Raw genomic sequence first — 72,089 nt, 5'->3', positions numbered from 1 at the left:
CTGCTGTCTAGAATCCAACTGATGATCTAAAAATAAAAAAAGAAACTATTTATACTTGGCCGAATTTTCTAGACAAAAATACCCCTGCGGGGCTAGTGCGGACCGCACAAAATCAAGTGCGGCCGCACTAAGGCTCTTGGATTGAAACTTCAGTTCTCTGAACTTGACCACCGCGGGCCGCACAAAATGCACCGAGACTGCAGTGGCTTCTATTACAGTCCACACAAAAAGGACAGCGGACCGCATTGAAAATATTCCCAAAATCAGCAACTCTCTGAACTCCAGCTTTGCGGACCGTACAAAATCGAGTGCGGCCGCAATGAAGCCAATGCGGTCTGCATGAAATGCTTTGCGGCCACATTGCTTGAATGTCTGAATTGATCACTCTTTGAACCTCCTCGTTGCGGACCGCACATAATGGAGTGTGGCCGCATTGGTCCTGTTACACTGTGCTTGGACTTGTTCTTGGTACTTGTGCATGTTTCACTCCTTTTTGAGCTGGTTTTGACGAATTGTCATCTTGTTGACCAAACCCTGCAATCAAGTACAACATGTAAGCCTTTGGGACTATTTTGTACACATTTCTAATCAAAACTCAAGTAAGAAGGAGTATAAAATGCATCATAATCCCTAGTTATCAACTCCCCCAAACTTAAGCTTTTGCTTGTCCTCAAGCAAATAAATAAGACCCACCCCTTAAGAGTAAATCCAAGAAAATTCAGTTGACCTAAAGTGACCTCATCTAGCATCAGTTGGGACTAACAATTGCCCTCAATTCAAATGATTCATTAACAACCTTCACTCTTTTATACACCATGGATTTAGTGCGACACAAGAGCATCAAGAGTTGACTCAACACATCAAAGAAATTTTTCTATTACTTTGATCATTGTGGAACCCAAACTCACACATCCTCAACTCTTCCTAAGCAAACCTCACCTTTAGGATTGTAGCACTCAGAACAAGGTTAATGGAAATACACTCATATCTCTCAATGAAAATTCGCAAGTCCGACTCTAAGTACCATATGCTTGACCCTTATATGAGTCACCACTAATGTAAGCCTCATTCAACTCAAGATCATATAGGACTTTTGTGGAGACATAGTGAAGGTTGTTGGTTCAGGGTAGGAAATGTTTGGTCTAAGTAGGTTCCATCTTTCTTTTAGCACTTCTTTTGTTTCATTTTGGCTCACATTCACTTGACTTTTTAAGTCATATCACTTCTTTCTAAGGGGTTAGAGAGACACGCTGTCACTCTGTATTGTTCATTTCAGTTCTTTTTTTTTCTCGTTTCTCAACTTTCCACACCTTTCATTCTTTACTTTTATTGAATCCCTTCATTCTTTTTGTCTTTTTGATTTTCTTCCTTTTTTCATTGCCTTTCCTTTTCTTCATTTGTACCTTTTACCACTTTGTTGCAATCCTCGTCTCTCCCCCCCAAACTTATGCTTTTGCCATGTGCTAAGGAAAGATCTGGTACCAAGAGAGGGTATTTTTAGAACGGTAAAGGCTTGTGTTGTGGTTCTTGAAAGAAAAAGGTCTATGGCTCAAAAGGGTTGACTAGGGATTTTATCATTGGTAGGCTATGGAAATGTACTAGGGATTTTATCATTGGTAGGCTATGGAAGTGTTCAAGATATTATTTGGATCAAGGAGAGCCTATAATCACTTCTCAAGTCAAATTACACTTAGTATTTTTCCTAGACAAACATTCAAGGCAAGTTCTAGACCAATGGCTTGGGACTTGGACTTGCAATTCAAATTCTCACCACACAAGCTATAGGATTGCTAAAGACACAGAGTCGGGGGTCCATTAGATAAGATTTGAGCAACACAATGGTCCCGAAAAACCACTTGATGATTATCGGCCAACACAAAAGTCTCAAGATCACAACTATAACCATCCAATACACAACGATTTGTTTTTGACCATAGGATCAAAGGCAAATGCGTTAGGCCCAAGTGAAGCTTTGCTTGAGGCACCCTTACCAACTAACTATTAAAATGCAAAAAGAAAAATAGACTCAAGCCCTTAAGAAGGTTGTCACACCATCCATCATCGAGAAGAGCCACCCGGTTCACACAAATTCCACCTTTGGAAAGAATCGTGGCATTAAGAAAACCAAAGGCTTATTGCAAAAACTCAAAACAAGAAGCTACGAACACAAAATAAGAAGCTAAGAAAGGAACAACGCGGAAAGTAAGATTAATATGTACAAGAGGGGATTTATATACTATAGGCAGAATGAATATATACATAAGAACGTAACTTTATATACAGACCCAAAGTAAAAAGTACGAAAAGTGCAATGAAATGATAAAATTATATATATACCAAAGATAAAAAAAAGCATAAAATATTATCATATATACAGTCATCCAAATATCCAAATAGGGCTACCCCCTCAAATAAAATCTGGCATTGTCCTCAAAGCCAACTAACCAAAATAAGCAAAAAAATAGAGAAGAGAGGAAAAAGAAACTCCTTATGGGCCCTCCGTCTGCATAGGATCCTGAGTTTGGGTCCCTGGGTCCTATGTCTGCTCGGGAACCTATGACGGGCTCCCTGTGATCTATGGCTCTGCTAGGACCTGGGCCTGGACTAAGTCCTGGATCTGGGTGGAGGAACCGCCCTACGGGTCCGCCAACTCTATAACTGCATCATCAGAATAGGGGATCACCATCTTCCTCTTGGGTGGCCTCTCGGACTCCTGCTCTAGCTGGGGATGGGATGTTGGCGCCGGGTCATGCAATAACAAATCTAAAGGCAGGTGCTCCGCCTTCAATTTCTCTACCTCGACCCTTAGCTCTTTTACCAACTCTTTCGAGGCCCGAGTCTTCCTCATTTTATTCGCCTCCCTAGCAAGATCCTTTGATGCCTTTCCATGAGAGTCAATGGCATCTATGAGGTTTTTTTGGTTGTCCAGAATTTCCTTTAGAGTGTCCTCAACGAACTGTGGGACCTGTGGTGGAGGGGGTGATGACTGGGTTGCCACCGTGGTAGATAGTACAGACAGCTTAGAAGTAGCTGTCTGCATCCAATTATTGGTGCTGGTGAGGGTCTAGCTCAGGTGGTGGGCAGTCAAGGGGTATGCAGTGGAGGAGGGGATCTCTGGAGCTGTAGAAGTGGATGGTCCTGGGACCATGTCTGCTGAGGTGGAAGGAGGCTGAGTAGGATCCACTACCACTACTGGCTCTTCAGGCTGGCCAGTTGAAGTAGTGGTTTTGCCCTTATAGTGCTTGCCTTTAGGGTTATTATCACCCTGTAGGCTGTACCATGAGAACGGTGCCTTCACCTTCACTTTCATATCAAATTTACGCTTCTCCACATCTAAGTCCTCCAGGTACATGGTCAAGATTTTGGGGAAGGGATAAGATCTGTCACCTTCGTTCACCACACGTGTCATAACCCGGGACATCACATTCTCGATGTTAATCGGGTACCCCGTCATGATCGATGCTACCAATATATCCCAGTGAATAGGGAATTAGTTGTCATGGGTGGTGGGGTCTAGTCTGCTATACACAAATGTTTCCCACCCTTTAGCTTCAAAGTTTAAAGTTCTCCTCAAGATCTTCACTCCCGCAGTCAACCACTTTGAGGTGGTACCTGGGATTGCCAAGTACTCTGCCAGCTAAGGACGAGCAGCCTCACCCAATGCCATCTTCTCCAAATACAATGCCTCATCCTCCTTTGGGAAGCCCAAGTAATTATTTATGGTCTTACCATCAAATTTCACCTTCAAGTTCCGCACTTTGGTCACTGTAGTGCCTTTTTTGATGTGGGCAACATTTGTGTAGAACTCTTTTACCAAGTGCTTATTAGCATCCTCCACATGGCCTATGAAGTAGTCTCATCCAGCTCTCTCTCTGAACTGCCTCAACACATTGGGGGTGTGAGGCAAAAGGTCTCGGGTGATAAATATATGCTCATGTATCAATTTTCTCTCGGGCCACCACTCTTTAAACTTGTGATAGGCAACCTCACTCACAAACCGGTCCCGCCATGCCTCCTAATTTCAGGTCCTTTCTACCCTATCCACTTGGGGATCACCCCCTTCTACTTCTTCCCATTCTTCTTCTACGAGCCCCTCCGCGGATAGTGAAGCTATAGGAAAGGTGGAATATTGATTGCCACTTCCTACAGCTGAGCCCTCAGATGACTCAGAAGATACGCGCACTGATGTTTGGGCAGTGGGAGAGGCTAGAGGTGTATCCATCAACCTATTTCTCTCCGGCCAGTCAGGAACATACTTTGGCACGGAGTCTGACGATACCTCCCGGGAAGGCTCATATTCACTCCCCGATTGGTCAATGGCTTTGTCAGTAGCCTTTATGAACTTTCTAGTGTTTTTTGATGTTTTTTCAGACTTGCGGGATCAATTTGATCATACCTTTTCCTCTACCCTGGGAGGTTCACCTTTGCCCTGTTGTTTTCTACCACCGCCTCGTGATTGAACCATTGTCTGCAAGCAACATTCAATTGTGCCTTGTTAGTATCAGTAAAAACAATTGAATTCAGAATTGTAGGAAAATTGTTACAGACAATCAAAAGTTGCAGAATGCGGACTGCACAAAATGATGTGCGGCCGCAAAGAGGCTACCGCGGACCGCACAAAATCCATTGCGGTCCGCACAGAGGTGGGGTTCAGACACTCTCTGAATCTATGCACCGCGGACTGCACAAAATCCATTGCGGCCGCGGTCCTCAAGTGTCAGCTTTTAGAACCTAACCCATCGCGGTCCGCACAAAATAGTATTGCGAACCGCATAGAAGCACCACGGACCGCACAAAATCCATTGTGGTCCGCATTGAGTGCCTAGCAGCAACACCAACCTAGGGTTCAAGTTTTGTCCATTTTAGTCCAAATTTTAACCTATTGATGATTCCCTAGGTGTTGCCTCAGTTTTGTAACTAACTATTCCTAATTAAAACAGGATTAACTAACCTATGCTACTAAATTAAAAGAAAAAAACGGGAAGAAAAAAAAAAGAAAAACTAAGAGAAAAATGAAAGTCAAAAGCAAATAGCAAAATTAAACAACTAAAAAGAAATTAAAATTACCATAAATGAGATGCACTGAAGATTAATCGAGACTAAGCAGTTGAATGCATGCAATTTAGAGAGTGAACAGTAATATTTAGGCTTCTGAGAGTAAAAAGATCGAAAAGTTCAAATGGAGGGCCTCAGGTCCTATTTATAGAAAAAGGTCCTGGGCCCCAGTTCACCTACCCACCGCAGACCGCACAAAATGGCACGCGGTCCACGGTGCTCAAAAACATGAAGCACTTGGAGATTGGTCACTGCGGACCGCAAGAAATCCAGTGCGACCGTAGTGGTCCACCGCGGACCGCACAAAATGCAATGCAGCCGCGGTGGAGAACTTCGGAGACTATCTACTTTTGACAAATCACTCTACGGTCCGCATTGATTTCTTGCCCCCGCACAAAGGGCACAAAATAAAGTGCGGTCCGCATTGCAAGCTTCAGAGAGTGATCATTTTTCAACTTGTTCTTGCACTGCATTAACACAATCCTACAGCATCTCACGACCAGTCAGTCCAAAAATAAATCCTACACTACAAAGAAAATCAAAGAAAAATAAAAAGAAATACACATGGGTTGCCTCCCAAGAAGCGTCTGATTTAATATCGCGGCACAACGCAGGTTACCATTAAATCACTTTAAATGAAGAATTGCCACCACGTGGCTGTCATCAATCTTTCCCAGGTAGTGCTTGACCTTGTGCCCATTCACTCTGAAAACCTCCCCATTTTTGTTCTTCAAGTCTAGTGCACCAAACGAAGTCACAAACATCACTTCATAAGGTCCACTCCATTTCGACTTAAGCTTTCCCAGAAACAGACGTAACCGAGAATTGAACAAGAGAACCAAATCACCCACTTTGAAATCCTTTCCACGAGCATATTTCTCATGAAGGTACTTCATCTTGTCCTTGTACAAGGACGAACTGGAGTAGGCATGGAATTGGAATTCATCAAGTTCATTAAGTTTTCCACATGAAGATTTGATGCCACATCCCATTCAAGATTCAGCTTCCTCAAAGCCCACATGGCCTTGTGCTCTAACTCAACCGGTAGATGGCAAGCTTTCCCAAATACCAACCGATACAGAGACATGCTAATCGAAGTCTTGTAAGCAGTTCTGTAAGCCCATAGAGCATCATCCAACTTCTTTGACCAATCGATCATATTTGCATTAACCGTCTTTGACAATATACTCTTGATTTCCCTATTTGAGACTTCAACTTGACCACTCGCTTGAGGATGATAAGGAGTAGAAACTTTGTGGTTGACACCATACTTTGCAAGCAAAGTGTTAAAAGCTCTATTACAAAAATGAGACCCCTCATCACTTATGATTGCATGAGGAGTGCCAAACCTTGTAAAAATGCTCTTCTTGAGAAACACAACAACAATCTGGGCCTCATTGTTGGGTAAAGCCACGGCTTTAACCCACTTTGAAACATAGTCAACCGCCACAAGAATGTATGTGTTCCCACACGAGCTAACAAATGGGCCCATAAAATCAATGCCCCATACATCAAAAATATCAACTTCAAGAATGGTATATTGAGAGTCATCACATCTTTCTTCGAAATTCCACCCGCTCTTTGGCATTCGTCATACCTCTTCACAAGTTCACTTGCATCTTTGTACAGAGTTGGCCAATAAAACAAACAACTAAGAACTTTGGAAGACGTCCTCGCCCGCCATGATAGCCACCATAAGGAGAGGGATCACAAGCCTCTAAGATACTCAGTTGCTCCTCCTCCGGGACACCTTCGGATCACACCATCCGTGAAAATCTTGAACAAGTACGGCTCATTCCAATAGAAATCCAAACTATCCCATTTGAGCTTCTTCCTTTGGTTAGAAGAGAGCTCACACGGGATTATACCAGTCACAAGGATATTAGAAATGTCCGCAAACCATGGCATACCATTCACCGACACCGAAAGGAGTTGTTCATTGGGAAATGAATCATTGATCTCTAGGCCATCACGAGGCCTCCCCTCCTCCTCCAAGCGTGACAAGTAGTCCGCCACTTGGTTTTCACTACCCTTCCGGTCCACAATCTCCAAATCAAACTCTTGAAATATCAAGACCCATCGCATCAGTCTAGCTTTGGAATCCTTCTTCATCATCAAGTACCGGAATGCGGCATGATCGGTATGGATTATGACCTTGGCACCCATAAGATACGACCGAAATTTTTTCATTGCGAACACAATAGCCAAAAGTTCTTTCTCGGTCACCATGTAGTTCACTTGAGCATCATTCATTGTCTTACTCGCATAGTACACCGGATGAAACATTTTGTTCATTCTTTGACCCAAAACTGCCCCAACCGCAACATCGCTCGCATCACACATGCTCTCAAAAGGCAAGGTCCAATTAGGTGCGGTAATGATAGGAGTGTTGGTCAACTTGTGCTTGAGAAGTTCAAAGGTTTGCATACATCTCTCATCGTACACAAACTTGGCATCTTTTTCCAATAACTTGCATAAGGGATTCACTACCTTCGAAAAGTCTTTGATAAATCTTCGGTAGAACCCAGCATGCCCAAAAAAACTTCTAACTCCCTTGACAGAGGTAGGGGAAGGAGCCTTGAAATCACATCAATTTTTGCTTTGTCCACCTTGATACCATGCTTTGAAATTTTATGCCCAAGAACTATGCCCTCTTCCACCATGAAGTGGCATTTCTCTGAATTAAAACAAGATTGGTTACTTCACAACGAGCCAACATTCTATCAAGATTTTTCAAACATTTATCAAACGAATCACCCACAACACTAAAGTCGTCCATGAACACCTCCAAAATATCTTCCACCACTATTGGTGAAAATGGCCATCATACACCGCTGGAATGTAGCTGGTGCATTACACAACCCAAAAGGCATCCTAGAAAAGGCAAAGGTGCCATATGGACAAGTGAATGTGGTCTTCTCCTGATCTTCCGGAGCAATCAAGATTTGGTTGTATCCAGAATACACATCCAAGAAACAGTAAAAGGCACGCCCAGCAAGTCGGTCTAACATCTGATCAAGAAAAGGCAATGGAAAGTGATCCTTGCGGATCACTTTATTCAACTTGCGGTAGTCCATGCATACTCTCCAACCGGTGACTGTTCTAGTAGGAATCAACTCATTTTGTGAATTTGCAACCACGGTCATGCCACCTTTCTTCGGTACACATTGCACCGGCGAAGTCCAAGAGCTATCAGAGATGGGGTACACAACCCTGGCATCCAACCACTTGATCACCTTCTTTTTCACAACTTCTTACATTGCTTCATGCAACCTCCTTTGATGTTCCAAGGAGGGCTTTGCATCATCTTCCAGAATAATCTTGTTCATACAGAATGCGGGGCTTATCCCCCGAATATCAGCTAAAGTCCATCCAATTGTCTTCTTCCTCTTTTGAAGCACCGCCAATGTGGCATCAACCTACATGTTAGTGAGACAAGAGGAAAGAATAACTGGCAAAGTAGACCTAGGGCCTAAGAACTCATACTTGAGGTGTGAAGGCAGCGACTTCAATTCTAACACCGGAGGTTCTCAATTGAAGGTTTTGTTGGTGGAGTCTTCCTATTCTCAAAGTCCAAAGATAGTTTCCTAGGCTCATAAGAGTAAGAGCACATCCCATGTAAAGCATTCACACATTCCACTCGGCCTTCATCATCATTGACATCAAGATTCAACAATACGGCCTCTAGAGGGTCCTCCACATTGATCATTGCACTTGTATCATCAACTATCACTGCCATAACAAGGTCCACAAAAGACACACCTCAGAACTGCTGGGCTGTTTCATTGACTTGCACACATGCAAGACCACTTTCTCATCACCCATACGGAAGGTGAGTTTCCCTGCTTCCACATCAACTAAGGCCTTCCCCGTAGCAAGGAAAGGTCTTCCCAATATGATTGGAACTTCATTATCTACCTCACAATCCAAGATCACAAAATCAGCTAGCAAGATAAATTTGTCCACCCGGACAAGGACATCATCAATAATACCCAATGGTCTCTTTATAGTTCTATCCGCCATTTGCAATCTCATGAAAGTCGGCCTCGGTTGCCCAATACCCAAAGTCTTGAAAACTGAGTAGGGCATCAAGTTGATACTTTCCCCCAAATCACATAGAGCCTTGGCAAAGTCCGCACTCCCAATGATGCAAGGAATGGTGAAAGCATCGGGATCTTCAAGCTTTGGTGCCATTGAATGCACTATTGCAGTAACTTGGTGAGTCATCTTTATAGTTTCACAATCCATGGATCTTTTCTTTGTCACCAAGTCCTTCATGAATTTAGCATAGCCCGGCATTTGTTCTAAAGCCTCTACCAAAGGTACATTAAAGGATAAGCTCTTCATCATGTCAATAAACTTTTAAAACTGATTCTCATTTTTCTGCTTTGCGAGCCTTTGAGGATAAGGTGGAGGTGGCCTTGGCAAAAGAGCCTTGGCTTTAGGCACAAACAGCTCTGGCATGTCTATTACGTGTTCCCTAGACGGGTTCACGTCATTCTGAGTTTCCACCTCGGCATCTTGAATATCAATCCTCACTTCTTCACCCACATTCTCATCAATCACATTTTCAACCACCAAAGGTATTTCATCTTCTTGCAACTCAACTTTATCGCTCAAAACTGCATTTTGCTTGGAGGCATTCACATCACCGCCTCTTCCACTTCTCGTAGTCACCGCCATCACATGATTGTTCCCACCCTTTGGGTTAACTGCCGTATCACTTGGTAGTGCCCCCTTAGGGCGAGTATTCAAGGATTGTGAAATTTGGCCTAATTGAACCTCCAAGTTTCTGATTGAAGTATTGTGGGAAGACAACTGAGCATCAGAGTCCGCATTCTTTTTCATCATTTGTTCAAATATCATTTCAATTCTCCCCAATTCGTTGTTAGAGGAACTAGGACCTTGGGATGGAAATGAGGGTGGATTGTTCAGTTGTTGGTACTGTAAGCACGTGATTTTTGCTTCACGAGCAATCACTCCAAAAGGAAAACAAAAAATAGTGATAAATGGGCTCACTGTACAATTTGTCGTTTTTCCGTGACATGTGTTATTAGTCATGTGTGGGTCTGCCCATTTTGCATTTAATCTTACCAATCAAAATACAAAAACATGTCTGTCAGGGTAGTCAAAATCGTAATTCGGTCGTTAAAAAAGAACGAAAATTCAAAATATATAGGCGTCATTCGTCCTAGGTTGCAATTTAACTTGCTTAAATATTTTAATTTGGTGTGATAATTGTGTTGAAGCGTCACATGGTTTTTTGTTTTCTTTTCATTTTTTGTTTCATTATTTATTTTTGTTATTTTCATTTTTTTTTTAAAAAAAATAAGAAAAAACAAAGAAAGGGTTGATTTGGGCCAAAAATGAATTAAAATCAGGCCCAAAACCAGGACACAGGTCCAGTCCAAACAAGCTGCCCGGGTACGTCCCAAAACGACGCCGTATCAGCGTCCCTGTGCTGAGCCGTTGATCTGACTCAAACAAACGGTCCTGATCAGGCCACTCATTTAACCCCAAACGACGTCGTCTTAGGCAATTGATCTGAGCCGTCCAACCCCTTGATCCAACGGACCCAGGTTTTCCCCTTAAACCCGTCCAATTTTTGACCCGATCCAGCCTTACCCGGTCTTACCCACTACCAAAACCCAAACGGCACCGTTTCCCCTAAGTGAATGGATCCTGACCGTTGAGATCATCTGATCCAACGGCTCAGATCTAAACCCCTAGACCATATATAAGCCTTCCCTTACACCCCACGCCCCCTATACGAACACCCCATCCCGTCGTCCCCAAAGCTCAAACCCAGACCTCCCATTAGAAACCCTAGCCGCCCCATCTCCCTCGCCCTAATTAAAGTTTGTTTGGCCTCAAATGGTCAAAGCTAAGTCGGACTTGGGTCGTTTCGGTTTAAACTTCCCCAGTAAGTGTCCTCTTTTCCTTTTAGTTTTGATTGAGTTGTCAGCATGATTTGTTGTTTGTTATTATCTGTTATTTTTCCTGATTTCTTCCATCTCTAGCAAAAACCTTTTATTTGGTCGGTTGATTTTCTATGTGTGTTTTGAATGTATTCTGTGATATACATGTTCGATTAGATTAGTCGTCAAACGAGTTAATTCATATAGGTTCCCAGTGATTGAACAAAGTTGTCTGAAGTCATTCGGGACTCAGTACGTGTTGTTTATATGAACGTTTGATTGTTATGTGTTACGATTAATATAGTCGAGTCGATATATGTCGTCAATTAGTTTCATTCATTAATGGTAACAACTTGATTCATGTTGTTTATTTCTGCTGTGATCGTATTTGAATCCCATTAGGAACTGAATTGTATTGCCTATTGATTTTGTTCAAATTGAATTAAAGAACATCTAGGGGAAGGTTATAATGGCAGTTCAAACTTTGATTTTAAATATGATGCCATGTTTATTTGGTTTAGACCGTGGGCAGCCTGTGTATGGTTAGCTTTAAGGAATTAAAATAATGGGATAGCATGTGCTGTCAGATTATATTCCTGCTGCCCATATTTTGGTTAAATAAACAAGAGATTAAGACACTTTAACAACAAAAAGAGAGAGGGGATGTCAGGGATTTCATGGGAGTTTTGTTATTTAAAATAAGTGAGTGGAAAAACAACAGGGAGGGGGAATTTTGAGTTGTCAAACAGATTGTATAGTGTTAAGGTTAGGCTATAAAAGAGGCAGACCTTCCATTAGAAAGGGAGTTCATTTTTTTGGAGTCTTGAGAGATTCTGTGAGTAAGAAAACTGAAAAAGGAAAAACAGAAATAAATTTCAGAACACTGTGAATGAGTATTGTCTAAAAGAAACTGTGTAAAAGTCCAGTTTGATCAGGTTGTCTTTGTGGTTTTGCTTTTCTGTCGTTTGCCAAGCTTTCTTGTGGTCATTGGATTTCTGTTGCTGTTACATTCAACATTCTGGGTTGTTGTTTCCTACTCTGTTTTTCTGGGATTGTTTATTTGTTGCTCGACTCCTTGCTGAGCTTCATCATTGTTGGTTGGTTGTTGTTGTTGTGTTGTTGCTTTGAATCTGATGTTGTTGTTGTTTGCTGTGTATTACTCAGCTGATCCTTTTCCTTCTTCTTTTGTTCCTCTATACCAGGTACACAACTAATATTGTCCATGTAATTTGAAAGTCGAGCATGAATACAAAAGGGAAGATTTGAAGACATCTATGTCCACATGTAGTTGCTATATAGATGATCATGTAGTGTGTAATGGTTTACAATCTTGTTTGGGTATTGGAGTTGGTCCTTTCATATAGTGAATACAAAAAATGTAGTATGGTTTAATATCATATGTTGGTTAGGTTGACAGACAAAAGGATTGGCAGTATACTAGGCTATGTCTTGGAAATTAGTTGTGTTTTGTAATTAGCATTCTCTTTTAATGCATGTCAATGAATAAAACTATCCGCCTCAGTTAGTTTTCATTCCCTTTTGATAAACTGCCTCGTTATAATTATCAAGCCACACCCTTATGACAATTAGCACAAGTCCGCGCCCCTCAACCTTATGAAGGTCGAGCCCAGGTCAAAACAGACCAAACAGACCCACCTCGGATAAACAGTGGCCCAGGTCTGGCCCATTCCGCATGAGCTGGATTTGGGCCCATAATGTTCGATCAGTTGTCCGTATGCATGGTCACGTTTCCTTATTCTGTAAAAGCATTTCGGATCCTGCTATAAATAATCTGCAAGCATGTAAATAATTAAGAGATTTTCTTTTATTTTAGAGACGAACTTAATAGGAAATATAGTCATTATAGGTTTATACTTTAAAATAAAAATGAGACGAGCCTCGACAAACAAAAATGTAGAAGCTGCGGGGCCCTCTAAATGTATATATTAAATACTTAGATTCCGGGATGGGCAGTTTAGCAAATTTCACGGCCCTTCCCAAAATAATAACACGATAGTCTCTTTAGGTGCGCGTTTAATAATCTACTTTCTTAAAACTTGGGGTGTGCATTTCATGCGACCCAGATCCAAATCCCAAAACATCAAATAAAATATGTTCCAGATTGTGGGTGCATTTCATGTGACGCAGTCCAAAGACATGTTTTAAGCGATGTTCACATCCTTTTGAAATAATAACAATAAAGCGGTAAAAAGTTAAAATTGGCACATTGGTTCATAATGGTATTTAAAATCAGATAAATAAGCTGAATATGACAGTTGAGCGACCGTGCTAGAACCACGGAACTCGGGAGTGCCTAACACCTTCTCCCGGGTTAACAGAATTTCTTATCCGGATTTCTGGTGCGCAGACTGTAATATGGAGTCATTCTTTTCCTCGATTCGGGATTAAAATTGGTGACTTGGGACACCCTAAATCTCCCAAGTGGCGACTCTGAAATTAATAAACCAATCCCGTTTCGATTGTCCTTTAATTGGAAAAACTCCCTCGTACCCTCTCGGGTATGTAAAAAGGAGGTGTGACAGCTCTGGCGACTCTGCTAGGGATCTATTTACTTACCAGAACCACTGGTTCAGGGTTAAGAATACGAGCTTAGAGTAATTGTTATTATTTGGCTTTATTTATTATCTGATTTTTACATGATGTATGCCTAATGTGCTAAATGATGCTTTTTCCGCTTTAATATTATTTGAATTGTGAATATATACAACTGTTACGAAACCCCCTTTTTTCTGAGTCTTCTGAATTTATGGTGTACACGTGCGCGTGACCCACCTTTCTGTTAAAGTCATACCAAATAAGACAGAGTTGGGACAAGTAACTAGGCCTGGCAGACTTTCGTGCTCCCGGTACGTTGCCCCCGCTTCGGCTCAAACTGTCTGTTTGGGTAAGCCAGGTTTAGAACAATCAACCTCAGGTTTTACACTTAGAATAACTCAGCCATGTACCGGATCCCTAGTAGGAACGTTTATTTGCATCACGTGCATTTGACTTAGGGGACTCAACACAGGGGTTGGGTCTGTCTAAGACAGGTGAACCCGAAATAAAAAGACCATCCTGATGCATCCTACTTGCTATATGTGCATTCATTTGCCTCGAACATGCTTGCTGACCGGCTTAAATGAAATCATGGTAAGAGCTGAGGAATAAAATGGGTTTTTTTTTTAAAAGTAAAATATAGTTTTCAAATCTTGAAATAAAGGTATTTAATAAAAATAAAATATAGTTTTCAAATCTTGAAATAAAGGTATTTAATCTTGAAAATAGTTTGAAAAATTCCCAAAAATAGTTTTAAATCTTGAAAATAGTTTTGACTGAAAATGATTAGAGTATGTTTTCAAAATGAGTCTTGACTTTATTAAATTAAATTTCAGATACAAAATGAGCACCACACAAAACCCCTCCTCCGCAAATACAGAAGAGTTTCTATTCCAGCTTCAAATGTGGTGGTGTGAATTAGGCGAAGATGGTCAAAAGTGGGTCATCAAGCATTTGGGAAATCTCCCGGACATTATGAAAGTTAAACCCCGTGATGATCTGATTGCGGCATTAGTAACTTTTTGGGACCCTGTTCACAATGTCTTTCGTTTCTCTGACTTCGAGCTCACTCCTACATTAGAGGAGGTAGCTGGATATGTTGGTTTTGACGGAAGTTTAAGGAATCAAAGCTTGATATTCACGAAGGCTCCCTCGGTACATCGATTCTTCGGTCTTCTGAACATCAGCAGTCAAATCAGGAAAAGCAATGTCGTTAACGGATGTTGTTCTTTCAACTTTTTGTATTCAAGGTTCGGAAAGTCAGATGGGTTCGAAATTCATGAGAAAGGCCTTACTAACAAACAAGACAAAGACACATGGCAGGTTCACCGTCGCTTCGCCTTCATGGTGGCTTTTCTAGGAATCATGGTCTTCCCGAACAAAGAGCGAACAATCGATATTCGCACCACAAAAGTTGTGCAAATCCTCACCACCAAGGAAAACCACACCCTTGTCCCCATCATTCTCTCAGACATTTATCGGGCTTTGACTTTATGTAAAGAAGGAGCGAAAGTCTTCGAAGGATGCAAAATTTTGTTGCAAATGTGGCTGATTGAACATCTCCAACAACAGCCCAAGATCATACAGTATGGGCCAAGCAACGATAATTACATCGAGGGTTATGAGGAAAGAGTGAAAAGTTATCAGGTTCCAGAAGGGATAGAAGCATGGGTATCTCGGCTAAGGGCTCTAACGGCAAATCAAATTGAATGGACTCTGGGATGGCTCCCGATGAGGGAAGTGATACATATGTCAAACTCAAAAAGTTATCTGCTACTATTGGGATTGAGAAGCATCCAGCCGTATGCGCCATTGAGAGTCCTAAGACAACTAGGAAGATATCAAGTAGTTCCTGATGATGAAGATTTGAGTACGCAAGAAATCGAATTACACCCAGAGGCCACTATTCCTGAGGCGTTACTTCAGCAGATGTGGAATGGATGTCGATACTTGAAAAGCGATACTCAAGTCCCAGACACTACAAAGGGTGAGATAAATCCTGGATATGCAAGGTGGTTCGAGAAACGGTCTCGCGTGGATGATGTACCAGAACCTGAGCTAAGAAGGCCAACTAAAAGACCCCATATTCAAAACTTTAATGATAAAATCCAAGAGCGGTTGATCTGGGGAGAAAAAGAGAAGGGGTACAAAGCAACTATCCATGCCCTAAAGGAAAATCTAAGGAACCTCAGTCTGGAGAAGGATTTGCAAGCACAAGAAGCTGAAGGCGAGAAGAAGAGTCTAGCCTGCGAGAATGAAAGTCTTCATGCTCGATTTCTGAGAATGAAAAAGGCTTCTGAAACGCCAATGAGGAATTGGAAGGATCAAAAAACCATCGCCAATCTTTTTGAAAGAATGCAAGATTATGATTCCGTTCTTGCTGCAAAAGAAAGGGCGTTGAGCAAAGCGAAAGAAAGGATCCAACAGTTAAACGAAGAAGCCAGATCTGATAAGGAACGCCAGGATAGGCAATCCGAGAAAGACAGGGCACAATTCAAGAAGGAAAAAGACCATTGGATACGATCAGAAGACCAACTTCGTGCACAACTAGAAGAGGCAAGAAGGTACAGAGAGCATCAACAAGCGGACACTGATAGAGAAAGAGCGCAGATGAGATTAGAGCAGGCCAGACTCCGAGCTCTATTAGAGTCAGCCCTAGATCGTGAAGGCCGTATCCGAGATATAGCCACCACTCGCCAGCAGCAGTTACAGAATCAAGGCCAACATCTCCAAGATTTCAGGGCACAGATCCACGACCTGGCGGTCTACACCTCTTAAAGTTATGTAAACTGCCAAGGAATGGATTATGAAAGGTTTACAGAGCATGCACCCACCTTTGCCCGTCATCTAGCAGTGGAGTTGGAAAGGATGTATCGAACATTGGGAGGTCATCCGGGTCAAGCCCCGCCTTGAGCAAATGATCTAATAATTTACAACACAAGTGGAAAGTGGGGCACGTTACGAGATGTTAAGAATTGTATCTTTTATTTCAATTTGAATGTGTGTATTGCAAGACATTGTTTTTACAAAGTTTTCAAATGTAATGTTTGTTCATCTTCTTTTATAAATGTTAGCCTCATGGCAGAACTACGCCTGGTCTGATTCGCGCGGGGACGTGATACGTAGGCAATCCCCATAAGATTCGACCGCTTTTAATAAAGAAAGAAAAGAAAATACAATTAAATAAAAAAGGGGCAAATGAGCAAACCGGAATGACGCATGTTGTTCGAAGCAAAGCATGTAGAAACAGTTAACTGCCTAGGAGCATTGCATCCTCTATGTGTTATGATCAAATCTGTTAAACTCTAACGCTAACAAAGTTTGTTGTTGTCTGATCCAGACAAGTTAGTTGTTAAAGAACTCTGGCAACACACTCATACCAAACCAGATCCAAAGGACTGGTAGCAACAAGCATGACTACTTCAGAGAATAGCAATGAGGAAGAAAGGCCGATGAGCCAGTTGTTAAAAGAAGCGATGGAAAAGATTGAAAGGATGGGACTAGAGATGAATGCAATGCAGCTAGCCATAGCCAAAACACAAAAGAGCCCTGAAACACTGGGACACATGCCAGAATACCCTCACTCCGACCCTTCCACAAGCCGCCCAAATCCCCTTTATCATCAAGAAAGAAGTCCTCATGATTCCCAAGCTCCACCACCCCATCAACCTCTCCCAACACCCAATATTCCCATTTTTGTGGGACCCACATCAGCCCCTTTGCAAAGAACAACCAGTGAGCCATTGTTTCAGGCTCACGATACACAATACTATCCCCCTGAGCCTACATTCCATGCACCCGAGCCTCAAGCTTACAATCCACATTTGGAAGTGCCGGCAGAGATTAAAAAGCCGGCTAAGGCCCCTGAACAGGATGAAGTGCTGAGAAAGTTCAAAATCCTGGAGCAGTCCTTCAGGAACTTACACGGGCTGGGCAACCAAGTCAGCGTAGCATACAAAGATCTGTGCCCTTTTCCAGACGTCCAACTCCCGGCTGGGTTCAAGATGCCTAAGTTTGATTTATATGAAGGACACGGTGATCCCATGGCACATTTGCGGGGATTCTGTAGCAAGATGAGACGGGCAGGCGGCAAGGATGAGCTGTTAATAGCTTATTTTGGCCAGAGTCTGAGCGGATCTGCACTAGAATGGTACACCAGGCAGGATTCCAGTAGGTGGTATACTTGGGATGATCTGGCCCAGGCTTTCGCAGGTCATTTCCAGTACAACCTCGAGATAGTCCCTGACCGTCTCACATTATTAAGAACTGGGAAGAAACCCGGGGAAAGTTTCCGCGAGTTCGGGTTCCGCTGGAGAGAACAGGCAGCTAGAGTCGATCCTCCCATGAGAGAGGGAGAGATGGTGGATTATTTCTTGCAAACATTGGACCCAACCTACTTTGGTCACTTGGTGACAACGGTTGGAAAATCTTTCAACGAGGTGGTCAAGATATGGGTCATGATAGAAGAAGGTCTGAGGTTTGACAAAATCTTAAACTATTCCGCACTCAAGGCCACAACCCAGGCTATTCAAAGCGGCATGGGAGGTGTGCTGAGAAGAAAGAAAGAAGAGGTTGCCACGATCGAGGCAGGCAGCTGGTCCAGGGCTGGCAGGCCACACTACAACCAACCCAGACCTCACAGGTCAAACTACCCATACAACCCACCACAAAATTTCTATCCACTTCAAGAACCACATTGTTTCGTACACCAGGCCCAGGCATACACCCAGCCTCCGGTTCGCCCGCAATGGCGCGCGCCGGTTCCCCAGAACGTATATACGCCACCACAAAACACCTACCCTCCACCAAGGGCGTATAGAAACCCTCCAGGGGCAGGCTTTCGGGGAAATCCAGATGCTAGGAATGATAGGTTGCGGAAACAGAGAACTTTCACGGAGTTGGGAGAAACCTACACCGCCTTGTTCCACAAGTTGAGGCAATTGGGTTTGGTTAGTCCTGTCCAGACTCGAGAACCAAATCCCCCACCTCAGAATTTAGATCGATCAATCAGTTGTGAATACTGCTCAGGGATGCTCGGGCATGACACCGAGAAATGTTGGAAGTTAAGGCATGCCATACAGGATCTTATTGACACCAATAAGATCGAGGTTCAGACACCAGAAGCTCCTAACATCAACCAAAACCCACTGCCAGCGCACCACGAAACTCACATGATTGAGTTAGTGTATGAGGGAGGAGAGTTGAGAAAACCCTCACAAACAGTGATGATGATTCAAGCCGCCCCAAAGGAAGTTTCAACCAGTGGGGGAACGAGGGTACAGTCACAGGGAGAAAGCGTCAAGCCAGTAGTGATATTGGGAAAGAGTTCGTCTGCCATAACAAGCAAACCCAAGCCAAACAAGTTGGTAATATCAGGGGTTCCACCCGCACCTGCCGTTGTGGTAAAGGGGGCATATAAAGAACTGGTCACCATAAAGCCTGTAGTCCAGCTGCCAATGATTGATAGCAAGGCGGTGCCTTGGAAATATGAAAAGGCAGTGGTGATGTACAAAGGAAAACAGGTGGAAGAAGTCAGTTGTGAAGAGCAAGGGCTGACTCGATCAGGTCGATGTTTTGCTCCGGTGGAGCTAAGAAGAACCAACCCAGCTGCAACCAAGAAACATGTGTCCGAAGAAGAGGCTGAAGAGTTCCTGAGGAAGATGAAAGTACAAGACTATTCTGTGGTCGAACAGATGAGAAAAACATCGGCCCAGATTTCACTGTTGTCATTACTGATCCATTCTGAGGAGCATCGTCGGGCCCTGATGAAGATATTGAACGAAGCTCATGTACCCAGTGAGATTTCTGTAAACCACCTGGAAACCATCGCCAGCAAGATTTTCGAGGTGAACAGGGTAACATTCTCAGATGATGACCTACCGGTGGAAGGTACGGAGCATAATAAAGCTCTATACCTAGCTGTCAAATGTGAAAACTCGGTGGTAACTCGAGTATTGGTGGATAACGGCTCAAGCGCCAATATTTGCCCACTATCTACCTTGAACCAGTTAAAGATCGACCACGGAAGGATCCACAAGAACAGTATCTGTGTCCGAGGGTTTGACGGAAACGGAACAGCCACTGTAGGGGATGTTGTACTTGAACTGACCATTGGTCCAGTCCTGTTTACCATGGAATTCCAGGTGTTAGACGCCACAGTATCTTACAACATGCTGTTAGGACGACCATGGATTCATGCAGCAAAAGCAGTGCCCTCCACCCTACATCAGATGGTGAAGTTCGAGTGGGAAAGACAAGAGGTCGTGTTACACGGCGAGGATACAACGTGCACCATGGGCGGAACCATTGTACCTTTCATAGAGACCGCTGATGACAAAGGTCCTTGGGTCTACCAGATTTTCGATACAGGGTCGGCCAACAAAATTCCTGAAGGAGAAATCATCCCGCACCCTAGGGTAGCTGCCGCAACAGTTATGATGGTCTCAGAAATGCTGGGTAATGGATTTGTGCCGGGAAAAGGCCTAGGAGTCGAGCTTCAAGGGATTGTCCAACCTGTCTCCCTTCCTAAAAATCTGGAAACTTTCGGATTGGGGTTCAAACCAACCGCAGCAGATAGGAAGCAAGCGCGAAAAATGAAGAAGAGTGTCTGGTTTCTGCCTAAACCAGTGCCACACCTCTCAAGGTCTTTTGTTAAAGCAAGTGCCAAGGGGTCACCAGTCCCAAAGATTCTAGGACCTTTGATCGGTATAAATGAAACCTGATTCAGAGTTTTGAGAGGCTATTCGCGGATGTCAGTATGGTGGAAGCTGGAGAAGGTTCCAGCAGAGCAGAGATACAGTTTGTGGGGCCTGAGGCCAGACTAACAATTGGACAGTTACTCCTCTTCCTGTCCGAGGGGAGTCTTGGTAGTAGGCTTTGATTTATGTTTTGTGTGTTTTATTTTGTCCGGATTATTCAAGGGTGTAATCCAAATTTTACTTTAGTTTTTTGTAAAAGTGTGAACCCTTTTATCCTGCAAGTTTAATAAAGTTTTTTTCTTTTGTCCCATTTTAATTTTGTTTTGTTCTTTTCCTTTCTGAACAGTTCTCTTTTTACTGGTTCTAATGACATGGCATGCACAGCGGATCTTCGACCTAGTCTAATAAATCAATCTGAATCCGACTCAATGATGCAAGAGGTCGTTTGTGATGATGAATCTGAATGTGACGAAGGTGAAGCCTTCGAAGAGATAAACCGAGAACTGTGCCAATTTGAAGAGAAACCCAAGCCTAACCTAAATGACACTGAGGCTGTGAATCTAGGAGACGCTGATAACGTCCAAGAGACCAAAATTAGCATCCACATTGAGCCGAATGTCAGAGAAGAATTGATCAAAACCCTCATGGAATTCAAAGATGTTTTTGCATGGTGTCATATGACGATATGCCTGGATTAAGCACCAATTTAGTGGTTCACAAATTGCCCACTGACCCGGCATACCCTCCCGTCAAGCAAAACTTAAGGAAATTTAAAACAGAGATGAGTGTAAAGATCAAAGAGGAAGTGATTAAGCAGTTGAAGGCGAAGGTCATTCGGGTCACTCGATATCCCGAGTGGTTGGCCAATGTGGTACCAGTCCCAAAGAAGGATGGAAAAATCAGGGTGTGCGTCGACTACCACAACCTCAACAAAGCAAGTCCCAAGGACAATTTTCCATTGCCCAACATCCATATCTTGATCGATAATTGCGCGGGGCGCGAGATCGGATCCTTTGTAGATTGCTATGCGGGTTATCATCAGATCCTAATGGACGAGGAAGATGCGGAAAAGACAGCGTTTATTACGCCATGGGGAACTTACTGCTATCGGGTAATGCCGTTCGGACTGAAGAACGCCGGGGCAACATACATGCGAGCAATGACTGCTGTGTTTCATGACATGATACACAAAGAAATCGAGGTGTACGTCGATGATGTGATCATCAAATCTTAGCGTCAGGAAGACCATGTAGCAGACCTAAGGAGATTTTTCCAAAGACTCCGAAGGTATGATATCAAGCTCAACCCGGCCAAATGCGCATTCGGGGTTCCATCAGGAAAACTGCTAGGATTCATCGTCAGTCGACGGGGGATTGAGTTAGACCCATCCAAAATTGAATCCATCCGAGATTTGCCACCGCCAAAGAACAAAACAGAGGTAATGAGTTTGCTGGGTAGACTCAATTACATCAGCAGGTTCATCGCTCAACTCACAGCGACTTGTGAGCCCATATTTCGGCTGCTGAGAAAGGATGCTGCGGTAGGTTGGACGGCAGAGTGTCAGGAGGCTTTCGACCAAATCAAAGGGTATCTGTCTAATCCACCCGTATTGGTCCCGCCTAAGCCCGGGAAGCCCCTAATTCTTTACCTGACGGTCTTGGAAAATTCATTTGGTTGTGTATTGGGGCAACATGATGACACAGGAAGGAAGGAGCAAGCCATCTACTATCTTAGCAAGAAATTCACAGTACATGAGGTCAAGTACACTCAACTCGAGAAAACATGTTGCGCCCTAACTTGGGTAGCTCAGAAGTTGAAGCACTACCTGTCTTCATATACTACTTATCTCATATCCCGTTTGGACCCATTGAAGTATATCTTTCAGAAACCTATGCCCACGGGAAGGTTAGCAAAATGGCAAATTCTGCTCACAGAGTTTGATATCGTCTATGTGACTAGGACAGCCGTGAAAGCCCAGGCGCTGGCCGATCATCTGGCGGATAATCCCGTTGATGAAAAATACGAGCCCTTAAGAACGTATTTTCCTGACGAAGAGGTAATGCATACAAACGAGTTGGAATTACCCGAGGAACCAGGTTGGAAGCTTTTCTTCGATGGAGCTGCAAACGCAAAAGGGGTTGGAATAGGAGCAGTGCTCATTTCTGAAACAGGACGCCATTATCCTGTTACGGCTCAACTACGCTTCTATTGCACCAACAATATGGCCGAGTATGAGGCTTGCATTCTGGGTCTGCGCTTGCCTGCTGACATGGATGTCCAAGACGTTTTGGTTTTGGGAGACTCGGACCTCTTGGTACACCAGATTCAGGGTGAATGGGAAATGCGAGATCTAAAACTCATACCATACTGACAATGCTTGCATGATCTGAGCAAGCAATTTCGAACGGTAAAGTTCAAACACATCCCGAGAGTTCACAACGAGGTTGCGGATGCCTTAGCCACCTTAGCATCAATGCTGCACCACCCTGACAAGATGTATGTTGATCCTCTGCACATCCAGGTCCGTGATCAACACGCCTACTGCAATGCCATAGAAGAGGAAGTAGATGGCGAACCCTGGTTTCATGATATCAAGGAATACCTCAGAATCGGGATATATCCAGAACATGCTTCTGGAGACCAAAAAAGAGCCCTTCGGCGTTTGTCGAATGGTTTCTTCCTCAGCGGAGGAGTATTGTACAAAAGAACCCCAGATTTGGGACTATTGAGATGCATAGATGCCAATCAAGCAACGACGGTTATGGCAGAGGTACATGCTGGAGTTTGTGGGCCACACATGAGCGGATGTGTATTGGCAAGAAAGATCCTTCGAACAGGGTGTTACTGGCTCACCATGGAACACGACTGTATCACTTTCGTGAGGAAATGCCATCAGTGCCAGATACATGGAGATTTGATTCACCGCCAACGGAGTTACATAAGATGTCAGCACCCTGGCCGTTTGTGGCATGGGGCATGGATGTCATTGGGCCCATCGAGCCGGCAGCATCCAACGGTTATAGGTTCATTCTAGTGACCATTGACTACTTCACCAAATGGGTTGAGGCTAAAACCTTCAAATCAGTAACCAAAAAGGCAGTGGTGGACTTTGTCCATTCTCATATCATCTGCAGATTTGGGATCCCAAAAGTGATCATCACGGATAACGGTGCGAATCTTAATAGCAGCCTGATGAGAGAGGTATGCCAACAATTCAAGATTACACACCGCAACTCCACCCCATATCGTCCCAAGGCGAATGGAGCGGTCGAAGCAGCCAATAAGAATATCAAAAAGATACTGCGAAAGATGGTGGAAGGATCTAGACAATGGCACGAGAGATTACCCTTCGCTTTGTTGGGTTACCGCACTACTGTCCGGACTTCCATAGGTACAACTCCTTATTTGTTGGTGTACGGAACTGATGCCGTAATACCGACGGAGGTCGAAATTCCGTCCCTCCGAATTGTTGCTGAAGCCGGGATTAATGATGATGAATAGGTCAAAGCTCGATTGGAACAGTTGAGCCTGATAGATGAGAAAAGATTGGCAGCAGTGTGCCATGGTCAGTTGTACCAGAAGAGAATGGCAATAACATATAATAAGAAGGTGCGCCCCAGGAAGTTTGAAGTAGGGCAGCAGGTATTGAAGAAGATCCTCCCACATCAGGTCAAGGCAAAAGGCAAATTCGCCCCAAATTGGCAAGGGACTTATATCGTAACCAGAGTATTGTCCAACGGTGCTTTGTGTTTGACAGATGTCGAAGGTAGATGTGTCGACATGGCTATCAATTCAGATGCGGTCAAGAGATATTATGCGTAATTTCTTTAATTATGGCAATTTTTGGTTTATTTGTTTGTATTTGGCATTTATTGGATAATGAGATGACGGAGGCAATTCTTTCTTCTATCCAAACACTTTTAACCCCTGCTTTCCCCTTTGAGCCTTAAGTTATTCTTTCATACCCCTCTTTTGGAATCACTAATGGAAAAAAACATGAAAAAAAAGAAGAAAAAAAAGAAAAAAAAAGAAAAAAAAAAGAAAAAGAAAATGAAAAGAAGGAAAAGAAAAAGGAAGATAAAATCATAAGAAATACAAAACCGTGGGAACTACGTTTGACCTGATTCCTCAAAGAGGATACGTAGGCGCCTCACGGCTCGGTCATAGTGTGCATCATAGTGAATATAGGATGCATAATGTACATAGTGTGCATAATAGGCACAATGTGCGTAACGCACATAGCTCAACATAAGTGTAAAAAATAAAATTCCCCAAGCAAGAAAACTGGGGCAGAGGTTATGTTTTAAGTTCCAACAAAGGTTTGATTCCAAAAGTTGTAGCACATCACCCATCAAATTATTTTCATTTTTATAGCCTTTCTTTAACTCCACACCAAAACCAACATCAACGTCCAAAAGACCTCCCGATCAATGTTTAAGAGATGTCGAGTCAGGCAAATAAGGCCGAGAATAATACGCCGATCCCCAGCAAAGAAGAGGATCGTAAGACTGGGAATGAATTGATGGTCAAAGGAATCTCCAGAAGATAGGGCCGTATCTACAAACGCCCCGATTCCTCGAAAGAAATAAAATGAGAGAGTCTTATCGGTGAAAACCTTCACAGGCACCGAGAGGCGATGTAAGAGGAGGGATATGAAATGAGAGAGTCTTATTGGTGAAAACCTTCACAGACACCATAAGGTGCCGGGAGATGAGAGAAAAGAGAGAGTCTCATTAGTGAAAACCCCTCGAAGGGCACTATGAGGCGACAAGACAGATCAACAAAAAGCGACCACATTTGCAACGAAATGGACAGTCATTTATCATCCCCAGCAAGTCAGACCATCGGGCAAATCGATTGATACAAATAGACTGGGTCGGGAATCTATGGTGCACGTCATGATCACGGGGACCAGTCATGTCCTCCAGATAAGTTCTTCTGAGTTTCTTCTCCACACCAAATATGGGTTCAGAAAGATTTTCTCCTTTTCTAGCTTTTATTTCTCTTCCTAAAATTTGTCTTGAAAAGGATTTTTCAAAGCTTACTACCAGAGACCGAAGGGGAATTCATCCAATACAGGATAACACAAACAGTTTTAAAGGCCGACCCCAGGCAACGCAATGATCGTGTCTCGCAGTTTTGGAGGAAGTAAGCTCCCAAAGGGAATGGTTTCGGGAGTAAAAGCAGATTCCCACAGCATGTGCTTAAAGAGAAAGTAGAAAAGGGAACAAATCGAAAACCAACCCCAGCAGGCTAGAGACCCCCGGCAGGCAATTTCGTCCACTAACCAATTATGGGGACATAGAGCAAGAAAAAGGGAAGAGAGGAAAAATCATCCGCCGGAAAGGCACTCCCTACCACCACGATTAAAACTAATTAGATCCTTTTGTTTGCTACAGGACCACCAGTATAATGCGGGAATACATTTAAGTTCTAGGTCGCCCACCAGTATAATGCGGGAATACATTTAAGTTCTAGGTCGCCCACCAGTATAATGCGGGAATACATTTAAGTTCTAGGTTGCCCACCAGTATAATGCGGGAATACATTTAAGTTCTAGGTCGCCCACCAGTATAATGCGGGAATACATTTAAGTTCTAGGTCGCCCACCAGTATAATGCGGGAATACATTTAAGTTCTAGGTCGCCCACCAGTATAATGCGGGAATACATTTAAGTTCTAGGTCGCCCACCAGTATAATGCGGGAATACATTTAAGTTCTAGGTCACCCACCAGTATAATGCGGGAATACATTTAAGTTCTAGGTCGCCCACCAGTATAATGCGGGAATACATTTAAGTTCTAGGTCGCCCACCAGTATAATGCGGGAATACATTTAAGTTCTAGGTCGCCCACCAGTATAATGCGGGAATACATTTAAGTTCTAGGTCTCCCACCAGTATAATGCGGGAATACATTTAAGTTCTAGGTCGCCCACCAGTATAATGCGGGAATACATTCAAGTTCTAGGTCGCCCACCAGTATAATGCGGGAATACATTCAAGTTCTAGGTCGCCCACCAGTATAATGCGGGAATACATTCAAGTTCTAGGTCGCCCACCAGTATAATGCGGGAATACATTCAAGTTCTAGGTCGCCCACCAGTATAATGCGGGAATACATTCAAGTTCTAGGTCGCCCACCAGTATAATGCGGGAATACATTCAAGTTCTAGGTCGCCCACCAGTATAATGCGGGAATACATTTAAGTTCTAGGTCGCCCACCAGTATAATGCGGGAATACATTTAAGTTCTAGGTCGCCCACCAGTATAATGCGGGAATACATTTAAGTTCTAGGTCGCCCACCAGTATAATGCGGGAATACATTTAAGTTCTAGGTCGCCCACCAGTATAATGCGGGAATACATTTAAGTTCTAGGTCGCCCACCAGTATAATGCGGGAATACATTTAAGTTCTAGGTCGCCCACCAGTATAATGCGGGAATACATTTAAGTTCTAGGTCGCCCACCAGTATAATGCGGGAATACATTTAAGTTCTAGGTCGCCCACCAGTATAATGCGGGAATACATTTAAGTTCTAGGTCGCCCACCAGTATAATGCGGGAATACATTTAAGTTCTAGGTCGCCCACCAGTATAATGCGGGAATACATTTAAGTTCTAGGTCGCCCACCAGTATAATGCGGGAATACATTTAAGTTCTAGGTCGCCCACCAGTATAATGCGGGAATACATTTAAGTTCTAGGTTGCCCACCAGTATAATGCGGGAATACATTTAAGTTCTAGGTCGCCCACCAGTATAATGCGGGAATACATTTAAGTTCTAGGTCGCCCACCAGTATAATGCGGGAATACATTTAAGTTCTAGGTCGCCCACCAGTATAATGCGGGAATACATTTAAGTTCTAGGTCGCCCACCAGTATAATACGGGAATACATTTAAGTTCTAGGTCGCCCACCAGTATAATGCGGGAATACATTTAAGTCCTAGGTCGCCCACCAGTAACATGCGGGAATACTTTTTAGCTCTAGATTTTGGAATCAGCAACCCCACCTGAAGGCGGAAGGTTACAACAGAGATCCCCAAGCAGGAAACAATAAAATCCCCAGCACCGAGAAGTAGAAGGCTGCAAAAGCAAGCGCGCGATTCAAAAGGAAGAAGGAACGCGTCTCAAAAGGAGCAGTTTGGGAATGTTATAGCATGCTCAACATAACAATTTTGATGAAGAAAGCCATACCACTGGAGAAACCATTGAAAGGCTTAAAGAAGAGGGCCATGTTCCCAGCAGATCAAGCGAAGTGATGAAAACTGGCATTCAGAAAAGGCGAAGGACCAGTATCATCCCCCAAGTTCACAAAATAAAGGCATCAGAGGAAAGCGTTAGCCGACAAGAAAGCAAGGCAACAAGAACAAGTTGAAGATAGATGAAACCTCATGATCCATAGTCTAGCTTAGCTTCTTGTTTTTCCTTTCAGAACAATGTAACAGGGAGATCGGTTGAGCGGTAGCATCCTACGGCAGCATGCAACAGCGCACAACAGCAGCAAGCACTACAATCGCACGGTAGTCCCAGCTACCAAAATTTCCCGAACTACATTGACCTGATTCCTGTTCAGCCTAGGATATGTAGGAAACCTCTGAAGCAAAGGTTCGGTCAAATCTTTTTCAAAAATGCTTCACACGGAGTATTCGGACGAGCAAAAATCGCTTGCTTTATCTTTGCGCGAAAACCCTTCGTGTCTTCGGGCAATGAGGGGCAGCTGTAAGCACGTGATTTTTGCTTCACGAGCAATCACTCCAAAAGGAAAACAAAAAATAGTGATAAATGGCCTCACTGTACAATTTGTCGTTTTTCCGTGACATGTGTTATTAGTCATGTGTGGGTCTGCCCATTTTGCATTTAATCTTACCAATCAAAATACAAAAACATGTCTGTCAGGGTAGTCAAAATCGTAATTCAGTCGTTAAAAAAGAACGAAAATTCAAAATATATAGGCGTCGTTTGTCCTAGGTTGCGATTTAACTTGCTTAAATATTTTAATTTGGTGTGATAATTGTGTTGAAGCGTCACATGGTTGTTTGTTTTCTTTTCATTTTTTGTTTCATTATTTATTTTTGTTATTTTCATTTTTTTTTAAAAAAAAATAAGAAAAAACAAAGAAAGGGTTGATTTGGGCCAAAAATGAATTAAAATCAGGCCCAAAACCAGGACACAGGTCCAGTCCAAACAAGCTGCCCGGGTACGTCCCAAAACGACGCCGTATCAGCGTCCCTGTGCTGAGCCGTTGATCTGACTCAAACAAACGGTCCTGATCAGGCCACTCATTTAACCCCAAACGACGTCGTCTTAGGCAATTGATCTGAGCCGTCCAACCCCTTGATCCAACGGACCCAGGTTTTCCCCCTAAACCCGTCCAATTTTTTACCCGATCCAGCCTTACCCGGTCTTACCCACTACCAAAACCCAAACGGCACCGTTTCCCCTAAGTGAATGGATCCTGACCGTTAAGATCATCTGATCCAACGGCTCAGATCTAAACCCCTAGACCATATATAAGCCTTCCCTTACACCCCACGCCCCCTATACAAACACCCCATCCCGTCGTCCCCAAAGCTCAAACCCAGACCTCCCATTAGAAACCCTAGCCGCCCCATCTCCCTCGCCATTAAAGTCGGCGGCATGGACGCCGGTGGCCACCTCTTGAACACCCTAGGACCACCTCACTGTCCTAAACATGGATCTGCTATCCATTTGCCTCGAATCACCTTCCTTCGTCTCGAATCTTCATTTGAAGATTTGAGTCGAACTCTAATCTATACCAAACCACCCCATCTTCATACCAGACTCTCCCCTGACCCTCCTCGTGACCAAACCAAACTTGGTTTGGTCTGAATCTACCCGCAACTCCTAAAAAACCAGATCTGAAAATCCAAAACCTTGAACACGGATAGCCTTGGAATCCAGCCGACCTTAACAAAGGTTCGAGGTCTAATAGACCTTAATCAAGGTGTTCTCATGTGAGAACACCCTGATTAAAGTTTGGTTGGCCTCAAATGGTCAAAGCTAAGTCGGACTTGGGTCGTTTCGGTTTAAACTTCCCCAGTAAGTGTCCTCTTTTCCTTTTAGTTTTGATTGAGTTGTCAGCATGATTTGTTGTTTGTTATTATCTGTTATTTTTCCTGATTTCTTCCATCTCTAGCAAAAACCTTTTATTTGGTCGGTTGATTTTCTATGTGTATTTTGAATGTATTCTGTGATATACATGTTCGATTAGATTAGTCGTCAAACGAGTTAATTCATATAGGTTCCCAGTGATTGAACAAAGTTGTCTGAAGTCATTCGGGACTCTGTACGTGTTGTTTATATGAACGATTGATTGTTATGTGTTACGATTAATATAGTCGAGTCGATATATGTCGTCAATTAGTTTCAGTCATTAATGGTAACAACTTGATTCATGTTGTTTATTTCTGCTGTGATCGTATTTGAATCCCATTAGGAACTGAATTGTATTGCCTATTGATTTTGTTCAAATTGAATTAAAGAACATCTAGGGGAAGGTTATAATGGCAGTTCAGACTTTGATTTTAAATATGATGCCATGTTTATTTGGTTTAGACCGTGGGCAGCCTGTGTATGGTTAGCTTTAAGGAATTAAAATAATGGGACAGTATGTGCTGTCAGATTATTGGTTAAATAAACAAGAGATTAAGACACTTTAACAACAAAAAGAGAGAGGGGATGTCAGGGATTTCATGGGAGTTTTGTTATTTAAAATAAGTGAGTGGAAAAACAACAGGGAGGGGGAATTTTGAGTTGTCAAACAGATTGTATAGTGTTAAGGTTAGGCTATAAAAGAGGCAGACCTTCCATTAGAAAGGGAGTTCATTTTTTTGGAGTCTTGAGAGATTCTGTGAGTAAGAAAACTGAAAAAGGAAAAACAGAAATAAATTTCAGAACACTGTGAATGAGTATTGTCTAAAAGAAACTGTGTAAAAGTCCAGTTTGATCAGGTTGTCTTTGTGGTTTTGCTTTTCTGTCGTTTGCCAAGCTTTCTTGTGGTCATTGGATTTCTGTTGCTGTTACATTCAACATTCTGGGCTGTTGTTTCCTACTCTGTTTTTCTGGGATTGTTTATTTGTTGCTCGACTCCTTGCTGAGCTTCATCATTGTTGGTTGGTTGTTGTTGCTGTGTTGTTGCTGTGAATCTGCTGTTGCTGTTGTTTGCTGTGTACTACTCAGCTGATCCTTTTCCTTCTTCTTTTGTTCCTCTATACCAGGTACACAACTAATACTGTCCATGTAATTTGAAAGTCGAGCATGAATACAAAAGGGAAGATTTGAAGACATCTATGTCCACATGTAGTTGCTATATAGATGATCATGTAGTGTGTAATGGTTTACAATCTTGTTTGGGTATTGGAGTTGGTCCTTTCATATAGTGAATACAAAAAATGTAGTATGGTTTAATATCATATGTTGGTTAGGTTGACAGACAAAAGGACTGGCAGTATACTAGGCTATGTCTTGGAAATTAGTTGTGTTTTGTAATTAGCATTCTCTTTTAATGCATGTCAAAGAATAAAACTATCCGCCTCAGTTAGTTTTCATTCTCTTTTGATAAACTGCCTTGTTATAATTATCAAGCCACACCCTTATGACAATTAGCACAAGTCCGCGCCCCTCAACCTTATGAAGGTCGAGCCCAGGTCAAAACAGATCAAACAGACCCGCCTCGGATAAACAGTGGCCCAGGTCTGGCCCATTCCGCATGAGCTGGATTTGGGCCCATAATGTTCGATCAGCTGTGTATGCATGGTCACGTTTCCTTATTCTGTAAAAGCATTTCGGATCCTGCTATAAATAATCTGCAAGCATGTAAATAATTAAGAGATTTTCTTTTATTTTAGAGACGAACTTAATAGGAAATATAGTCATTATAGGTTTATCCTTTAAAATAAAAATGAGACGAGCCTCGACAAACAAAAATGTAGAAGCTGCGGGGCCCTCTAAATGTATATATTAAATACTTAGATTCCGAGACGGGCCGTTTAGCAAATTTCACGGCCCTTCCCAAAATAATAACACGATAGTCTCTTTAGGTGCGCGTTTAATAATCTACTTTCTTAAAACTTGGGGTGTGCATTTCATGCGACCCAGATCCAAATCCCAAAACATCAAATAAAATATGTTCCAGATTGTGGGTGCATTTCATGTGACGCAGTCCAAAGACATGTTTTAAGCGATGTTCACATCCTTTTGAAATAATAACAATAAAGCGGTAAAAAGTTAAAATTGGCACATTGGTTCATAATGGTATTTAAAATCAGATAAATAAGCCGAATATGACAGTTGAGCGACCGTGCTAGAACCACGGAACTCGGGAGTGCCTAACACCTTCTCCCGGGTTAACAGAATTCCTTATCCGGATTTCTGGTGCGCAGACTGTAATATGGAGTCATTCTTTTCCTCGATTCGGGATTAAAATTGGTGACTTGGGACACCCTAAATCTCCCAAGTGGCGACTCTGAAATTAATAAACCAATCCCGTTTCGATTGTCCTTTAATTGGAAAAACTCCCTCGTACCCTCTCGGGTATGTAAAAAGGAGGTGTGACAGCTCTGGCGACTCTGCTGGGGATCTCTGAATTCCTTGATTGTCATTGTTCCAACCTCCCTGATTGTTGTTATCACCCCAGTTGTTGTTGTTGCCATTCCAATTACCCTGATTGTTCTGATTGCCCCAATTTGAATTTTGGTTGTTGTTCCTCCAATTACCATTGCCTTGTTGTTGTTGATTGCCCCAATTTCCTTGGGGTCTCCATTGTTGTTGGTTGGAAGAATTTCCCCTTTGGCTTTGATAATTATTCATGTATTGCACCTCTTTATTCTGCCCATCATAATCATTATCTTGGAATCCACCACAATCATTGTCAAATTGCTCTGAACTCTCTTGGTTCTGTTGACCTCTTTGTCTTCTTTTGTTCACTAGCATGTTGACACCGTTCATGGCATTCACTTGGTGAGGATTTTGAACTTGTTGCAACTGTGCCTTTGCGAGTTGGTTCATTATTGTTGTTAGTTCTGCTATAGCTTGCCCATGATCATGTAACTCTTTGTGCAAATGAATGACCGTGGGGTCACCCTAGGGCACATTGGCTCTACTTTGCCAAGCGGAGGAAGTGTCAGCCATCTCGTCAAGAATGTCACAAGCCTCATCATAAGACATCTTCATGAAGTTGTCCCCAGCAAGTTGGTTCACTATGCACTGGTTTTTTTGTGTTAATACCCCGGTAAAAAGTCTGTTGGATCATCACCTCAGTCATATCACTGTTGGGGCATTCCTTTACCATTGTTCTATAGCTCTCCGAAATCTCATGTAATGGTTTGGTGGGCTCCTGCTTGAAGGCTAAGATCTTATCTCTCAATGTTTCCATAAGCCCCGGTGAGAAAAACTTTGCAATGAACTTGTCCGCCAACTCATCCCAAGTAGTGATGGAATGGTTGGGAAGTCGCTCAAGCCAATCCAATGCCTTCCCTCTAAGTGAAAATGGGAAGAATCTCAACCGAAGTGCATCCTCGGACACATTAGTTTGCTTGCTCCCCCAACAGGTATCCACGAAACCCTTAAGATGTTTGTAAGTATTTTGATTGGCAGCGCCTGTGAAATGACCATGTTGCTCAAGCAATGTCAGCATCATATTGGTAATTTGAAAATTGCCCGCCCGAATCCGGGGTGGGACAATCGTGTTTTCATAGCTTTGGTTTGGAAGCACTCGAGAAGCCACTCTTGGAGATGGCGGGGGAGGGTATGGAATATTATCATTGGCCTGCCGGCCTCTCCTTTGAGCTTGAGGTACTACAGGGACCTCATCATCAATATTTCCATGTACCTCCTCCCCCGGAGGAATATCTCCAAGAGGTGCGTTGTTTAAATTTGCTGCCATTTTGTACCTGAAGTTGTGACACAAAAATTAGTAACACAGAAGGAATGAAGAACAATACACAAAACTATTTAGATAGATAGCCAAAACTGTTAGCTCCACAGCAACGACGCCAAAAAGTGATCGAGGCAACCCTGCACTACTACAAAGTAGCAAGAGTGGTCGAAGCAGCTTTTACCCTAGAAGGTCGGGATCGATTTCCACAGGGAGCCAGAAATGGGAATTGAGTTTTCTATCTAAGTTAGAGTTGCGTAATTGTTCCTAATTGCACTTCTAAACGTAGTTGGTTTGATATTACTTCTAGATTTATACTACTAAGATGCTAAATTAAACTAAGTTAAGCTAAGAGTAAACTATTGAAGGTCTAAAGAGTTAAGAAGGCACTAGGGAAGTAACTTTCTTCTAGGTGGATACTTTACGGGTTCTCGAGTCTAAGGCTAGGTTATCATATTTGGGGATTATGATATAACCATTGCATGATACTTTCGCTCTATACCTCTCGGCAGTTTGAGTGATTTTGTCCTAATTGCCTTTCTCAAGATCAATTGGGTATGATAATTTGTGCAAGCAATTGAGGTTCAAGTCGGGTATTACTATCTCTAGATTTAATCCTTTAATTGGGGATATCAATCTCTTGAATACGCCCGAATTCCTTGTTAGACTAATTTTCCTAGACTTAGGCTCTCTTTCTCAAGAAGAGCCCAAGTCAAATAGGCATAAACTAGTGTTTGCAACCACTAATTCAATATTAAAATAATAAACTAGTCCAAATATCAAAAACTCATAGACATTCAAGCCTTAAAATACAAGACCCATCAATTAACCACACTAGGGTTGAGCCACAACCCTAGCTAATGGGTCTAGCTACTCATGATAATAGAAAAAACAAAGAAATAGATGAAGAAAAACCCATAATATTTAATTACTAGCTAAAACTTGAAGATTCAATGATAAAACTATTGTAAAATTACTCAAAATAGTAATAGAACATTGTTCACGAGCGCAGCTGCTGTCTACAATCCAACTGATTACCTAAAAATGGGAAAAGAAACTATTTATACTATGCCAAATTTTCTGGACAAAAATACTCCTGCGGGGCTAGTGCGAACCGCAAAAAATCGAGTGCGGTCGCACTAAGGCTCTTAGCTTGAAACTTTTATTCTCAGAACTTGGCCACCGCGGGCCGCACAAAATACACCACGGCCGCGGTGGCTTCTATTGCGGTCCGCACAAAAAGGACCGCGGACCGCATTGGAAATATTCTCAAAATTAGCAACTCTCTGAACTCTAGCTTTGTGAACCGCACAAAATCGAGTGCGGCCGCAATGAAGCCAATGCGGTCTGCATGAAATGCTTTGCGGCCGCATTGCTTGAATGTCTGAATTGAGAAATCTCTGAACCTCCTCTTTGCGGACCGCACAGAATGGAGTGCGACCGCATCAGGTTATACTGTGCTTGGATTTGTTCTTGGTACTTGTGCATGTTTCACTCCTTTTTGAGCTGGTTTTGACGAATTGTCACCTTGTTGACCAAACCCTGCAATCAAGTACAACATGTAAGCCTTTGGGACTATTTTGTACACATTTCTAATCAAAACTCATGTAAGGAGTATAAAATGCATCATAATCCCTAGTTATCACATGTCAGTCTGAATTAACTCGACCTTAGCGTTCATTTGCAAATACACAACTTCAGTAGCCCGATTATTGCCTCAACAATCTATATTCCAGATTTACTCTATTCCTATTGTTTCCATATTTTACAGTCATACTTTTAACATGATATGTCAGGACAACATAATAATTCATATAAGCAGAAACACTACCATGACTTTATAAAATAAAATCTCATGTATTAACCAAAAACAAGATAAGCCACATATATAACCACTGTATCAATCAATAATAACTAACTTTGAAGTCCCTTGCTCTGAATTCCATTTTTTGATCTAATGCATACTAGTTTTAAAACGAAATGAGCAATGGAGGTTTAATTCCATCAAAATAATTCAGCTAACCCTGTAATTTGGCATATGAGATGAATAGATCTGACCACTTTAAAGTCAACTCTATATACTTCAAACCACATGAATCAACTACAGTAACAACGAAATCAATTTGAGCAAACAAATATCAATGTTCATAGATAAGCCACAGAAGAGTCATAGACTGTTTTAGGCAAAATTGCATTGCGAGTCTAAATTCTAAAAAGGTTTAAACACGAGAAAGCTTGACATGAACTTTAAACAATAAAGTATCACTAATAATGTCAACATAAATCTCATTTAAAATAGCATATCTACATTGGAGAAAACAGTACCTTGATGGACAAAGAAAAAATAACTGACTTCAACAAAACTGTGGAGGAAGGGAATGGGGCGAAGCTCAGCCAACAATCACGGCCAGTAATCAGCAGTAAATCGCGAGGATTTTAACCTGTTAGAACCAAGAATATGAGAGCAAATAAACTGCAATTCCACAGCGACAGAAATCCCTCTTTTACGCTGTTTTGTTTTTGTTTTCTCTCTTTGTTTTTTGATATTTTTCCTATTTCAGATCTGAGCTTCAATTTCAATTCAAAAACTTTTGTTTTAGCTATTTGGACTGTGAGTTCTACGTGTGTGAGAGTGAAAGTGATGTTAAAATCCTGTGTGAGAAGAGTCTGGGGGAATTTGTATGTGTGAGTAGAGGAGAATGAATATATGTGAGAGTGAGGTGAGAGATGGGGGGATAGGGTTTTCCTTTTGAGGGAAGGGGTCTGTTAATCATAAGGGATTGGAAGATAGTGTGTTTTAGTAGGTGAGGGCAAGGGGAAACGACGTCGCTCCTGGACTGAACGGCGTCGTTTGGGAACTGAGCTAGGTGGGTCGGATAGACAGGGGAATGGGCTGAGGCGGATTTGGCAAAGACTGGGCGTAAGTGTTGGCCCAGTTCCCATTTTGAGCTCAATCAAACCTTCTCCTTTCTCTTTTCTTTTTTACATTTTAGCCACTAATTAACTAATATAATATTAAGAATTTGAATTGCATAATTAACCTATTACATGAATTATCTAACAGCTAATTAATTTGCAGATTAACCAACTTAATTATTAATTTGAACCTAACATACAAAACAATCTAAAGTATTTTTATATTTTAATAAGGTATTTATGTAATTATGTTCTTAAACTACGAAAAAAAATCTAAAAAGGCAAAGATAAATAATAAATAAAAAAATTGATGGTTTTAAAATATTCCTAATGAGGCAAATGATCTATTAATAAAATAAAATGCAATCAAGCACACAAATAAACTTCTTAAAATTCTATAAGAGCAATAAAAAAAATTATTTTGAATATATTTTAGGAATAATTACATATATGGGCAAAAATTACGTGCTCACAAAAATAGTTAAGCAAAGGATCAAGCAATGTATAGGAATTCAGGTTGCCACGACCCTAAACCCGAACCCGGTCATGATGGCGCCTCTCGTGAAGACAAGGCCAACCGACACTTCTCATTTCAGTTTTAAGCAATTAAACAATAAGAATCAATTCTAAAACATGATAAATAATCCAAAAGTGAACAGTGAACATTACAGTTGCGGAAAATAAACCCAACACAGCCCGATACTGGGGTATCACTAGTCATGAGCAACTACCAAATCCGGATAAATACAAGAAAGGTCTACAAAACTACTACAGAGTCACTAATCAGAGAAAGGAAATGAGATAAAGGGGGAGAAACACGGGGTTGTGGACGCTGAACAGCTACCTCGTGAACTCTGAATTCTGCCGGGAGCTCTCAACCCTCGCAAGCAGGATCAGCAACGCCTGAATCTGCACACGGGTGCAGGGAGTAAAGTGAATACTCCAACTCAGTGAGTAATAATCATAAATAAAGATTGAAAGTAAGAAAACACGTAAGGCACATTATAGGATATAAGGAAGCAGTAAAAACCAGTAAAACAGTGAAGCAGTAAAGATGCGTAAAATTACTGAGTTCAGTTTAAACTTCATAAAATGCCTTTTTCAATAATTTAAGCAATAAAATGACAGGCAAATAGGAAAAATAAATAACATAAACGATCGCCCCTTGGGAACAATGTCAACAAATCCGCCCCTCGGGTAATATCTCAGAACGATACCAGCCCCTCGGGCTATATCTCACATCACAATGGGTACCCGCGCTCACTGGGGGTGTGAAGACTCCTGGAGGGGACCCTTACGGCCCAAGCGCAATATCGAGCTATCTCGTGGCATCATCACTAGGCTCTCGGCCTCATATCAACAAGCTACCTCGTGGCGTACATATCTCAGGCCCTCGGCCTCATAATCTTAAACAATGTTTCCTCACAATATAGGCCTTCGGCCTTACTCAGTCAGAATCCTCACAAGTCACTCGGGTAATAGTAAAACATGATTCTCAGCCCAAAATATCATTTAAAGATCATTTAAGTGTTAAAACAGAGTAAACATGGCTGAGTTATGAAAACAGTGAAATATAGCATGACTGAGTTCAAATATAAAGTCAAAACAGTGAGGAAATATCAATAAAAATCCCCTAAGGGTTCAAATAGTTAGCACGAGGCCCAAATACGACATTCCGCCCAAAACATGATGATAGCAAATAGATTTCAGTCAAATACGCGGTAAAATAGTCATTCGGGACGAACTAAGTCACAATCCCCAAAAGTGCATGACGCCACGCTCGTCATCAAGCGTGTGCGTCATCTCAATATAGCACAACGATATGCAATCCGGGGTTTCATACCCTCAGGACATCATTTACAATCATTACTCACCTCAAACCGGTCCAAACTCTAGCCTACGACGCCTTTGCCCTCAAATCGGCCTCCACTCACGTCGAATCTATCCAAAATCAGAATCACGGCGTCAAAATATGCTAAGGAAACGAAGCTCAAGCGAAAATATTTAATTTATAACATAAATCCCGAAATTACAAAGCCCGACCCCTGGGCCCACGTCTCGAAATTCGATAAAACTCACATCAATAGGTTCATTATCTCCCCACGAGTTCATCCATATCAAAAGTACCAAAATCCGGCCACAATAGGTCCCTCAAATCCTCAAGTCTAGGTCTCCAATACCAAGCTCTAGTTTCCCCAATTTTAACTCTTAAATTTCATTAATTATAGCTCTAATCCATGAAATAATACCATAGGAATGAGTTTTAGGTCCAAAATCCTTAAATTACTGAAGTTCCCTTGAAACCCTTCTTCAAAATCATCCAAAAAGCTCCAAAGCCGACTTAGAAATGGTGGAATAACTCAAAAATCGTGAAGGAAACAATTTATATATTATGGCCTAGGGATTTCGCATCTGCGGCCAAATTCCCGCTTCTGTGGTACCGCTTCTGTTGTCAAGACCTCACTTAAGTCCTCATTTTCGCATCTGCAATTAACTATCCGCACCTGCGCCATCGTAGGTGCGGTTCTCCAACCGCTTCTGCGGTTTCTGCCTCCCTTACCTTCTTCTGCTTCTGCGGCCTTCTTCCTTGCATCTGCGGCATCGCACCTGCAGTCCCCAACCGCAGGTGCGGAAATACCAGAAGCAGAAAATCTGCAGCTTCACCAAAAATTCCAAACTCTCCGTCAACAATCCAAATTATCCTGCGGCCCCCGAGACCTCAACCAAAAGCACAAAAATAACCCATAACCTTATTCAAACTTATACCAATCTTCAAAACACCTCAAACAACATCGAAACAACCAAAACATATCGGATTCAAACCTAAGTTTTCCAAAATCTTTCGAATTCCGCTTTTGATCAAAAACCCAACCAAACCACGTCCGAATGACCTGAGATTTTACACACGCATCCCAAATAACACAACGGAACTACTGCAACTCTCGGAATTCCATTTCGACCCCTATATCAAAATCTCACCTATCCACCGAAAATCGCCAAAATACCAACTTCGCCAATTCAAGCCTAAATCTACTCCGAACCTCCAAAACTCATTCTGATCACACTCCTAAGTCCCAAATCACCTCCTGAAACTATCTGAACCATCGAAACTCACATCCGATCCCTCTAACACATAAGTCAACATCTGGTTGACTTTTCCAACTTAAGCTTCCTCAAAAGAGACTAAGTGTCTCAAACCTTACCAAATCCTTTCCGAACCCGAGCCAACCAACCCGATCACATATAGAACTGATAAACAAGGCAATACGAAGCAGAAATGGGAGAAACGGAGAGGTAACTCATGAGACGACTGGCCGTGAGGTATAGTTGGGAGAGGCAAAACAAGTTCCGGAATGGATTAAGAGAAGACATTAGAAGAAATTCAAAAAGGAAATAGTGACACAGGGGTGGCTCTAAGGATAAGCCACTCGTTGCCTTAGCTAGTGGCGGATCCAGGATTTTAAAGCAATGGGTGCTCCATTGTCCTTAAGTTAACTTGACGCATCGTATCACTATTTGAAATTAAAATGAGACAATTCACTGCAAAAATATACGAAAAATAACACGGCATAACTGCTCTCAAAATAATAAGTGGATATATATATATATATATATACACACACACACACATTTATGTATGTTATATACAAGAAGTACATAAATGTTATACACTTTTGTGGCAACCGAATATAAATACTTTTGGCTGCGGGCAAAAAGTAATCTTTGCTCAAAAGCATATTATTACGAACATTACAACAAAATTAAATGGATTACTATTTTTGGACAATTAAAGTATTTCATTAATCTCCACATTTGAAATATGTTTAAGTGATAGTAGCAGATAAAAGAAAGAAAAGCGAATTTGAAGGGGAAAAAAGAAAGAAAGGGAAAAGGTAACAAGAAATATGGAAAAATAGCTTAAAAGGGGCAACCGGAAAATAGAAAAGAATGGAAAATATCAAACAAGGAAAGGTCTTCCCCATTCCAAAACATACAAAAAAGCTCTTGCGCCTCACACCAGTTTCGATCCCTCAAACAAACAAAATAAAAGCCTACAATGTAATCTCTAAACCAAAGCACCCAACCCAGCTTTTAGTTTGTGGGTGCTCATTGTTCTTGTATTTGAGTTTTCCATTAATTTCTCATAAAATACACAGATCCTACCCCAAATGAATTAGTCGAGTCAGTGGCAAGGGCGACTCTAAGGCTTTGGGCAGTGAAGTTGTTGCCCCTAAAATTTAAAGGCCCCAAATTTATTTTAAACTCTTATTATTATTATTATTATTATTATTATTATATACTATTTATTTTATACAATAAATTTATAAATTATGATAATTTTCTTCTCTATATTTTTTGTTATTTGATTGAGGTTATTTTATATCAATAAATTCATAAATTATGATAATTTTTTTTACTCATTGATTAATATATTTATTTCATTCTTCAATTTTAATTTATCCTTTTTGTAGATAAGAATTGAGTTATATACATAGACAACATAATGAATTTCTTTAATAATCTTCTCTATTACTGCATGAATGCAAAAGCTTTTATGCACCGGTTTTCTTTTAGTGTAATTCAATATATTAATTTAGGTTATTTATAATTTATTTAGATATTCACCAGCGAGTGCTACTTAATAGAATAAACTACAATTATCGTTTGAACTGATCAGAAGGTATAAATATTTTTTATACCGTCAATGCTCAAAACTTAAACTATTACGCTATGTACATTCATTTCTTCTTCTTCTTCTTCTTCTTCTTCTTCTTCTTCTTCTTCTTCTTCTTCTTCTTCTTCTTCTTCTTTTCTTGTGATGATACCCAAATCAAAATTTCACTTTAGCTCTGGACCTCAACATTCGATAATCCACCACTTTATTTTGTATGCTCTTTTTCCAAGATGTTTTTATTTTAAATTCTCTATTTTTTGTCTTAAATGATTAATTTGTCATTTAGAAAGATTTTTTTCGTTAGTGTACAAATGTTATAAAATAAATTTAAGGGTCTCTTAATATGATTTTGCCTTAGGTCACGAGATCCATTGAGCCGACTAATGGAGGGCAAGGAATTGGAAGATTTTCAAGGGAACAAATGTAAATACGAAGATAGCAGTTACACAAATAAAGATGGAAACAATAGAGAAACTATAGTTAGTTAAACTGTCCAGGAAAGCTCGTATATGTCAAGGATTAATTCAGCAGCTTATATATAATTAGTTATCTGTTGGAGGCCTAGCATATGGAATACTCTTCCTAGAAGATGGTTGTAGAACTAGTTGCTCTTTAGGTATATTAATTATTTTGTTTGTTACGGTAATATTCACAATTGTTACCGGAAAAAAACTTTTGCAGATGAAGTGGGAGATTGATTTTACTGCTAATAAGGCATAAATTATATCATTGAATAATATACTATATTAGCTACTTAATAAGGCAATTAAGGCAGTGAATGGAAAAGAATCTCAAAAAAAAAAAAAAAAAAAAAGGAATCACAACCACACAAATGAATGAATAACATCAATCAATTTGAAATTTCTAAATGATAGGAGTATATTTTGCTAGAAAAAGGGCCCTGGTAAACGGGCCTTTGTGAAGTATCCAACTGAGTAGGTCCTTAGGTGCTTGTTTCTTCTTTGATAAAAGACTTTTGAAAGTTCTTTCTTCAAACTACTAAAAAAATCCGCAATGAAATTCTTCTTACCAATTTTCAACTCAATTATCTGCTATATTAATGAAATTTTCTGTTGCATTTTCTCTAAGAGGGAGGTTCTCTCTTGTCAAGTAAACTATCTTCAGTAGTCTGGAACATTTACAAGGAGTTCAGTTTGAGAGGAAGCACCACTTCTTATCGAATTAACATTTTACAACATTTTTTTTGTAACAATGACTCTATTCTATCTTTATCATTTATCAATGCGTGCAAGTTTTGTTATTTTTTAAATGAATCATTAGGAGTTTCCAGCTGCATAACAAGTGTTCAAATTTAGCAACTTTAAAGATTATATTTGATCAGAGTAATATAATATAAATGAAAATAAACTTTCTTCCAAACTTAATTTGAGATTGAACCAGTTAATTTGTTGTCGGGCAAGTCAACACGGTAATTCTCTTATCCCAGCTCTGAGGCCTAGCAAAACTGTTCTCATTACTTTAACATAACAGTCAAATTCCCAATTTTATTTGGAATTACCCCGGTCAACAGATTTGACGTGGCAATTTTAACTCAAACCTATTTGACCAGTTAAAGGTTGGGTTAGTCATTGACCCGCCAATTTGTTGAACTCAATACATCTTAAGTAAAAATTGTATGGGGTAACCATTTTTTAAAGTGGTATTTACTTTTATCTAACATTTTTCAATGCTTAGTAATAATAGTCACTAGTCTATTAAAATTAATATGAAAAGACTGTGTTACCTTTCTTCTATGTCTTTCATGTTAGAGAGAAGAACTGTGAATGGCGGCACCCTTTCTTCAGACAGAATGTAATACATATTACAAGATGCAGTATTCACCAGCAACGGATCTCACAAAAATCTGTCAAACACTCAAACCATTACAGCTTGCCACCCAAATGTAAAGCGCATAGCATATGATAGAAATTCAGAAAAGTACAGTCCCTAAGGTGTACTCCATGTCTGGAAAAAAAAATGCACTCAAACTGGTCATGCAATCTTCTCTGCAAATTTTGATACATATGTATATTTTACTTGAAATACATAATTTTGTTAACTCTTGTAAAAACTTATTATTTCTCTTATGAAATGTTTACTATTCGTTGATGGACTTAAAGCTTATGCTATAGAATGTTTGGTTTTCTTCTACGTTATGGATCCTGAACTTGCAGTTACAACTTCAAAAGTTAAGGACACTTGGTCCTGAACTTCGAGTTCCAAGTTCAAAAGTTAAGGACACTTGGTCCTGAACATAGAATTACAAGTTCAAAAGTTAAGGACACTTGGTCCTGAACTTAGACTAACAAGCTCAAAAGTTAAGGACAATAGGTCCTGAACTTACAGTTACAAGTTCAAAAGTTAAGGACAATAGGTCCTGAACTTAGGCTAAGAAGCCAGAAAGTTAAGGATAATAGGTCCTGAACATAGACTAACAAGCTCAAAAGTTAAGCACAATAGGTCCTGAACTTAGACTAACAAGCTCAAAAGTTAAGGACACTTGGTCCTGAACTTAGAATTACAAGTTCAAAAGTTAAGGACACTTGGTCCTGAACTTAGACTAACAAGCTCAAAAGTTAAGGACAATAGGTCCTAAACTTACAGTTACAAGTTCAAAAGTTAAGGAAAATAGGTCCTGAAGTCCTGAACTTAGACTAACAAGCTCAAAAGTTAAGGACAATAGGTCCTGAACTTAGGCTAATATGCCAAAATGTTAAGTACAATAGGTCCTGAACTTAGACTAATAAGCACAAAGTTAAGCACAAAAGTTCCTAAACTTAGACTTAGACTAACAAGCTCAAAAGTTAAGGACACTTGGCCATGAACTTACAGTTACAAGTTCAAAAGTTAAGGACAATAGGTCCTGAACTTAGACTTACATGTTTAAAAGTTAAGGACAAGTAGTCCTTAACTTACAGTTACAAGCACAGAACTTAAGGACAGGTGGTCCTGAACTTCGAGTTCCAAATTCAAAAGTTAAGGACATGTAGTCCTGAACTTCGAGTTGCAAATTCAAAAGTTAAGGACATGTAGTCCTGAAATACTGAACTTAGAGTTGCAAGTTCAAAAGTTAAGGACACTTGGTCCTGAACTTTTATGAGCAGAAGGGTGTTTTCGTCCGAGCAGGTAAAGTTTATTAAAGCAGTGGAACAGTGGCTTTAAAATAAATACATATGTTATTAGTGGCTAAATGTACACTTCCCCTTAAATCTTGACGCAAACCATTCCAGCTCATCTAAAGTTGGGCTGATTTTTAGCCCAAATTGATTCATGAGCAATTTTGCTAAAATATCTTTCAAATAAATTTTTTAGTTTGATATGCTATATATTGCCATAACAAAAGATAAAAAGTCTTATTTGATTGTTAAACAATTTATAAGAAAATAATACACATTAATTAAAGCTTGATAAGAGTTGGACGGGTTTGGCTATGATTCAAATTTTAATCTAACTAGGCCGAACCCATTTCAACCCAAGTTACTTTTAGGTGGGTCAATGATTCACATATTTCTTGACTCAGCCCATTTTGACTCATCCAAGATGTAATGACCCGATAGGTCATTTTGAATTTTAGCCTTCATTTTCGTGTTTCGAGACCTCGATTAGCTCCGTTTAGTATTTTTCTATTTACATGTGTAGTCCGTATCTTATTTCGAAAGATTTTATGTGAAATGATTTAAGTTGACTATGGCCAATATTTTATATAAACGGACCCAGATCGGTATTTTGACGAATCCGGTGTGTCCGTATCGTGATTTCGGACTTGGGCGTATGCTCAAAATTGAATTTGGAAGTCCCTGACTTGTTTTGACGTGATTTGTTGAAAACTAATAATTTGAAGGTTTAAGGAATTCTGAAGTTTGACCATATGTTGATTTTATTGCTACCAGGTTCGAATTTTGGTTCTGGAACTTGGTATAGTATCATTTTACTATTTAAGACTTGTCTGCAAAACTTGATGCAAAACGGAGTTAATTTGATATGATTTGGACGCTCGGTTGTGAATTTAAAAGTTCTTGAGTTTATTTGAAAATTTCATGCATTTTGATATCTGATTCGTAATTCTAGGTGTTATTTTGGTGTTTTGATCACGCGAGTTAGTTCGTATGATGTTATTATATTTATGTGTATGTTTGGTTTGGAGCTCGAGGGGTTCAAGTGAGTTTCGGATAAGCTATAGATCAATTTTGGACTTAGAGGATTTGCTGGTAAAGCTGTTCCTGCTGTTTGAGGACGAGGAATTCATTTTTCGCGAACGCGAAGTAGTGGGGGTTAACCCTTTGCGAACACGGTCTCCATCTTGTGAATGCGTAGTGGAGGGAGGGACCTGGGGGAAGTTAGTCAGTTGTTCTAAGCGAACGCGAGCCTAGGCTCGCGAACGCGAAGGCCGGGGGGGACAGACCATCACGAATGCGTATAACATCTCGCGAACGCATACAAAATCTCGCGAACGCGAAGGTCAGTAAGCCGTAATGATTTGCGAACGCATCAGATTTCTCACAACCGCGATGAACACCTGACGCCCAATCTTTAAAACTTCTGAATACCGGGAATCATCCTCTTTTTCACCATTTTCAAGTTTGAGCTCGTCCTAGGGGTGATTTTGAAGAGGTTTTTCAGCACAACTTCATAGATTAGTATATTTTAACTTGTTCCTTACATTTTCATAAACACCCATTGATCTTAACCTTTAATCTATGTTTCTCCATGGTAGAAATTAGGGACTTAGGTAGAAATTGGAGATTTTGAGATATTGAGGTCGGATTTCAAAACTAATCACATAACCGGGCTCGGGGGTGAATGAGTAATTGGATTTTGGTGCGAATATCGGGTTTTGACCAAGCGGGCCTAGGGTTGACTTTTGTTGACTTTTTTCAAAAATATTAATGATTGAATCTTTTTCACTCGTGGGTAGTTTCTAAAGCTTATTTTGAATTATTTGAAATATATTTTGTTAGATGTGATTGGTTTGGAGGTTAATTCTAGGGGGAAATCCGCGATTGAGTATTGATTTGGTTGCGAAGTGAGATAAATATCGTGGTTAACTTTGACTTGAGGGATTAGAACTTGTTGGTCTATTTGCTATGTGTTTTACGTGGAGGGACAACTTATATGTGAGGTGACGAGTATCTATGCATTGTCATTTGGTTAAAACATGCAGGTGGAAATTATTTCTTTGTATTATATTGTTTTGTTAATTATGATTACATGCTTAGGTTAGATTATTACTTCTTTGATTGTTCGTTTCGTATTTATTGCTTATTTCAAAGCTGTTGAATATTCTTTTGGAATTTGAAGTTTGATATCATGACACCATATTTGAAGTTAAATTATTCTCCGTATGGGTTATTATTCGAATTCATCTTATTATTGTTATTATTTGGTGAGGAGGAGAGTAAATACACGAACGGTGATGCCGTGCCATTTCATTTATATTATCATTATTAAATGGTGAGTAAGAGCGCAAAGGGTGATATCGTACCATTTCATTTATATTATCACTATTATATGGCGAGGAAGAGAATAAAAGTACAACGAGTGATGTCGTGCCATTATATTCATCATATTATTATTGCATGGTGAGGATGAGAGTAAAAGCACAAAGGGTGATGCCGTGCCATTTTCGTATCATTGATTTGACTGATTTCCAGTTTTGGTGATTTACTTGGTTATTTTGTGATTTCATACTTGCCGTATTTATTATATCTTCCTATTTTCGCATGTTCCCTCCCAATTAGTATGTTATCATTCTTTGTTATTATTGATGCTTTATTTACACTTGTACAAGTTTATTTACGTAGATGTTTTGTCATGGTCTCGTCATTACCTCGTCGAGGTTAGGCTCGACACTTACGGAGTATATTGGATCGGTTATACTCATACTACACTTCTGCACTTGTTGTGCAGATACTGGTATTGGTCCCAGCGCTTCATGAGGTGCATCAGCTCGGATCATTTCATATGGAGACTCGAGGTAGATCTGCTGGCATCCGCAGACCTTGAAGTCCCCTTCCATTTCCCGCTTTTACTGTTTATTTCCTTCGAAACAATTGTATTTATTTCAGACCTTGGTTGTAGACTTCTAGTTGCATGTGAACTCATGACTCAGGATTTTTGGGAGTAGATGTCATCACATGGTTTATATCAGTACTGTGTTAGACTTGGCTTTTATTTCTCGTTGAATATCATTATTGTGTTTTTAACTGTTAAAACTGGTTTATTGATTATTTCATGTCAGCTTGCCTAGCAAGTGGATGTTAGGCGTCATCACGACCCCGAAGTTGAGACTCCGGATCGTGATACACAATCAGTCTAACCTGCCCATTTGACAACAAGTTACAATGGTTCTGAACTTTCCCAATTCCTAAAGGGTTATCCATAGAATTTACTATGAAATCCATAAGGAGAAACTTCGGGTATGGTGACACATACAAGAAAAATATTTCCAGTCAATTGGTTAAAACTCAAATCAAGATGCGTAATTCTAAAGGCCCTGAGATTAAAACTCTATATTTGTAAAGTGATTTCAATTCTCCTATTTCTTCTTTGTTGAGCCGTTTGATGGGTTTTGGAACAATAAAGATTTGTCAAAACACTAAATTCTGGTGGAATTGAATTCCAAGACTAATTAACTAAAATGACAGTATTCTTTTCTTATAACAAGCACAACTGCTGCTGCCTCTTTTACAGAAGCAACTAAAGCACTAGATAAACATACTAAGAGTATCCATGGTTTTCCATTACTATCTATCATTTTATTCTGCGTGTTAATTAAATCCGTTATCACTGATTTTATCCATGAAATTAGGCATAGATGATGGAGATATGTTATGATGGATAATCTCTAATTGCAAACTCATTCCATTTTAGGAGGACTTGTTCCTAGATTGGATTGATAGTAACAGGATAAGAATCCTTGTTTTTATGAAAAAACACAAAATAAAAGGAGTCTTAGCCCCTCAAAACAGACACAATTGAGCAGATTTTTTGAGCACTATAACAACAACAACAACCCAGTATAATCCCACTTAGTGGGATCTGGGGAGGGTAGTGTGTACGCATATCTTACCCCTATCCTGGGGTAGAGAGGCTGTTTCCAAATAGACCCCGGCATCCTTCCCTCCAAGAACTTCCCACCTTACTCGAACTCATAACCTCTTGGTTGGAAGTAGAAGTTGCTTACCACCAGAGCAACCCCTTTTGTCTTTTTTTGAGCACTAATTAACTGGAAAAAACACTGGTAGAACGGATTTAGCCGCAACAATTGAGACTTTCACACTTAGCTTGAAGCAATTCTTCTTTCTCTTAAGTCATCAAAACTCGTGCAACTCAAGTAAGATATTTACTACTGCAAGGCTGGAATCCTGTTACATTACCACAAAGACCTTTATTACCTTCTAATGAGGCATTCATAAAAGCTTTATTATTTGGTATTGGACCTTCCAACTCATTGTATGACAATATGACATCCTGCAAACCACTCAAACTTATAAATTCTTTAGGAATGCGGCCAGAGAGGTGATTGTGGGAAAGATTGATGATTTCCAAGTCCTGCAAATGGTACAACTGAGGGGGTATTTCTCCATCATGAAGATTATGGCTCAAATCAAGCACATTAAGGTGAGTTATCCTTCCTATCTCCATCGGAATGTTCTGGCCAAATCTGTTGTTGCTCAGGTTCAAGTGAATCAGTTTCATGTAATCTCCTATAAACATCGGGATTGACCCATTAAATACATTGCCTGACAAATCAAGGGTTTCTAACTTTGTTAGTGACCCAATTTCCCCAGGTATACTGCCAGAAATTTTGTTGTTTTGCACAAAAAGATTAACTAGAGAGGTCAATTTTCTAAATTCCTTGGGAATCTGCCCAACCAAATGATTTGATGAAAGATCAAGTCCTAGTAGCCCTCTCAGGTTTCCAATCTCTGGCGGTATGTTGCCACTAATGTTATTTCTGGCTATCCGCAGATCAGTCAAATTCTCGCATTTTCCCCAGTTGCTGCTGAGTTCACCATGAAAATCATTTTCACTCAAATTAATTAATTGAAGCTCTGGATAGATACCAAAAGCTTCAGATAAGTTCCCGGTGAAACTGTTGTTATCAAAGTGAACCCTTTTGAAACTCGAGCACTTGCTCAAGCTTCTTGGAATTGGCCCTGACAGCTTGTTACTATTCACCGTGAAGTTCTCAAGTTTCTCACCTTGGCAAAGATTCTCAGGCAAATGGCCTGAAAATTGGTTTTCATCCATTTCCAGCACAACCAAGTTATCCAAATAGGCAAGTTCTGGTGGAATGGAACCTGAAAGTTTATTGTCCCGGAGATACAGAGTTTGTAAATTTCTCAGATTGCCCAAGGAAGCTGGAATTGACCCAGTAAGTTGATTACCGGATAATTGCAGATCAGTGAGGTTTTTCAAATTCCCCAACTTACTAGGAATGGAACCAAAAAGTTGGTTATTGTAAAAGTGCAAGAGTTGGAGCTCAGTTAAGTCACCTATTGTTTTGGGAATTGGACCAGAAAGATTGTTTGTGTGGAAGCTTAAACTATGAAGTGACTTCATCTTTCCAATTTCAACAGGAATGGGACCAGACAATTCATTAGAGAAAGCATTTCACGCTTTTGCTTTGATCAAGTTACCTATTTCTGGAGGAATATGACCTGTTAACTGGTTTGTATCGAGATAGGCTTCAACAAGGTTAACGAGTTTCCCTATTGCTGCTGGAATGGAGCCAGAAAGCTGATTCTCATAAAGTGACAAAGAAGACAGGTTGTTCAAATTCCCCAATGAAGCAGGAATTGAACCATTAAGAGAGTTAGTATATAAAGCTAGCTCAGTAAGAGACCTTAGGTTGCCTATTTCTTCCGGAATGGAACCATTTAACTGGTTGTCAAAGATATGAAGGGTCTCAAGCTTTCTTAGTGACCCGATTTGTGGAGGGATTGTGCCTGAAATCTGATTGATGGACAAGTCAAGATAAACTAGATTAGTGAGTTTACCTATTTCAGGGGGATTGTGCCAGAGAGTTGGTTCATGCTAAGATCAACATATTCAAGAAAAGGGAGAGATGAAAATGGAAAATCATAGAGTACGCCAACAACACTAGCATTTGTAATATTCAACCTGTTGACCCTACCATTTAAGCATGTAACTCCATACCAACCCCTGCATGCATCAGAACCTGTCGCTCCTACGCTGGAAGAATTCTTGGAACCAACAGGACCTAGTTTCCATGAAGACAATAAGGTATTATTCTGGTTTTGGAAAGTTGCTTTCCATTTTAGGAGAGCAGTTACTTCCCCGGTGGAAGCAAAAGAAACTGTGAAGAGATATAAGAGAGTAAAAAGGAAAGAAAATATTCTGTGAACCTTCATTATGACTAAAGGATTAATTTAAGTTGATTGTCTTGGTTATTGATGAACTTGTGCAGGGGTAGAGTTTTATAGTGTAGTGAATCATTACAAGTCTTGCGAGTCAATGGTCATTTATTTTCTCAGCTTGTGAAATACGGGTAGAAGGACTTCAAGTCAATGAGTCAATGTCTCACTAAATCCATAGAAGGAAAAAGGAAATTGCATTCCAATTGGCCAAGCTTTAATTTGTGGAAATATAGAGAGATTCTTCTCCAGAACTATTCAGAAGTCTTTTGCATTGACGAACTAATGGACATGCCTGTCAATACTTGTATCATCTTCGTGGGCCACGTAATGTGGAATTATTGCAAGTTTTTCTCACACACAGCACATCTGACGGGCGTACGCAGAAATTTTTATAAGTAGTGTCGAAATTTATAAAAGAACGAGAATAATAACTTTAATTATCATATTTCTAAGTAAGAAATAGCTTTAATATATTGGTTTTGTTGAGTCTTAAGTTAGAAAAGGTCTCGAGTTCAATTCTAATTCATCACAATTTTTAATCACAGAGGCTCTCTCAAATATTTACAAAAAAATTATGCTAAAAATTATCATATTTCTAGGTAAGAAATAGCTTTAATTTATTGATTTTGTTGAGTCTTAAGTTAGAAAAGGTCTCGAGTTTAAAGAGGAAGGCTGTAGACTGAATGAAAGGGAGTTGATTTTATTAATGAAGTAGTAGCTCTTTATATAGAGCAAAATTACAACAATAAATCTTCTGGAAGATACAGATACATACAACCTAACAAACTCCTAAAGAAAAGGCTAACAAAAAGATACAGAAAAGATACAAATAAGGGCTATGTTAATGGATAAGGTTGAATCAATTAAGAGTCCTTTACACGCCCCCCGCAAGGTGGGGCTGGTGTCATTAGACCCAACTTGGGATACATACATACAAATGCAGAGCTGGGCAGCGGTTTCGTAAGAATATCTGCTACTTGATCTACAGCATGAAGGTGATGGACCTCGAGAGCCTTAGACTGCACAAGCTGACGAACAAAGTGAAAATCTATCTCAACATGTTTCATACGGCTATGAACAGACGGATTGGCACAAATGTAAGTAGTGTTCATGTTGTCGCAGAGAATGCGAGGAGAACTGGACAGTGGAAAGTGAAGCTCATGAAGCAAGTTTTTGAGCCAGACAACTTCAGAGGTTGTAGCTGCAACAACTTTGTATTCAGTCTCAGTAGACAATCAAGAAACAGAACGTTGCTTCTTAGAAGACCATGAGATAGGAGAATTACCAAGATATACAACATATCTTGTTATAGAGGTTCGATCAAGTGGGTCACCAGCCCAATCCGAATCAAAATAGGCAACTAATTGAGTGGCAGATTTTTTAGCAAGCGTAATACCAAGATAAGTAGTGTGACAAAGATATCTCAGAAGACGCTTGACAGCTTTCCAGTGAGAAACACCTGGTTGATGCATAAATTGAGATAATTTGCTTACTGTCACACCTCCTTTTTCCGCACCCGCGAGGGTGCAGGGGAGTTTTCCAATTTAAGGACGATCGAAAACGGGATTTATTTGTTTATTTCAGAGTCGCCACTTGGGAGATTTAGGGTGTCCCAAGTCACCAATTTTAATCCCAAATCGAGGAAAATAATGACTCCATATTACAGTCTGCGTACCAGAAATCCGGATAAGGAATGTTGTTAACCCGGGAGAAGGTGTTGGGCACTCCCGAGTTCCGTGGTTCTAGCACGGTCGCTCAACTGTTATATTCGGCTTGATTAATCTGATTTTATACAAATATGAACTGATGTGCAAATTTTAACTTTTAAACCGCTTTTATCATTTACTGTTATTTTTATCAAGAATTACAACGTTGTGAAAATGTATCTCAAATCGCGTTACAATCAATGTACACGTGGTCGTCGACACACTTTGACTCCGTTGAGATTTGGATTTGGGTCACATCAATGTGCACCCGAGTTTAAGGAGATAAAATTATTAAATGCGCGCCTAAAGCAACTAGCGTATCATAACGGCCCGTCCCGGAGTCTAAGCAAGTTTAAAACAGATATTTACTGAGGGCCCCGCGATCTTGCATTTTTCGGCGAGGCTCGTCTCATTTACTTTTAAGGATAAACCTACAGCAACTACATTCTTCTATTAAGTTTGTCTCTAAAAAAACACAAGAAAATACCTTGATTTATTACATGCTGAGAAAATGCAACTTATTAGCTATTAGCGTACGACTGACACAAATGAGAAATTGCAGCAGAATTTGTACAAAGAGGGGTGACCTTCATTCTATATTCTATTATTCAAAAAAACTGAAACATGGGATTGACGCACAACAGTATCGAAGCAGATTATCCTTAGGCGAAGAAATTAGACGCATTCGACCTTATTTGTTGACGGGCATACGTATGAGGTTCAGTTAATTATTCCTCACATGCTTGACACTAACAAAATGAAACGACTGTATGACGATCCTATCTAACTCAAGTGGTGTTATCACGTGTTTAGCTATGCGATTTTTATCTTTTGGCTATAATCCAGATTGCCTAGTGTGCCTTCAAGATACACATATCTACTGACGAATTAAGGCGAAACAAGTGTGATTACTGCGTTCATTTTTACAGACGCGATGCCATTGTTGGCCGAGTATTACTACTATCCAGCTAACTTCTTACTGATTTACATACAACAATGGACTGCCAGACCAAACTCCTTATGGACTGAGAAACTATCTTATTACATAGTTTGAAGGTTAAACTTTACATGTTAAATACACCAACATTCTAAAATATAAGCAGCAGAATAAAGGTAATCATACTCATGTTTGGACTGCCATAACCTTGTGCTTTTTATTCAGCCCCAAACGTATCATTACATCAGTGAATTTAGAACGTGTACCTGGATGTTTGGACAATAAGAAAGAGAAGAAGAAAAGTATCAGCAGCAAGCCACTCGAACAGCAAACACACAGCAACAACCAGCAACAGTACCCAACAACAATTGTGAAACCCACAAATGGTCGAGCAACAAGCAATAATCCCAGAAACAGGGTAGTGAAAACAGCTGAAAACCCAGAATGTTCAGTGCAAATAGCCACATCAATACAGTAGTCACAAACAGCTCGACAAATAACCAACAACAATTGGCAAAGACAGCTTGACCAGTTTAAATTCTTAGACAGTTTTCAGACAATAGTTGGTTCAATATCCTGAAATTTCTTCTGTTATTCTTCTTTTCAGTTTTTCTCACTCACAGAATCTCTCTGAAGACTAAAAAATCTCCCAGCCCCTTCTTAACTAAAAACAGCTCTATTTATAACTGAATCAAAGACCCTAAGGGCTGTCTAGAACTTCACAGCCTCAGTGACTGCCCATCCCCCTCATTTCCCATGCCTAAGCATCTTCTTGATGCAAGTCATTTTGTTCCCCACGCCTGACCTATTGCTCTATTCAAGGGTCATGGGTTTAGTTAAGTATTAAACTCCCATACTCTCATGTTTTGTCCCCACTAATACTAGATTAATAGTATTTCTGATTAAACAATTGATGGCCCATTAATCCTGAATTTTTAATCAGTCTTTGCCCATTAAGATTACCCAGCAGACCCTTGATCAATGTTGTTTTGCCCCACTCTTTCATTCTATTGGATCTGCTAGTTATGACCCTTTTGAGAACTAGTTCGAACCCACCCCCCACAGTTAACAAACCAACCTATAATCAGTCCACACAACCATTCAACAAAATCAGCCAGTAAGAGTTAGGTCGTTTGTTATTTAATACTGTGAAACTAACGTCGAACATGTGTCGAGTCGACTTTGCGAGTTATAACGTATACTAATTAGTCGCCAATCAACTAAACTTAAAACAGAAACAAACTGAGTGTTTCAGGCCCTTTTCGGACAACAATGGAACTTTACAACACTTAATTATTTGACGACGTTACTCAGGTCGACTATACGAACTATCATACGTAACAATTAAACGACTAACAACATAGACTAAACAGGGTACCAATTTATTTCAAAACTCGGGACATTTAATTATGTAGTTTATGAAACTTAACTAATTGACAACATCAATCGAAGCGACTAAACATATTATAACACTCAATTAATATTCGAGAAAAGAAATCGACCAAACAAAAGGGTCTTTGAAGATGGACAAAAAATAATAAAAAAAAACAATCTAAAACAAATCTACAACCATATGCATAACATCTAAACCAAAAGCAAGAAAAGACGATTACATCGAAAACTTACCTTAAACGAAAACAGGTTTGGTTTTTCTAGGGTTCTTGAACTCAGATTTGGGATTCGACAAGTTCTGCTTGTATTCGACCGGAACCAAAGCTGATTAAGGCCTGAGGGACGTTAGGGGAGTGACTAGGGTGAATATGGGGTGGTTTGGTGTAGATCTAGGTTTGGTCTCGGATCTTCGAATGAAGATTCGAGACGTTCGGGGAAGATTCGAGGTAAGCTGAGTGTGGATTTGGAGAGGGGGGTCATGGTGGTTCAGGGGTGTTAGACTCATGGCCAACGGAACCGTTGCCGCCGGCTTTCAGGCGAAGGGGTGGGGTGGTGGCTAGGGTTTGGGTGTTAGGGTTGGTCAGGGAGACGATGAAGCCGGGGGGTGTTTTAGATAGGGGCGGGGTAACCAAGTTGGGCTTTATATATGATTTTGAGGTTTAGATCCTGGCCGTCGGATCATGTGAGATCAAGGGCCAGGATCTACTCATTGAAGAGAGACGACGTCGTTTGGGGCTGATAGTGGGTTGAGACCGGGTAGGGGATTGGATCGGGTCAAAATTGACGGGCCCTAGGGGAAGGCCTGGATCCGTTGGATCAAAGGGTTGGATGGCTCAGATCAATTGCCTAAGAAGGCGTCGTTTGGGTTAAATGAGTGGCCTGATCGGGACCGTTCATTTGAATCAAATCAACGGCTCAGCACAGGGATGCTGATACGGCGTCGTTTGGGACGTACCCGGGCAGCCTATGTTTGGACCGGACCTGTGTCCTGGTTTTGGGCTTGATTTTAATTCCTTTTTTGGACCAAACCAATTTCATTACTCTTTTCTTTTTGTTTTCTAATTTTAAAACACAATAAAAAAAATGAATTTAAACAACCATTAATTTAACACTTAACACCATTGTCACACACATATTAAAATATTTAAATAGGTTAAATCACAACCTAGAATAAAAGATGCATATATATTTTGAATTTTCTTTTAATGACCGAATTACGGTTTAATTACATATGACATTCATATTTCGTATTTTGTTTGGTAAGATTAAACGAAAAATGGACAGAACCACAAATGACTACCAACACGTGTCACGCAAAAATCGAAAAATTGTACAGCAAGGCCATTTGCCATTATTTTTGATTTCTTTTTGGAGTGATTGTCCGCGAAGCAAAAATCACGTGCTTACAGCTGCCCCTCTTTGCCCGAAGACACGAAGGGTTTTCGCGCAAAGATAAAGCGAGCGATTTTTGCTCGTCCGAGTACTCCGTGTGAAGCATTTTTTGAAAAAGATTTGACCGAACCTTTGCTTCATAGGTTTCCTACATATCCTGGGCTGAACAGGAATCAGGTCAATGTAGTTCGGGAAATTTTGGTAGCTGGGACTACCGTGTGACTGTAGTGTTTGCCGCTGTTGTGTGCTGCTTACATGCTGTTGTAGGATGTTACCGCTTACCGATATCCTTGTTACATTGTTCTAAAAGGAAAAACAAGAAGCTAAGCTAGACTGTGGATCATAAGATCTCATCTATCTTCAACTTGTTCTTGTCGCCTTGCTTTCTTGTCGGCTTGCGTTTTCCTCCGATACTTTTATTTTGTGAACTTGAGGGATGGTACTGGCCTTTTGCTCTTTTGAGTACCAGTTTTCATCATTTTTCTTGGTCCGCTGGGGACATGGACTTCTTCATTAAGCTTTTCAATGATTCCTTCGGTGGTACGGCTTTCTTCGTCAGATTTGTTATGCTGGGCATGGTCTAATGTTCACAAGCCGCGTCCTTTTGACTCGTGCGCCTGAGTTTGCAACCTTCTGCTTCCCGGTGCTGGGGATTTTTGTTGTTTCCTGCTGGATATTCCTGCTATAACTTTCGGCCTTCCGGTGGGGTTACTGCTCTCAAATTCTGAAATATTTAAACTAAAACATGAAAAGTATTCCCCTCGTTATACAGGTGGGCGTCTATTTAAACTAAGACATGACATTATTCCTCTCGTTATACAGGTGGGCGCCTATTTAAACTAAAACATGAAAATTATTCCTCTCGTTATACAGGTGGGCGCCTATTTAAACTAAGACTGAAAAGTATTCCTCTCGTTATACAGGTGGGCGCCTATTTAAACTAAGACATGAAAATTATTCCTCTCGTTATACAGGTGGGCGCCTATTTAAACTAAGACTGAAAAGTATTCCTCTCGTTATACAGGTGGGCGCCTATTTAAACTAAGACTGAAAAGTATTCCTCTCGTTATACAGGTGGGCGCCTATTTAAACTAAGACTGAAAAGTATTCCTCTCGTTATACAGGTGGGCGCCTATTTAAACTAAGACATGAAAATTATTCCTCTCGTTATACAGGTGGGCGCCTATTTAAACTAAGACATGAAAATTATTCCTCTCGTTATACAGGTGGGCGCCTATTTAAACTAAGACTGAAAAGTATTCCTCTCGTTATACAGGTGGGCGCCTATTTAAACTAAGACTGAAAAGTATTCCTCTCGTTATACAGGTGGGCGCCTATTTAAACTAAGACTGAAAATTATTCCTCTCGTTATACAGGTGGGCGCCTATTTAAACTAAGACTGAAAAGTATTCCTCTCGTTATACAGGTGGGCGCCTATTTAAACTAAGACTGAAAAGTATTCCTCTCGTTATACAGGTGGGCGCCTATTTAAACTAAGACTGAAAATTATTCCTCTCGTTATACAGGTGGGCGCCTGGTATCGCGTCCGTCTGCCATCATCAACCTTTATTTTCCTGCAAGCAGACAAAAGGATTTAGTTAGTTTTAATCATGGTGGGGCAACGTGACCTTTCCGATGGGAGATGATTTTTCCCTTTTCTTTTCCTTGCTCTATGCTCCAACAACTGGTTGGTGGACGACGCTGCTTGCTGGGGGTGGTTTTCCCTTTATCCCCCTTTCTGCTTTCTCTTTTCAAGACATGCTGTGGGAGTCTGCTTTTAATCCCGAAACTACTCCCTTCGAGAGTTTACTTCCTCCCGGAACTGCAAAGGCATAGAATTGCATTGCCCGGGGATATCTTGCACCGGATTGATTTCCCTTTCTTGTGGCGTCTGACCACTTCGGATTCGGGTCCAGGATTTATCAACATTCTGCGGGGAAACCTTTTCGGAACTTGGTCCACAAGTCCTTCACCCGTCATTTTCCGCTCTCTTTACGTCACCTTTCTTTCTACACAATTCATCCTTTGGTTTCACAGCCGATACCTTTTGTCTTATTGCCTCGGCTCTTGGCCTACCCTTTTCGTATTTTGCTTTCGTACCCCTTCGGCCTCTGGTAGTAAACTTTGAAAAATCTTTTCCAAAACGAATTCTTAGAAAGAAAAATGAAAAAGATAGAAAAGGAGGAAAAATTTTCTGAACCAATACTTGGTGGAAAAAGGAAAAGAGAAGAACTTATCTGGATAACATGACTGGTCCTTGTGATCATGACGTGCACCATAGATTCCCGACCCAGTCTATTTGTATCAATCAACTTGCCAGATGACCTTACTTGCTGGGGATAAATGGGCGTCCATTTCTTTGTGAACGTGGATCCTTTTGTTGATCTGTCTTGTCGCCTCATAGTGCCCTTCGAGGGGTTTTCACTAATGAGACTCTCTCTTTTCTCTCAGCTCCCGGCGCCTTATGGTGCCTGTGAAGGTTTTCACCAATAAGACTCTCTCGTTTTATATCCTTCATCTTTCGTCGTCTTGTGGTGCCTGCGAAGGTTTTCACCGCCAAGACTCTCCCATTTTATTTTTCAACGGAGGATTGGAGTGCTGTCGATATGACCCTCTCTTCTGGAGATTCCTTTGGAATATCAATTCATTTCCCGTTTTATTGCTCCTCTTCTTTGCCGAGGATCAGTGTATTACTCTCGGCTTTATTTGCCTGACTTGGCACCTCTTGGATATTGATCGGGAGGTCTTTTGGACGTCGATGTTGGTTTCGGTGTGGGGCTAAAAGAAAGGCTATCAGAATGAAATAACTTGATGGGTGATACGCTACAACTTTTGGAATCAAACCTTTGTTGGAACCTTAAAACATAACCTCTGCCCCAGTTTTCTTGCTTGGGGATTTTTATTTTTACACTATGTTGAGCTACGTGCGTTATGCACACTATGCCTATTATGCACACTTATGGATATTATGCACACTATGACCGAGCCGTGAGACGCCTACGTATCCTCTTTGAGGAATCAGGTCAAACGTAGTTCCCATAGTTTTGTATTTCTTGTGATTTTTATCTTCTTCTTTTTTTCTCTTTTTTTTTCTTTTTTTTTTAAAAAAAAAATTTCTTCTTCTTCTTTCTCTTTTTCATATCTTTTCCGTTAGTGATTCCAAAAGAGGGATATAAAAGAATAACTTAAGGCTCAAAAAGGGGAAACAAGGGTAAAAAGTGTTTGGATAGAAGAAAGAATTGCCTCCGTCATTTCATTATCCAATAAGTACCAAGTACAAACAAACGAACCAATAATTGCCATAATCAAAGAAATTACGCATAGTATCTTTTGACTGCATCTGAATTGATAGCCATGGCAACACATCTTCCCTCGATATCCGTCAAACACAACGCACCGTTGGTCAATACTCTTGTCACGATATAAGGACCTTGCCAATTTGGGGCGAACTTGCCTTTTGCTTCGACCTGATGCGGGAGGATCTTCTTCAATACCTGCTTCCCTACTTCAAACTTCCTGGGGCGTACCTTCTTATTATATGTTCTCGCCATTCTCTTCTGATACAGCTGACCATGGCACACTGCTGCCAATCGTTTCTCGTCTATCAAGCTCAACTGTTCCAATCGAGCTTTGACCCATTCATCATCATCAATCTCGGCTTTAGCGACAATCCGGAGGGACGGAATCTCGACCTCCGCCGGTATTACGGCCTCCGTTCCGTACACCAATAAATAAGGAGTTGCACCTATGGAAGTCCGGACGGTAGTGCGATAACCCAACAAAGCAAAGGGTAATGTCTCGTGTCATTGCCTGGATCCTTCCACCATTTTTCGCAGTATCTTCTTGATGTTCTTATTGGCTGCTTCGACCGCTCCATTCGCCTTGGGACGGTATGGGGTGGAATTGCGGTGTGTAACCTTGAATTGTTGGCATACCTCTCATCAGGCTGCTGTTAAGATTCGCACCGTTATCCGTGATGATTACTTTCGGGATCCCAAATCTGCAGATGATATGGGAGTGCACAAAATCCACCACTGCCTTTTTAGTCACCGACTTGAAGGTTTTAGCCTCAACCCATTTGGTGAAGTAGTCAATGGTTACTAGAATGAACCTATGACCGTTGGATGCTGCTGGCTCGATAGGTCCAATGACATCCATGCCCCATGCAACAAACGGCCAGGGTGCTGACATCGTATGTAACTCTGTTGGCGGAGAATGAATCAGATCTCCATGTATCTGACACTGATGGCATTTCCTCACGAAAGTGATACAGTCATGTTCCATGGTGAGCCAATAATACCCTGCTCGAAGGATCTTCCTTGCCAGTACATATCCGCTCATATGTGGCCCACAAACTCCGGCATGTACTTCTACCATAACCGTCGTGGCTTGACCGACATCTATGCATCTCAACAATCCCAAATCCGGGGTTCTTTTATACAAAACTCCTCCGCTGAGGAAGAAACCATTTGACAAACGCCGAAGGGCTCTTTTTTGGTCTCCAGTGGCCTGTTCCGGATATATCCCCATTCTGAGGTATTCCTTGATATCATGAAACCAGGGCTCGCCATCTGCTTCCTCTTCTACGGCGTTGCAATAAGCGTGCTGATCACGGACCTGGATGTGCAGAGGGTCAACATACATTTTGTCAGGGTGGTGCAACATTGATGCTAAGGTGGCCAATGCATCCGCAACCTCGTTATGAACTCTCGGGATATGTTTGAACTTCACTGACCGAAATTGCTTGCTCAGATCGTGCAAGCATTGTCGATATGGTATGAGTTTTAGATCCCGCATTTCCCATTCACCCTGAATCTGATGTACCAAGAGGTCCGAGTCTCCCAAGACCAAGACGTCTTGGACATCCATGTCCGCAGCCAATCGCAGACCCAAAATGCAAGCTTCATACTCGGCCATATTGTTGGTGCAATAGAAGCGTAGTTGAGCCGTAACAGGATAATGGCGTCCTGTTTCAGAAATGAGTACTGCTCCTATTCCAGCCCCTTTCGCGTTTGCAGCTCCATCGAAGAAAAGCTTCCAACCCGGTTCCTCGGGTAACTCCAACTCATTTGTATGCATTACCTCTTCGTCGGGAAAATACGTTCTTAAGGGCTCGTATTTTTCATCAACGGGATTCTCTGCCAAATGGTCGGTCAGCGCCTGGGCTTTCATAGCTGTCCTCGTCACATAGACGATATCAAACTCTGTGAGCAGAATTTGCCATTTTGCCAACCTTCCTGTGGGCATAGGTTTCTGAAAGATATACTTCAATGGGTCTAAACGGGATATGAGATAAGTAGTATACGAGGACAGGTAGTGCTTCAACTTCTGAGCTACCCAAGTTAGGGCGCAGCATGTTTTCTCGAGTTGAGTGTACTTGACCTCATATACTGTGAATTTCTTGCTAAGATAATAAATGGCCTGCTCCTTCCTCCCTGTGTCATCGTGTTGCCCCAGTATACAACCAAATGAATTTTCCAGGACCGTCAGATAAAGAATTAAGGGCTTTCCTGGCTTAGGCGGGACCAACACGGGTGGATTAGACAGATACCCTTTGATTTGGTCGAAAGCCTCTTGACACTCTGCCGTCCAACTTACCGCAGCATCCTTTTTCAGCAACCGAAATATGGGCTCACAAATCGCCGTGAGTTGAGCGATGAACCTGATGATGTAATTGAGTCTACCCAACAAACTCATTACCTCTGTTTTGTTCTTGGGCGGTGGCAAATCTCGGATGGATTCGATCTTGGATGGATCTAACTCAATCCCCCGTCGACTGACGATGAATCCTAACAGCTTTCCTGATGGAACCCCGAATGCGCATTTGGCCGGGTTGAGCTTGATATCATACCTTCGGAGTCTTTGGAAGAATCTCCTTAGGTCTGCTACATGGTCCTCTTGACGCCAAGATTTTATGATCATATCGTCCAAGTACACCACAATTTCTTTGTGTATCATGTCGTGAAACACATCAGTCATTGCTTGCATGTACGTTGCCCCGGCGTTGTTCAATCCGAACGGCATTACCCGATAGCAGTAAGTTCCCCATGGCGTAATAAATGCTGTCTTTTCCGCATAGAAATCCACAAAGGATCCGATCTCGCGCCCAGCGCAATTATCGATCAGGATATGGATGTTGGGCAATGGAAAATTGTCCTTGGGACTTGCTTTGTTGAGATTGCGGTAGTCGACGCACACCCTGATTTTCCCATCCTTCTTCGGAACTGGTACCACATTGGCCAACCACTCGGGATATCGAGTGACCCGAATGACCTTCGCCTTCAACTGCTTAATCACCTCTTCTTTGATCTTTACACTCATTTCTGTTTTGATTCCTTAGCTTTTGCTTGACTGGAGGGTATGCCGGGTCAGTGGGCAATTTGTGAACCACTAAATTGGTGCTTAATCCTGGCATATCATCATATGACCATGCAAAAACATCTTTGAATTCCACGAGGGTTTTGATCAATTCTTCCCTGACATTCGGCTCAATATGGATGCTGATCTTGGTTTCTCGGACATTATCAGCGTCTCCTAGATTCACAGCCTCAGTGTCATTTAGGTTAGGTTTGGGTTTTTCTTCAAATTGGCACAGTTCTCGGTTTATCTCTTCGAAGGCTTTATCTTCGTCATATTCAGATTCATCGTCACAAACGACCTCTTGTATCATTAAGTCGGATTCAGATTGATTTATTAGACTAGGTCGAAGATCCGCTGTGCATGCCATGTCATTAGAACCAGTAAAAAGAGAACTGTTCAGAAAGAAAAAGAACAAAACAAAATTAAAATGAGACAAAAGAAGAAAACTTTATTAAACTTGCAGGATAAAAAAAAGGTTCACACTTTTACGAAACAAAAGTAAAATTTGGATTACACCCTGGAATAATCCGAACAAAACAAAGCAAACAAAAACATAAATCAAAGCCTACTACCAAGACTCCCCTCGTACAGGAAGAGGAGTAATTGTCCAATTGCTGGTTTTGGCCTCAGGCGCCACAAACTGTATCTCTGCTCTGCTGGAACCTTCTCCAGCTTCTACCATACTGACATCAGCGAATAGCCTCTCGAAACTCTGATTCAGGTCCCCATTCATACCAATCAATGGTCCTAGAATCTTTGGGACTGGTGGCCCTTTGGCGCTTGCTCTGACAAAAGATCTTGAGAGATGTGGCACGGGTTTGGGAAGATACCAGACTTTCTTCTTCATTTTCCGCGCTTGTTTTACATCTGCTGCGGTTGGTTTGAACCCCAAACCGAAGTTTTCCAAGTTCTTGGGCAGGGAGACAGGTTGGACAATCCCCTGAAGCTCGACTCCCAGGCCCTTTCCCGGCACAAATCCATTACCCAGCATTTCCGAGACCATCATGACTGTCGTGGCAGCTACCCTAGGGTGCGGGATGATTTCTCCTTCAGCAATTTTGTTTGCCGATCCTGTATCGAAAATCTGGTAGACCCAAGGACCTTTGTCATCATCGGTCTCTATGAAAGGTACAATGGCGCCACCCATGGTGCATGCCGTGTCCTCGCCGTGCAGTACGACCTTTTGTTTATCCCACTCGAACTTCACCATCTGATGTAAGGTGGAGGGGACTGCCTTGGCTGCATGAATCCATGGTCGTCCTAACAGAAGGTTATAAGATACTGTGGCATCTAACACCTGGAACTCCATGGTGAACAGGACTGGACCGATGGTCAATTCAAGTACAACATCCCTTATAGTGGTTGTTCCATTTCCGTCAAATCCTCGAACACAGATGCTATTCTTGCGGATTTTTCTGTGGTCGATCTTTAACTGGTTCAGAGTGGATAATGGGCAGATATTGGCACTTGAACCGTTATCCACCAATACCCGAGTAACTACCGAGTTTTCACATTTGACAGTCAGGTAGAGAGCTTTATTATGCTCTGTACCTTCCGTCGGCAGGTCATCATCTGAGAATGTTACCTTATTCACCTCGAAAATCTTGTTGGCAATGGTTTCCAGGTGGTTTACAGAAATCTCGTTGGGCACATGAGCTTCGTTCAATATCTTCATCAAGGCCCGACGATGCTCTTCAGAATGGATCAGTAATGACAGCAGCGAGATCTGGGCCGGTGTTTTCCTCAGCTGTTCGACCACGGAGTAGTCCTGCACTTTCATCTTTCTCAGGAACTCCTCAGCCTTTTCTTCGGAAACAGGTTTCTTGGTTGTAGCTAGGTTGGTTCTTCTTAACTCCACCGGAGCAAAACACCGACCTGATCGAGTCAGCCCTTGCGCTTCGCAACTAACTTCTTCCACCTATTTTCCTTTGTACATCACCGCTGCCTTCTCGTATTTCCAAGGCACAGCCTTGCTATCAATCATTGGCAGCTGGATTACGGGCTTTATGGTGACCAGTTCTCTGTATACCCCCTTCAGCACAACTGCGGGTGTGGGCGGAGTCCCCAACTTGTTTGGCTCAGGTTTGCTTGTTTTGGCAGACGGGCTCTTTTCCAATATTACTACTGGCTTGATGCCTTCTCCCTGCAACTGTACCCCCACTCCTCCACTGGTCGATCCTTCTCTCGGAGCGGCCTGAATCATCATCACTGTTTGCGAGGGCTTTCTCAACTCTCCTCCCTCATACACCAACTCGATCATGTGCGTCTCGTGGTGCGCTGGCAGTGGGTTCTGATTGATGTTAGGTACCTCCGGTGTCTGGACCTCGATTTTGTTAGTATCGATGAGGTCTTGTATTGCGTGCTTCAGTCTCCAACATTTTTCAGTTTCATGTCCCAGCATCCCTGAGCAATATTCGCAGCTTATCGTCCTGTTCACATTTTGAGGCGGGGGTTTTTGCTCCCCGGGTTCGATAGGACTTACCAAACCCAACTGTCTCAATTTGTGGAATACGGCGGTATAGGACTCTCCCAGCTCAGTAAAGGCTCTATGTTTCTGTAGCCTATCATTTTTAGCAGCTTGACTCCCTCGAAAACCTGTCCCTGGAGGGTTCCTGTATGCTCTGGGTGGAGGGTAGGTATTTTGTGGTGGTGGGTAGGTATTATGTGGAGCTGGGTATGTATTATGTGGAGCTGGGTATGTATTGTGGGGAGCTGGCGCACGCCATTGTGGGCGAACCGGAGGTTGGGTGTATGTCTGGGCTTGATGGACGGTGAAATGCGGTTCTTGGGGTGGATAGTAGTGATGTGGTGGGTTGTATGGGTAGTTTGTCCTGTGAGGTCTGGGTTGATTGTAGTGTGGCCTGCCAGATCCGGACCAACTGCCTGCCTCGATCGAGGCAACTTCTTCTTTCTTTCTTCTCAGCGCACCTCCCGTGCCGTTCTGAATAGCCTGGGTCGTTGCCTTGAGTGCCGAGTAGTTCAGGATTTTGTCAGACCTCAGACCCTCTTCTATCATGACCCCTATCTTGACCACCTCGTTGAAGGATTTTCCAACCGTTGTCACCAAGTGACCAAAGTAGGTTGGATCCAATGTTTGTAAGAAATAGTCCACCATCTCTCCCTCTCTCATGGGAGGATCGACTCTGGCCGCTTGCTCTCTCCAGCGGAACCCGAATTCGCGAAAACTTTCCCCGGGTTTCTTCCCAGTTCTCAATAATGTGATACGGTCAGGGACTATCTCGAGATTGTACTGGAAATGAACTGCGAAAGCCTGCGCCAGATCATCCCAAGTGTACCACCTACTGGAATCCTGCCTGGTATACCATTCTAGTGCAGATCTGCTCAGACTTTGGCCGAAATAAGCTATTAGCAGCTCATCTTTGCCGCCTTCCCCTCTCATTTTGCTACAGAATCCCCGCAAATGTGCCATGGGATCACCGTGCCCTTCATATAAATCGAACTTAGGCATTTTGAACCCAGCCGGGAGTTGGACGTCCGGGAAAAGGGCATAGATCTTTGTAAGCCACGCTGACTTGGTTGCCCAATCCGTGCAGGTTCCTGAAGGACTGCTCCAGGCTTTTGAACTTTCTCAATACCTCATCCTGTTCAGGGGCTTTAACTGGCTTTTCAATCTCTGCCGGTACCTCCAAGTGCAGATTGTAGGCCTGTGGTTCGGGGGCATGGAATGTAGGCTCAAGGGGATAGTATTGCGTATCGTGAGCCTGAAACAATGGCTCACTGGTCGTTCTTTGCAAGGTGGCTGATGCGGGTCCCACAAAAGTGGGAATATTTGTTGCTGGGAGAGGTTGATGGGGTGGTGGAGCTTGGGAATCATGAGGGCTTCTTTCTTGATGATAACGGGGATTCGGGAGGCTTGTGGAAGGGCCGGAATGAGGGTATTCTGGTTTGTGCCCCAGTGGCTCAGGGCTCTTTTGTGCTTTTGCTAGAGCCAGATGCATTGCATTCATCTCTAATCCCATCTTTTCAATCTTTTCCATCGCTTCTTTTAACAACTGGCTCATCGGCCTTTCTTCCTCATTACTATTCTCTGAAGTAGTCATGCTTGTTGCTACCGGTCCTTTGGATCTGATTTGGTAAGAATGTGTTGCCAGAGTTCTTTAACAACTAACTGTCTGGATCAGACAACAACAAACTTTGTTAGCGTTAGACTTTAACAGATTTGATCTCAACACATAGAGGATGCAATGCTCCTAGGCAGTTAACCGTTTCTACATGCTTCGCTTCATGCGTCATCCCGGTTTGATCATTTGTCCCCTTTTCTGTTATTTTATTTTATTTTTGTATTTTCTTTCCTTTCTTTATTAAAAGCGGTCGAATCTTATGGGGATTGCCTACGTATCACGTCCCCGCGCGAATCAGACCAAGCGTAGTTCTGCCACAAAGTAAAGATACATAAAAATTCTTCTGGAGTCACTTAATTTCATTATCAAAATTTGCTATTACACATTACTTCAAACAAAATAGCAACAGTACAGACTCCATAGTTTTTAACTTGATTTGACTAAAAGAAAAGAAAACAAACATATGGAAAAGCAACAAAGCCAAATAAACAAGACTCGATCAAAGATAAATTTTCCAACTTAGGGGCCCGCGAGGCATCATTCGGCCTTTCCGCGGCCCTTGGTGTGAGGTCCCTCTGCAGGCTTTTCAATTCATTCATAATTCGGTGGACGCAGCCCATGATGGAAACAAGGAGGGTCTTCCGAGGCAATTTCTCGCATGCCAGGCATCTCATGTAGATGTAATGCCCAATCTCGTCGATCCTTCCTCGAATGTTGTCCCTTTCTGTGAACAACTGCCTTATCTGTCGGTTCTTTAATCCTAGTGTTTGCCCATTGTTGGCAAGTTGATCCTGGAACATTTCCATTTGTCTTTCCATTCTGGTCATTGCATCGTAACAGCGCCTTCTGTCAGCTTGGACATCTCGTGTTTGCTTGAAGATCCGCTCTTGAAGAGTGGAATTTGTTTCCCTTAATGTCCCGATGCTCAGTTCATAATCCCTTATGACTTGTTGCAGGCGCTGCCTCCAGGCCATTGTACCTTTTGCCCACTTGGTCCGCAATCTTGCTGTGCTGGCCTTGGATCTTTCCAAATCTTCCTGGCATTCCGCAACCTGATCCTTTAACCCTGCTATCAATCTTTTATCCGCCCGACTTCTCAGCTGGTTATCGGCCTCCCTTTTCATCTTCCGGATCTGAGCTTTGAGGATCTCGCCTTCTCTGATTAATCTGTTCTTTTCTCCCTTGTGGGCAGCAGACTGTAATTGGCATTCAAACTTCATATTTTGAACTTGTTGCTTCAGTTTGCCTGTTTCGGCAAGATATTCCCGCTCTTTGGCCAACCAGCCCCACTGCTCTTGTGAAGATTTGGCAAATTCTTGCAGGTGAGGTCTTTTGGTTGGCCTTCCAGATGATGTCTCCCCTTTGTACCAGGCCTGATACCCGGGTGAAACTTCCCCTTTTGCCGGATTCACTACACAAGTATTCGCTTCTAAGTATTGACATTGGCTCCAAATTTGGCGAACCCTTGCTTTAGGAAACTGGCCATCGGGACTGATCTCAATCACCTGGGTACTTAGATCCTCGTCTTTCGGCACTATCTGACACCTCCCAAGTTTCCTTAAAACCCGATGCGGCGCATATGGTTGAATGCTCTTAAGTCCCATTAAGAGAAAATGGGGCCTGGCTGCTGGCATGTATATGACTTCGTCGATCGGTAACCATCCTAGCGTCCACTGTATTTGACTGGCGTCGAGGGTACGGAAATATGAGGTCCATGTCGTGACTCCTTCAGGTAGGTAGGTCTCATTAACTCTGGTATAGAACTCCTCTATGCAGGTCTTTTCAATGGATCCATGGCTCAGAAAATGAGCTCGGTGACATAGGTGTTCGGTCATCCACATTTGCAACAACAAGTTGCAACCTTCGAAAAAGTTTCCTCCGGCCTTGCAGGATGTGAGAGCCCGGAATATATCGGATACAATCATGGGCGCCAGCGTGCTATCTTTCTGTGTGAGCAAAGTACTGACGACCCCCGCTATCTTTATGTCGATATTCCCGTCTTTTCTTGGGAACACTAAGAGCCCTAAGAAAGTTATCATAAAAGCAACCCGTCTATGTTCATCCCACTTTCGACGGTTACTTTTGCTGCACAACTGGTTTTCTGGTTTGTCGAATCCTCCTATGTGACCATATCTTTGGTATATGAAACTCATAGTGCAAAAACCTTTTGCCAAATCAGGGTTATGAATCGTTCTGACTATCTTTAACGAGTCCAGAAACCGGTGTACTGCCACAGCTCTTGGAGCAACCAGGTATTTATGCCTCAATGGAGCCTCAACATTGCCGATATACCCTGCTATTTCTTCTAAAGTTGGGGTAAGTTCAAAGTCCGAGAAATGGAAGACATTGTGCGCAGGATCCCAGTGGGTGACCAGTGCCCTTATGACATCTCCCCGTGGCCTGATATCCAACAAACTCGTGAGGCCTTTCAGATACTTCTTGATTTCGTCATGCCCTTCTTTGCCTAAATCATTCCACCAGAGCCGCAATTGGAGGGGAATTTTATTCATGAGTGAAAAGGGTTCATTTGGAGTCGTGCTCATTCTGTACATTTATTAATAAAATTTTAACAAACGAAACTTATTCTGATAAAAACAAAAACATACGCTATTTTTCTCAAAAGGATTTCTGAACACAACCTCTCAGCACTTCATGAGCGAAGATTTTTAAGGTTGTGTGATAAAAAAAGAGGTGGCCGTTGTCACACCTCCGTTTTCCGCACCCGAAGGGCGCAGGGGGAGTTTTTTCCAATTAAAGGACAACCGAAACGGGATTGGTTTAATTATTTCAGAGTCGCCACTTGGGAGATTTAGGGTGTCCCAAGTCACCAATTTTAATCCCGAATCGAGGAAAATAATGACTCTATATTACAGTCTGCGTACCAGAAATCTAGATAAGGAATTCTGTTAACCCGGGAGAAGGTGTTAGGCATTCCCGAGTTCCGTGGTTCTAGCACGGTCGCTCAACTGTTATATTTGGCTTATTTATCTGATTTTTAATACAATTATGAACCATGTGCAAATTTTAACCTTTAACCGCTTTATTAATTATTATTATTAAGAAATGTAAACATCGCTTAAAAACACGTCTTTGGACTGCGTCACATGAAATGTACCCACAATCCGAAACGCATTTTTATTTGATGTTTTGAGATTTGGATTTGGGTCATATGAAATGCACACCCAAGTTTAAGAAAATAGATTATTAAACACGCGCCTAAAGAGACTATCGTGTTATTATTTTGGGAAGGCCGTGAAATTCGCTAAACGGCCCATCCCGAAATCTAAGTATTTAATACATATATTTTGTGAGGGCCCCGCAATTTGTCCCTTTTACTCGGCGAGGCTCGTCTCATTTTTATTTTTTATTATTATTATTTTTTTTTATATTTTAAGGGATGCCATTTTTACGCTTTTAACCATACTAAACCTTACAACTTCTTTACAACTAAAATCTCATAACTTGTTAGAAGTTTAATAAAAAGATATTTAGCGAATGAGTATTTCGGGAGTAGTAATAACATGTACTAATAATAATTTTTTTGAATGAACTAAGCGAAGGAAAGGACGAACAAATTAACGGCAAACTTGTGTCATAGAACAACTAGTCAAACTTAATTAAATGACATCAAATAAACAAGAATCACATAACGCAAAATGAGCAAAAATGCATACGATGAAAACATAAGCAGAAAATTATCATACCAATTTCTATATTGCATTTTTTGAACTTTTGACATAACATTTCCTTATTTAATGCTCGAGGTTTACTAACCTTTGAACCTCGGCAAACTTAGGACGCCAAACACGATTCCGACGGAACTCAAGCCGGACCTCTCTGAATGAAGAACAACGACGGAACCTCGGACAGCGCCTCGACGTACCGGACCTCGACGAACCAAAGTCGACCTCGACGGAAAAACAGAAAACTCGGCCAAGCAAGATCGCAGCAACCCACCGCTGCTTGGAAACGCAGCTACGACTGCCTGGCATGCAGCGATAGCTGCTCGTTGGACTGAAAATGGCGGACTGGTTCGTTAGAGCTAGGAGGAGGAGGGGTGGTTGCCGGTGTTTGGTGGTCGAAGGGACTGGGGCTGCGACGGGGTGGGTTGTTGACGTTGGTCGTGGTGCTGGGGTGACAGTGACGGGGGGGGGGGGGGGGGGGTCAGCTGGGTAGGTTTTGGAAGTGGTTTTGAGGCGTCAATGGTGGTTTTGGTCGGTGTCGTTTGGGTGTGTTCGTTGGTGGTGTCGGACGGTGGTGATGGGGTGGTGTTTGGTCGTTGGTTATGGTGGCTGTGGGTGGAGGTGACGGGGAGGGGTCAGCTTGGCCGGGACGGGGTGGTGGTGTCCGGTGGTAATTTTGAGACGGAGAGGGTGGTTGGGTAACGCAGCAGCAGCTGCCGCTGCTTGACCTGGAACGAGGGTGGCGTTGGAGGAGTGGTTTCACGGTGAAAGGGGGCTGTTCGTTGATGGAGGGGGGCTCCTTTTGTTCTTTTTTTTTTGTCCGTCGGGTTCTTTCTGCTTCTTCTTCTTAAGAAGAAGATAAACAGTACATGTTTTCTTTTTTTTTTTTTTTTTCCAAATTTTCCAAAGTTTTTCCTCCCTCTATCAAATGTGTAGTCCGTGTATTTGACATGGTTTGCCCAGAAAAATGAGCCCACGCGTGGTGGGGTTCAAGGCATATGTTCCCCACGCGTGGTGGGGTTCCCCACGTGTTCTGGACACGGTTATTATGGGCTAGGTCCGAAAATTAGGCCTAAACCGGGTAGTTTGAACCCGAATATTATTCTTTTGCCCGGACCCGAGAAATAGGAGCACGTTGCTTAACTAGTCCTATGTAAGCAAAATAACTACCAAAAATAAGACTAGTATTTAAACAAAACTATATATTTTTAAATATTTTTCAAGATTTTAAAATAGCTACAAAAATATTAATAAAACTATTTTTTTTGTAATTTTCGTTTTTAAATATTAAGATAAAATATGAGGTAATATTTTTGTATTTTTCAAAGTTAAAAATGACTATAGAATATTAATAAAACTATTTTTTTGTAATTTTCGTTTTTAAATATTAAGATAAAATATGAGGTAATATTTTTGTATTTTTCAAAGTTAAAAATGACTATAGAACATTAATAAAACTATTTTTTTTTGTAATTTTCGTTCTTTAATAAAGACAAAAATATGACGCAATTTTTTTTGTATTTTTCAAAATTATAATGACTGCAAACATTAATAGAACTATATTTTTTTGTAATTTTCGAATTTATATAAAGTACCAAAATAAAGTATAATTTTTGTATTTTTTCAAGTTTATGAGAGATACATAAACTAAAATTTATATATATATATTTTTTGAAATTTCCTTTTTGCAACAAAATAAAGTAAAAATAGTTAAAATAGCTATACTAGACCCAATTTCACATATTCATGCTAAAAAATGTGAAAATTCTCGGGGAGGGTCAAAAATCACGTGCTTACAACTGCCCCTCTTTGACTGGAAACACGAAGAGTTTTCCGACAAAGAACGACTAGACGTGTTTTTGACCCGACCATTACTTGGACGGACTACACTTAAGGAAAGGGAGGGAATGTGACCGAGCCCTGGTATCTGAGCTGCCTACATATCCTTGGTTATACAGGAATCAGGCCACGTGTAGTTCGGGAATGAGAGAGATAGTGAAGTGTACCGAGGTGGAGAGCCGATCGAGGTGCCGTTCCGTTGAGGTTCCGGTCCGCGGTCCTGTCGTTACAACAAAAATGAAAACTGAAAAAGACTAACTAAGCCTATCAGCTACTAGTTACAAGGATTCCTATCTCTTAAGTCTTCTGAAACTTGGTCTTGAGTCTTGAATGGTGCTTCATACAGACTTTGGATTTGAACCTTGATACTTGCTAGTTGTAGGAGCTAGTTCTTGAGCAGATCACATCCGTTCTCCACTTCCGTGCTTCGGATTCATTCATTTTTTCTTTTTTTTCTTTTTTGTTTTTGTTTTTGTGACTAGCTTTTGTTGACCCTCTCAGACTGTTGACTCGCATTCTTGGGGCGAGATTCTTGTTGCTTATATCTTGGATTGAGTGCTGGGATTTTTGTTGTGGCTTCCTGCCTTCCAATGGG

General features: G+C 41.5%; 1 long non-coding RNA gene and 1 pseudogene across 1 annotated transcript; both read right to left on the bottom strand.

The window, feature by feature from the left end:
* Nucleotides 1-34,033: 34,033 nt before the first annotated feature.
* Nucleotides 34,034-35,891, bottom strand: LOC107792840 (uncharacterized). Its single transcript, XR_001649614.2, has 2 exons — nt 35,455-35,891; nt 34,034-34,671 (listed from the first exon to the last, which is right to left on the bottom strand). It is a non-coding gene; the product is annotated as an uncharacterized LOC107792840 (long non-coding RNA).
* An 11,688-nt stretch (nt 35,892-47,579) lies between these two features.
* LOC107792839 (uncharacterized) lies at nt 47,580-50,151 on the bottom strand (annotated as a pseudogene).
* Nucleotides 50,152-72,089: the final 21,938 nt, after the last annotated feature.

The sequence above is a fragment of the Nicotiana tabacum genome, chromosome 16 (genome assembly GCF_000715075.1).
Source record: "Nicotiana tabacum cultivar K326 chromosome 16, ASM71507v2, whole genome shotgun sequence".
In the NCBI taxonomy this organism is placed as follows: Eukaryota; Viridiplantae; Streptophyta; class Magnoliopsida; order Solanales; family Solanaceae; genus Nicotiana; species Nicotiana tabacum.
This window is presented reverse-complemented; position numbering and strand designations above follow the sequence as displayed.